The sequence below is a fragment of the Oreochromis niloticus genome, linkage group LG14 (genome assembly GCF_001858045.2).
Source record: "Oreochromis niloticus isolate F11D_XX linkage group LG14, O_niloticus_UMD_NMBU, whole genome shotgun sequence".
Taxonomy (NCBI): Eukaryota; Metazoa; Chordata; class Actinopteri; order Cichliformes; family Cichlidae; genus Oreochromis; species Oreochromis niloticus.
Window position 1 is genome coordinate 2515670 of NC_031979.2, and position 62640 is coordinate 2578309.

At 42.3% G+C, this 62640-nt stretch overlaps 4 protein-coding genes across 8 annotated transcripts; 3 read left to right on the forward strand and 1 right to left on the reverse strand.

The window, feature by feature from the left end:
• Positions 1-21063: 21063 nt before the first annotated feature.
• LOC100695329 (ATP-binding cassette sub-family G member 4) lies at positions 21064-43479 on the forward strand. The gene is made up of 15 exons (XM_003453566.5): positions 21064-21186; positions 31511-31779; positions 34347-34464; positions 34619-34751; positions 34896-34946; positions 35198-35343; positions 36411-36534; positions 36789-36903; positions 37024-37145; positions 39224-39322; positions 39437-39605; positions 39727-39827; positions 40381-40539; positions 40623-40741; positions 42086-43479. Exons 2-15 carry the CDS (start codon positions 31524-31526, stop codon positions 42309-42311), a joined length of 1938 nt encoding a protein of 645 aa, XP_003453614.1. The 5' UTR covers positions 21064-21186; positions 31511-31523; the 3' UTR covers positions 42312-43479.
• Positions 43480-43764: 285 nt separating this feature from the next.
• On the forward strand, positions 43765-48201 carry lyrm9 (LYR motif containing 9). Of its 2 annotated transcripts, none has more exons than XM_005474418.2 (5): positions 43765-43883; positions 45228-45371; positions 46967-47059; positions 47142-47215; positions 47626-48201. In XM_005474418.2, exons 1-4 carry the CDS (start codon positions 43863-43865, stop codon positions 47157-47159), a joined length of 276 nt encoding a protein of 91 aa, XP_005474475.1. In that variant the 5' UTR covers positions 43765-43862; the 3' UTR covers positions 47160-47215; positions 47626-48201. The 2 variants fall into 2 exon arrangements, with proteins under 2 accessions (XP_005474475.1, XP_003453613.2); XM_003453565.3 differs by having other exon boundaries at positions 47142-47209.
• An 864-nt stretch (positions 48202-49065) lies between these two features.
• Positions 49066-52283, reverse strand: ift20 (intraflagellar transport 20 homolog (Chlamydomonas)). 2 transcript variants are annotated; one of them, XM_005474417.4, is made up of 5 exons: positions 52146-52283; positions 50689-50826; positions 50520-50605; positions 50260-50363; positions 49066-49637 (listed from the first exon to the last, which is right to left on the reverse strand). In XM_005474417.4, the coding sequence occupies exons 2-5, from the start codon at positions 50813-50815 to the stop codon at positions 49364-49366; spliced, it is 591 nt and encodes a 196-aa protein (XP_005474474.1). In that variant the 5' UTR covers positions 50816-50826; positions 52146-52283; the 3' UTR covers positions 49066-49363. The 2 variants fall into 2 exon arrangements, with proteins under 2 accessions (XP_005474474.1, XP_003453612.1); XM_003453564.5 differs by having other exon boundaries at positions 49066-49774.
• On the forward strand, positions 52272-60736 carry tnfaip1 (tumor necrosis factor, alpha-induced protein 1 (endothelial)). 3 transcript variants are annotated; one of them, XM_025898233.1, is made up of 8 exons: positions 52272-52390; positions 53606-53961; positions 54834-55003; positions 57829-57912; positions 58215-58267; positions 58458-58653; positions 60027-60220; positions 60352-60736. In XM_025898233.1, the coding sequence occupies exons 2-8, from the start codon at positions 53715-53717 to the stop codon at positions 60503-60505; spliced, it is 1098 nt and encodes a 365-aa protein (XP_025754018.1). In that variant the 5' UTR covers positions 52272-52390; positions 53606-53714; the 3' UTR covers positions 60506-60736. The 3 variants fall into 3 exon arrangements, with proteins under 3 accessions (XP_025754018.1, XP_013131990.1, XP_003453611.1); XM_013276536.3 differs by lacking the exon at positions 52272-52390 and adding an exon at positions 52422-52704; XM_003453563.5 differs by lacking the exon at positions 52272-52390 and adding an exon at positions 52425-52704 and having other exon boundaries at positions 60027-60488.
• Positions 60737-62640: the final 1904 nt, after the last annotated feature.

Genomic DNA, 62640 nt, shown 5'->3' on the forward strand with positions numbered 1-62640 from the left:
TCAAATGGTATATGGTAAATGGACTGGCTCTTATATAGTGCTTTTCTACTCTATCTGAGCACTCAAAGTGCTTTACACAACTAATTCATTCACCCAATCACACACATTCACACAAGCTGTCTAAGCTGTTAAGTGTTCCCTATCTAACATTCCTACACATTCACATTCCGATGGAAGCATCATGGGGTTAGTAGCTTGCCCAAGGATATTTGACATGCAGACTGGAGCAGAATGGGACCACCAACCTTCCGGTTAGTAGCTGATCTGACCTACCACTTGAGCCACCTTCAAGTAACCGTCGCTGCTTGTGTGGTCGACCGGCCAGTGCTACCTAGCCTGACCTGTCTCCCAATGTGATGTTTGTGTATTGTATGTAACGGAGGGAAGGTGATTTTTTGCACAGTGCTATTAAAGGAGGGAAACCTTCCTCAAAACGGACAGAGCAGTGGAGCAGCCAAGGGAATGCACACAAATTTAAAAACTGTAAGGTTAAAATATAATTTATTATATTTAAACAGTTAAAAATATAAAATGAATTAAAACAGCCCTGGCCAGGGGACAACACAATAAAAATCAATAAAACACAACATTAAAAGTCCAGTGGCGACCGCCACAGTATAAAAGTCATTAAGAATTAAAAAGCCAGTGAAGCGGTGCAGAAGGGAAACCCGACGGCGTCCTCGCCTTCCTCTCCGCCCCGGTGCACTAAAGAAAGAAAGGCAGCGGCAGTCACTACTCTTTTAGGCGGCTATCATTCATTAAAGGGGACAAGTCAAAAGACTTACCCCGGGTGGGCAGAGCTCTCAACTCTGCCCGCCGCTTCTTTGTAACCGCCAATCGGCACCGGCCCGCCTCACCGCCTCTAGTTTCCCGCAGACGCGTAATCTGGCCTCCTGTTGCTGCAGCAGTCGGACCGCTCACTCCGCGTCCCTGCTTGCTGGCGCTGTATCGTCCTGCCCGCTTGACGCCAAGCTTCACCAGTCTTCGCACTGACGCCAACTCTGGCACCGCCGCCGCTTGTGGCCGTCACCTGCCACTCCTAGTCTGCCATTCCTGCTCCTCTCTCTCAAGCCTCCCCAAGCCCCTTCTCAGTAGTCTGGTAGGCCCTCTTATTGGCCTATGGGGCCTCGCAGGTATAGCAGGTTCATAATTGGGGAGGGGCGGAGTCTTTCCGGACAAGTCACCAATAAATACCATAAAAGCATGCAATAAAACTCATAAAAATAAAACACTATACAATATTAAAATATTAAAAGGAAATAAAACACAGCAAAACATGCACAATAAAAACCCTAAGTAACTTATCCATTTCCACCCCGTGACATGTATGTAGGGTTGGCAAGGTATCTATCTTAATTGCCCCTTGGGGATAAATAAAGTCTCTCTGACTCTGACTGACTCTAACTGTCTACCTTAATGACATACTCATCTTTTCCAGAAACCTACAGGAACACCGGATCCACATTCACGCTGTACTTCAACGTCTCATGGAAAACAGACTTTATGCTAAAGCCGAAAAATGTGAGTTTCATGCGTCCACAGTGAAACGGCCAAAAACACTTACGTTCCAGTACTGCGTATGCGTGAAACCCAAGACAATTCGACCTGCCTCATTAATGTCTGCCCTTTATTTACTTTCCGGCTCTGAAACGTGGCGGCAAAATGTCGTGGAAAAGCACCGAGTTTTTTAAATGGACTAACAATGAGGTGGAGTTGTTGCTGCAAGTAACACAAAAGTACAAAGTTGCAAAAGCGAGTGAGAATTAAAGAATTTGAAGAAAATCTATCTGCAGCATCTACAAACTGATATTAATCTTTAATAGGGCTGTCAAAATTGAGCGCAAACAAAACAACTGCAGTATAATGCCCTGTGCTATCTTAGTTTAATTGGTCACATGACTGCATCACATGACTAAAATCTGTCATCGTTTTCAAAAAGGCTCCGGGTTCGCTGTCCACACTGCAACGCAAAAATGGCGTTTTCAAATGTATCCGCTTTGGAGAGCGTTTTCAAAACGCTGCGTTTTCCTTGACCAAAAACGCCGTCTCAGTGTGGACGGAAGGCCAAAACGGAGAGAAAAAGATGCGTTTTCAAACAAAAACATATTAGTGTGGACATGGCCAGAGACAGTGGTGTTGCTCTGGATTCCAGGCTGACTACATTTGATGTTGTAGGGGATGTGAGCATTCACTGCAGTGTCAAATCTGTTGAAAAACACATTCAACTCGTTAGCCCTATCCTCACCGCCCCCAGCTCCCCTGCTGTTGGTTTGCCTGAATCCCGTCATGGTCTTCATCCCACTCCACTCCTCTGTCATGCTGTTCTGCTGTAGTTTCCACTCCAGCTTCCTCCTGTAATTGTCCTTAGTCTCTCTGATCTTGTCCTTTAGTAACACCTGGACCCTTCTCACCTCCTCTTTATTGCCCCCTCTGAAAGCTCTCTTCTTGTCTTGAGGAGAGCTTTGATGTCCTTAGTCAACCACGGCTTGTTATTTGGGTAACAATGGACAGTCTGAGCTGGAACAATGGAGTCGGTGCAGAAAGTTATGTAGTGATACACTCAGTAAGCCCATTGATGTCATTTGCGTGAGGCTCACAGAGTAGCTCCCAGTCGATCACCTCGAAACAGCCCTGTAGTTCCGCTAGGGCCTCCTCTGACCACCTCCTAATGGTCCTCGTGGTCACAGGTTCCCTCCTCACAATTGGCACATAGTGGGGGCTGAGGTGAGTCAGGTTGTGATCTGACCTACCAAGTGGGGGGAGGGAGGAGGAGCTATATGCATCCTTGATGTTACCATTCAGTAGATCTAAGATTCTCTCCCCCCTGGTGGGACAGGCCACATACTGTGTGAATGTTAACAGTGTATTGTCCAAGGTGACATGGTTGAAGTCACCCAAGATCACAATGAAGACACTCGGGTGCTGAGTCTGTAACCGGGCTGTGGCAGAGTGGATAGTGTCACACACAGCTGTGGGTTAGCAGTTCAAAGTCTGGGCAGCAAATCCTTTCTTTGATTGTTATGTGGGCAGGGTTACACCACGGGTTGTTAACAAAAAAAGCAAGCCCACCTCCTTCCTGTTTACCGCTAGCGATGCTGTCCCTGTCCACCCGAACAGTGTGGAAGCGTTCCACGGATGTGCTGTCATCGGGAATATCCTGGTGCATCCATGATTCGGTGAAACACATCAGGCTACACTCCCGGTATTCCCTCTGACTCCGTACCAGCTCTGTCAGCTCATCGATTTTATTTTATAACGACCGAGGAATTGGTGGCGCTGACCAGACTCCAGAAAGGAGTACCGGGAGGTTAGCAAGATGTGCTACACGGAGTCATGGCTAACATACCTCACTCCAGAGTCTGACGTAACTGTTCCGGGATTTCACCTGGTGAGAACGCATCGGGACGCGAAGGAGACTGGCAAGAGGAAAGGTAGGGGGATTGTGATGTATGTGAACGAAAGATGGTGTAAATTGGGGCACATCAGTGTTAAGGAGCAGCACTGTACTCGAGATGTGGAGCTATTAGCCTTTAGCATCCAACCGTATTACCTGCCGCGGGAGCTCTCGCAAATCATCGCGATAACCGTGTACATCCCGCCAGCGGCAGATGCGGCAGCAGCATGTGAGACAGTTCACACAGTAGTGTCCCAGCTGCAGACATCACACCCCCAAGCCTTCCTTTTCATCTCTGGAGATTTCAATCATGTTTCCTTGTCCTCAACTCTCCCTAATTTCACCCAGTATGTGGATTGTTTTACCAGGGAAAACAAAAGACTGGACCTACTGCATGCAAATACTAAGGATGCATATACATCATCACCCCTCCCCCCACTGGGTCACTCAGACCATAACCTGGTCCATCTGGTTCCCTCATACATACGTTTTGTGTGTAAACAACCCCCCACCACAAGGTATGTGAGAGCATGGTCTGAATAGGCGAGCATGGCACTGAAAGACTGCTTCCAAACTACAGACTGGAAGGTGCTATGCAGCCCACATGGGGAGGATATCAACACACTAACTACCTGCATAACAGACTATATCAACTTCTGCGTGGATCACACTGTACCGACCAGGAAAGTACGGTGTTACTCCAACAACAAGCCAAAAAGGAGGGCTCTCAGATGTGGAAACAGAGGAAATGAGGAGAGTCCAGAAGGAGCTAAGGAGAGAGATAAGGAGGGGAAAGGACAGCTAGAGGAGGAAGCTGGAGGAGCAGCTGCAGCAGAGCAACACCAGAGGTGTGTGGAGAGGACTGAACACCATCACTGGACGGAGCACAGTGAGCAGAGGGGGTCCAGAGTCTGGAGACCAGGTTTGGGCTAATAGATTGAACCACTTTTTTAACAGGTTCGATTCAGTAGCCCTCCCCTCCCCCATCCACCAGAACTCTTCACACCTCCTTCACAGCTCTCTGCAACCCCCCATAGCACCGGGGGCATCAAATGCACCTCACCTGCCCCCCTTTTCCTTTTACTTGTCCTTCAATGACTCTACTGCCTCCTCCCCCCATTCCAGTCATCAGGAGCCACCCACCCACACCCTACACTGCAGCCTCTCCATCACAACTGACCAGGTGCGAAGTCAGCTGAGGAAGATGAAAACCAGGAAGGCCACGGGTCCGGATGGAATCAGCTCCAGACTTTTGAGAACAACTCTGTGAGGTTATCACATACATCTTTAACCTCAGTCTCAGCCTGGAGAGGGTCTTCTGTGGAAGACCTCCTGCCTGGTGCCAGTCCCAAAGACAACCCACCCCAAGGAGTCAAACCACTCCAGACCTGTTGCCCTGACTCATCATACTACACCACCTTTGCCCACTAGTTGGAAGAGATCTAGACCCGCTGCAGTTTGCCTACCGGCCAAACATCGGGGTGGATGACGCTGTCACCTACCTGCTGCATCGGGTCTTCTCTTATCTGGAGAGCTCCAGGTGCACTGTGAGAGTCATGTGTTTTGATTTCTCCAGTGCCTTCAACACAATCCAACCCTCAGTGCTAACGGGGAAGCTGCAGGGAGCGGGAGTGGACCATCAGCTGTCCTCGTGGATTATTGACTACCTCACCAGGAGACCCCAGTATGTGAGGCTGTGGGACTGTGTGTCTGAGGTGGTAGTCTGTAGCACAACTGACCATCTTCATATCAATGCCATCAAGACGAAGTAGCTGGTGATTTTCTTCAGCAAGAAGCCACCCCCTATTACACCAGTGCAATGTCCAAATCCAGGGTTTGGACGTTGAAACGGTGGAGGAGTACAAATACCTGGGTGTTCACCTCAATAACAAACTGGATTGGTCCACAAACACAAATGCCCTTTACAAAAAGGGTCTAAGTGGTCTCCACCTGCTACGGCGGCTGAGATCCTTTGGGGTGAACAGGACACTCCTAAGGACATTTTATGACACTGTGGTGGCGTCTGCTATTTTCTATGCTGTGGTCTGCTGGAGTGGTGGAATGGCAGAGAGGGACAGGGGGAAACTCAACAAACTGGTCAGGAGGGCCAGCTCTGTCCTGGACTGTCTAAGCTAACATCCATCATGGACAACCCCTCCCACCCCCTGCATGAGACTGTACGAGCACTGAGCAGCTAGTTCAGCAGTGGACTTTTACATCCACAGTGCAGGAAGGAGCGCCACCGCAGGTGATTCTTACCAGCAGCTGTCAGACTCTATAATGCAGCTTAACATTCTTTTGGTCATCTTACTCACCAGCTTGTTTGTTTACTGTACATTTCATACATATCTCCGTACAATTTTTCAATTTTTCTATACATATTTCTGTACATTGTTACCTGTATATACCTGTATATACCTGTATATACGAATTTCGGTTGCTTATGTTTATAGGACCACCTTGTGTCTTCCTTTTATTTTTTATTTTCCCTTGCTGTAAGAGCTCTGTAACACCGAAATTTCTCATCCATGGGATAACAAAGGTTTATTCTATTCTATTCTATTCTTTTCTAAAAAGAACAGTTCCGCGGCCACCAGCAGAACAAAAAATCTCTCAATCCACATGATTGAGGGAAAGATAATAAAACAGATGAAAGTACAAGTGAAGAAAAAAGAATAGGTAAGAAAAAAACCTAAACTAACGAGAAAAAGCAGGAGCAACTGTAACAGGCTGGTGACGACGGCTTCCCTTGCATTCTAACATCAGTGAGGACTACGGGTGGGCCGCATGAGGACAATCAAGTTCGAATACTAAAGGTCCCACCATTTGCCTTTTTTTTTTTTTTTTGCACAATGCGCCCATTGTGCAAAAAAAAAAAAAAAAAAAAGGCAAATGGTGGGAGTAACAGAGAAAACGGGGCCAGGCTGATGCAGCTGGTTCACAGAGCCCGGAGCTGGGACACGACTCTCAACAGGATGTGGCTATCACGGAGGGCAGCTACGAGCAGGGTGCGGGCGCACCGCTCAGCAAAGTCACATTTACCAGAGCATTGGAGGTTTTGAAACGGGACATCTGCGACAAGCTTGACTGCAAGATTGATACAGTTACCCATACACTTCGGTCAGAAATATCATCTGCGAAGGCTGAGTTTAAAGCTGCAATAACCACCTTACAGGCCACCGTTAATGCTCAAGGGACCACCATTAAAGATTTGGAGCTTTCAGCTACAACTTGCAGTGACGACCTGACTTCTCTTCAATCTGCTGTAAGTGTCCTAAAGGAGGAGGTCAGACAACTGCAAGCTAAATGTAAGGATCTAGAAGGAAGGTCAAGGCGCAATGATATTCGTCTTATTGGCGTCCCCGAGGGTTCGGAGAAATCTATCCCTAGGGAGTTTATTTCCCATCTCCTGCAAGATCTTCTGAAACTGAACAAAGCACCTCTGTTGGATCGAGTTCACAGATCCCTCTGACCAAAGCCCAGAGATGGAGTGCCTCCTCGCCCACTGCTCATTAGAGTCCACTACTTCCATGTCAAGGAACAGCTGCTACGTCTTGCAGGGGCAAACTCTCCTCTACTTTACCAGGGCAGAAGGATCTCCATTTTTCCAGACTTCACAGTGGCTAATGTGGCTTCACATCACAGTTTACTAATGTCAATCGCCTTCTGCACTCTTGTCCTGGGATCAAGTTCGGCCTGTTCTATCCTGCGGAACTGAGGGTGACACTTCCAGATGGAGCTTACTGACCCTGCATCTGCCACGGACTTTACCAATAAGATCCTGGGGGGCCCTGCCTCTCAAGACACATAAGTGTCTTAGCCCGTTGGGCTGATATGTTCATCTTGGTTAACTTCTGTGAAATATTTTATTTTTTTATTGTATTTTATTTTTTTAATTTTTTTAGTAACATACTTATGTTTATTTGAGGTAAACTTGATTTATAGGATGTGTCTTGTTCTAATAGATTTTAATACAATCCTTGATTTGTCTCTGCCTTGTATTGCAAGGAGCTTGAACTCAACTGGGACTTCGGATGGTTGGGAGGAAGTGCTCAGGGGTGCGTTTGGAGGGGGTGCGCACATCTTGTTTGGGAAGATGCTTCAGCATTTAGGGGGAAGTTTGGATGTTCTCTTTGTTTTTTATGTTGTACTGTTCTGTACACTGACTTTGTTCTTTCTGTGCTTTTCACCGGTCAGCTTTTGTTTTTTTTCAATCTTTGTTCTAACATGGTATCGCAACTAAATATTAATAACCAACAAGGTCACTCGTTTAAGTTCTGTAGCTGGAATTGTAAAGCTCTGAACCAGCCTATTAAAAGGAGCAAGGTCCTCCATCATTTGCAATTTTTGGGCACCCAGATTGTGTTTTTACAAGAAACACACCTAAAAATTTCAGATCATTTTAGACTTAGTAAGGGGTGGGTAGGCCAACTGTATCACTCTACATTCAAATCCAAAGCCCGTGGTGCTGCTATTTTAATACACAAATCAGTGCCATTTGTTTCCTCTAATGTTATAGCAGACCAGAATGGTAGATTTATTATTGTGAGTGGTAGTATTTTGAACACTAAATTCTTGCCAACATCTATGCTCCCAATTGGGACGATCCAAATTTTTTTAGCACTTTTTTTTTACTAAAATTCCTGACTTGTCTTCCCACTATTTGGTCCTTGGTGGCGATTTCAATTGTTGGCTTGGTCCGCTGGATCGATCCTCAAATAAGCCTGGTAGGCAATCAAACTCTTCCAAAATTATTAATATGTTCCTTCAAGAATTCTCCATTACTGATGCCTGACGTTTTCTCAACCCTACACGTAGAGAGTACACCTTTTTCTCCCCCGGTTCATCATACATACACTGGTATTGATCACTTTCTACTGGACAGTGGACTTCACAGATTCGCTCTTGCTCTCATAATGCCATAGTCATTTCAGATCACACTCCGTTGACTCTAGATTTGGCAGTGGGCCAAAGTTCTCCACCGGCTCCATGGCGTTTGAACACACGCTTGCTGTCAGACGATAAGTTCATTACCTTCGTGACTTCCAAGATAGACTTATTTATAGAAATAAACAGTACACCAGGAATATCACCCTCCATTTTATGGGAAACGTTTAAGGCTTTTATCAGGGGACATATTATATCTTATGCTGGTTTTGAGGCAAAACAAAGGAAAGCAAAGTTCTCCGAGCTCATAACACGCATATTGCAATTAGATGAGGTGTATGCTGTCTGGCCAGCACCAGAGGTCTATAATGACAGGCTGTCCTTGCAGACTGAGTTTAATCACCTGTCCTCTGCTCGGGCTGAAGAGATGCTGTTGAAGTGTCAGCACTCCCAGTATGAGTATGGGGATAAGGCCAGTAAACTGCTTTCCCATCAGCTTCGTAGTGCAGCAGCTGCACATTCCATTCCTCGGATTCAGACATCAAGCGGTGTTTCTATGGATCCTAAAATAATTAATAACCAATTTCGAGACTTTTATTCATTTCTTTATGCGTCTGAATGTGCATTTAGCACTGAATCTTTGGACTCGTTTTTCAATCATCTTAAACTCCCATCAATTGATCAAACACACAGTCTTCGGCTGCAGGGACTAATAACTGTAGAAGAGATCCTGCAAGCTATCAGCAAATTACAGTGTTCTAAGTGTCCCGGACAGGACGGGTTTCCCGTCGAGTTCTATCGTAAATTTAGGCCTAAACTGGCTCCGCTCATGGTAAATATGTATAAGCGTTCACTTGAAGTTGGATCCCTCCCACCATCTCTACTGCAGGCATCTATATCCTTGATCTTAAAAAAGGATAAAGATCCATTACAATGTGGCTCATACCGTCCCATTTCTTTGCTAAATGTGGACTATAAAATCCTTGCTAAACTTTTAGCAATGCGTGTCAAAGCCATCTGTAATTAACCCGGATGAAACAGGATTTATTAAAGGGAGATATGCCTTCTCTAACCTTAGACGTTTGTTTAATGTTCTTTACAATCTTTCAGACTCCAACAGCATCGAGTTTGTGATCAGTTTAGATGCTGAGAAGGCTTTTGACAGGGTCGAGTGGGGATACCTTTTTTATGTTTTGGATAAATTCGGCTTTGGTAAAATAATCATCTCCTGGTTGAAGCTTCTTTATACTTCCCCGCTTGCCGCTCTCAAAACAAATGGCACATATTCTGACTTTTTTCCTCTTTTCAGAGGGACTAGGCAGGGCTGTCCCATGTCGCCATTGCTCTTTGCAATTGCTATTGAGCCCTTGGCCATATCGCTGAGCTCAAACCCATGTATCACTGGGGTTACTAGAAATGGTATGGAACAAAGGGTCTCCTTATATGCAGATGATTTGCTTCTTTATATCTCAAAACCAGCATCCTCAATTCCTTCAGTGCTCTCAATACTTGAACAGTTTAGCCTTATTTCTGGCTATAATCTGAATCTCGGCAAGCGGGAACTGTTCCCTCTGAATGTTGCTGCACAGAAATATCAGTGTACAGCACTGCCTTTTCGAGTTGTATCAGACAACTTTACATATTTAGGGGTTAAAATTACGAGTCAATTTCATAATCTTTTCAAGCTTAATTTCGACCCACTTGTGGAGAAAGTTAGGCAGGATTTGGACAGATGGTCTCTACTCCATCTGTCTGTGGCAGGGCGTATAAATACGATTAAAATGAACATCCTTCCAAAGTTTTCTTTTCTTTTTCAGTGTGTCCCTGTATTTATCCCAATTTCTTTTTTTGTTAAATTAGACAAGATTCTCTCTGGGTTCATTTGGAACAAAAGAAACCCTAGAATACGCAAGACATATCTTCAAGGACCGAAAAAGGGGGGGGTGGCTCTACCAAACTTTATGTTCTATTATTGGGCATGTAATATTCGTATCCTCTGGTACTCGCTACAGGGGGAAGAGGTGAATAATGCCCCGGCATGGCTGAGCTTGGAGATTTCTTCCTGTGCCTCATCCTCTTTACCAGCCCTGATTTATGCCCAAAAGCAGCTTCCAAGTGCAGGTTTTTATAATAACACTATTGTGAAAGTTACCTTGAAAATGTGGTATCAATTTCGTCGTTATTTTAACCTCCTAGGACCTGCCGTCCACATATGTGGACATCACATTTTGGGTTATTTAGACCAAAATACTCAATTTTGCTCTACAAGGGCCTGAGATCCACTTACGAGGACATTATACTGCTACTGTTCTATCACAATTTTAAACAAATATCCTCATATGTGGCTCTTATTTTTCTTAAAAACAAAAATAAGGTTAAAAAAAATATCTGGTAATTCTTTGTTTTTACATTCATCGGGCCCCAATCAGCCCAAATATCAAAGCGAAATAAAAAATGCATGCCGTTGAAGAGTTCGGGTCTTAGGAGGTTAAGCTGAACTTTTTTTCCCTTCAGTCACCCATTTTGAAAAATCCCTCTTTTCAGCCTTCTTTAGTTGATGGCGCTTTTTATTTGTGGGCCTCCTTGGGTATCAAGTCTTTCTCTGATCTTTATATTCAGAACACATTTGCCTCTTTTGAACAGCTCTCATTGAAATTTGGCCTTCCAAAAAGTCATTTCTTTCGTTATTTACAAATCCGGAGTTTTGTTAAGGAGAATCCCCCCAGTTACCATCTAGACCTCCTTGTCATGACTTTGATAACCTTTTATCACCTCCCCCTTCATCACAGGGCCTGATCTCTTGTCTGTATGAGAGAATATGCTCCTTTGGTAACTCCTCAACCTCGGCTATTAAAATGGCACGGGAGCAGGATTTGGGATGTGTGATTCAGGATGACTTTTGGGATAAAATTCTTTACCGGGTCCATGGCTCCTCATTATGTGCCAAACACGGGTTAATTCAATGTAAGATTTTACAGCGTGTACACTGGACTAAAGCCAGACTAGCTCAAATATACCCCAACCTTAGCCCTGATTGCGACCGCTGTCATCAAACACCTGCCTCTTTAATACATATGTTTTGGTCATGTCCATCCCTCAAACAATACTGGATTAATATTTTTCTGACTCTATCAAAGATCATCCAGCTGCCCCTCCAACCTGGGCCCTCAACTGCATGTTTGGGGTTCTTCCTGATACAGTTGTCTTGCCGACGCCCCAGGCGGATTTGGTAGCATTTCTCACCTTATTGGCAAGACGCAGAATATTGTTATGTTGGAAGTCCCCTTCTCCCCCATCGTGGGAAATCTGGATCAGAGATGCTTTGCATTTTAGCAAACTCGAAAAGATTAAATTCAACCTGCGTGGGTCTATGGCCAAATTGTTTAAGATCTGGCAACCCTTTTTTGATCATGTTCAGACTTTGTGGTCCCGCAACACTCCCAGTTAGCCAGCTCAGACTTTATTTTATTTTATCTTATGTTTAATTATACAGACTCTATTGTGCCTGCACTTTATGATGGCAGTTATTTATCTACTTTATACATATTTTCTTTTTTCTTATGGATTTGACTTATTTCGACGACTAAGCTGACCACTCATTTTGTTTGTTTGTTCTTTTTTTGTTTTTTGTTTGTGTAGGGGTGTGGGTTCTGAAACTCTGTACATCTCTCTTGTCCACTCAGGGACTGTTATCTTGTACTCCAGGGTTTACTATTTGTATTATTAGCTTGGATCCTTTTTTTTTTGTACACCTACTGGTACTCTTGTAATTATGAGGTGGGAATGTATGTTTCATATTGTTTTACGTTCTTCAAAAAGAAAACGGCATATTGTTCAGTTTGTCTTTTGTAAATTGGATGCATAAAATTCAATAAAAATATCTGGGGAAAAAAACCAAACAATTCACTCATCTCTGCATCTACTGGTCTCTGCCCTCAAAGTGACTTCTCAAAACATTGTTCCCTTTGTCATCCACTCGGTTATCACTCCCTCGGCTATCAAACTCACTCTCCCGGCTTCCTTATGAATCCATCCAGTCTTCCACGTCTTGCAGGCCCGACCGGTACAATCCAGTCTGCTGTGCCTGCCTTCTGATCCCCGTCCGCCTGCCTGGCTCAACGACGGTCACCTGGCTTACACTGTCTGGAGGATCGTTCATATTGGAAAGCACGGTAGGGGGCGTCAATTCCTGGTGGACTGGGAGGGCTACGGCCTTGAGGAGGGTTCATGGGTCCCACGCTCATTTATACTTGATCCCTCTCTTATTTCTGACTTTTTTAGGTCACGTTGCAGGCTGGAGACTGATCGGCACCCCATGGTCTGGGTGAGTGGCTGGAATTTCCACCAGGTTCCTGAGCCTCCTTGGGATCCTTGGGATCCGCCCATGGGCAGAGCCACCACAGCTTCACTCACCTGGAGCTGATTGAGGCAATCAGGCTGGGGAGATTTTAGCTCTACGCTGATGTCTCAGTTTGTCAACTACTCTATGTTAGTAACCGGTTCCCATGTTTCATGTTTGTTCTCTTAAGTGCTCTGCTTACATTGTTAACTTGTGCTGTAGTTGCTCCTAGATACTCCACGACACAGAATTAAGACACTTCTCTTGGATACTGGTTTCATACCTGCTCTCTGGAAATCCCTCCGTGTCTCACCTGCCTGCCCTTCTGCCATCTCACCACCTCGGAGCCAACAGAACCGAGGTCAGCCGTCTCACACCCACAAATTCTCCTGGATTCATGCCGCCTTTCCCTCAGCACCTCTATCACTCCTCCTGCTAGTAAGCTGGGAAAACTATCATACTCACCTTCTCCAAAGCTCACCCTTGGCTCCTGTTCTAACTCCGTTCTCCTCTGTCCCCAGTTTGACCATTACATACCAGCCAAGCTCCAGTTGCCTTCAGTCGTCCTGTTTCTCTGTTAGCTAACAGCCACGTTACCACGCCACATTCGCCAAGCCACTGTGTATTTTGTCACTGCCAGGTGTTACTTTCATGAATCGCTGTGTGCAGGCAGGAGATGAGGACCCAAATGCAGACTTCACAGAGGCAAAATGTGAACTCAAAAACACTGCTTTATTGCAGGCTCGGAATTAACACAACAATATCAAAACTAAACTGGGAGAATTCTAAATATACGGGGAGACACTGGGAAACACACAGCATGAGGGAGGACGGGACAGAGGACTGAGGGAGACGCTGACCTAAAAACACAGAGGGATAACAAGGAAGTGAGAACACATGAGGAACCCAGCTGACAAGAATGACAATAAAGAGATGGGGGAGACTGGACTGAACAGAATAAACATGATGTGGGAGTGGAGGAGAGGCAGATGAGGGAGCGAGGGAACACGAGGGAGAGCACAGACATGACGCGTTGGGGAAACATGGAAAACATAACAGAATAAAACACGAAGGGAAACATGACACAAGAACACACACCACAATATAAACACATACACGGAGGACACAGAGGGCAGAGACACAAGGGGGACTCCAATAAACTAAACTCAACAACCTGGGAACCATAGAAAAACTAACAAAAACACAAGAAAACTACGAACGCTGAGTCAAAATGACCCAAGACCAGGTCATCTCCTTTGTGGCCTGTAGGAAGCGACAAAGGAATGAGCAGTATTTAGCCCTCAAAACCAAGCTGACCGAGCTGGAGAAATATCATATTGCATCTCCTACGCCAGCGGTCCCCAACCCCCGGGCCTCGGACCGGTACCGGTCCGTGAGTCGTTTGGTACCGGGCCGTGAGAGTTGAGGCTCAGGTGTGAAATGTATGGTTTTCAGGGTTTTTATCGGTTTTCAGCGTTATTTTGTTATTGTTTTTATCGTTAACTCGGTTTTCCTGGGTCTTTTCACGTGTGTTATGAATAAATCTTCTTTTTTTCGGTACCGGTACTAGTTTTATTTTGTTGTATTTATCCACGACACCTTAAAGGCCGGTCCGTGAAAATATTGTCGGGCATAAACCGGTCCGTGAGGCAAAAAAGGTTGGGGACCGCTGTCCTACGCCACATTTGCTTAAGGACCTTGCTGCCACTCGCACAGCTCTAAATACTTTTATGATGCAGAATTCTGAGTATACTCTTAAATTTGCCAAGCAGAGGATGTACGAATTTGGCGACAAACCGGGTAGATATCTTGCCAACCTTGTAAAAAGAAGGGCCGATTCCCTTGCCATTGTTTCTGTTACCAATAAAGAGGGAGCTAAATTATTGATACAAGGGCTATCAATGAGGAGTTTGTGTCATTTTACTCTAATTTATATAAATATGATCAGCCTGGTGATGTTTCCAGCTTCATGAAGGATTTGTTTTCTAGGTTGAAGCTCCCTAAGATTACAGAGGCCCAAAAAATATTACTTAATGCTCCTATTGTTAGGTGACTTTAACGGGTGGATTTAGTAGCAGAAACACACACGGGCTCGGGTTTGCGGTGGATGCTGATTTATTTACAGTGATAGGGGAATATTTACAAGGGTTGGGGCTATGTACAGTGACAGGGTAAATGTGCGAGGAGACGGAGCCGAGGGGATGAAACAGAGCTGAGGTGGCGCACCGGAGCGAGGATGAGGGACAAACAGAGTTAGGGGATAGCGTCGAAAGTCGAGAGTTAAACTTAGGTGAACGGGGAGAGTTGGAGAGCTTACTTGAAACACAGAAAATACAGGTATGGGCAGTGGTCAACAGCAGGTGCGAGGTAAATCTCCGTCACAGATCCGAGAGGGCCAACACCAAACGAAACAGGCAGGCGAGCAGGCGGCGAGACAAGCTGGTGCAGAGGAAAAGCAGGCAGGAAGACGGATCTTTAAACATACAGCTCAGTAGTGTGGAATCAACAGACTCGTTTTGCAAAAACACGTTACCACTTGTGGAAGCAACAATACTCTGACACCAGACGTCCGTCACACAGCTCTATAAATGCTCCCACTGATGACGTCCGATGCGCTGCAGGTGTGCCGGAATACCATCAAGCACCACCTACCTGTGCCGAAAAGGGAAACAAAACCCAGGAACAACAACACACATGCCCACCAGCTCCTAATACCTATTGCAAGAGAAGAAGCCCTGTTTGCCTTGAACGCCATGCCATCAGGTAAAGCTCCAGGTAAGGACGGATTTAGCTGCGAGTTTTACAAACAGTTTCAGACAGTCCTTCTGGATCCACTTTTAGCGATGCTCAATCACTCTTTCCTGGCATCCTGCCCCAGTCCCTCAGAGAGGTCAATATTTCTGTTATTCTTAAAAAGGGTAAACCTCCTCATAAATGTACTTCATATAGGCCCATTGCAGGGGTCGGCAACCTGCGGCGACGGAGCCGCATGCGGCTCTTTGGTCCTTATAGTGCGGCTCCGCGTGGTTTGGGAAAATAAATTAGAAGTATTTAGCTGAAGTGTATTTTATTTATGTTAGTTCTTTTTTTTAACTTGTAGTTCTAAATTGGAAGATTATTGTGATATTGAAATATAAAAATAAAATTATGTTCTATTATTTTTTCATCGCTCAAAATAAGCGTCACACTTGTGGAAGCCGGTGTACCCGCCGAAACGCCATGCATTTATCGAGACTTTCAACCCCAGGTAGGCCAATCATGGATCCACATTATATCGGCAGCTGTTCTCCACCGTGAACTATGTTAAAAACAAACACCGCTCACGCCTCACAGATGACAGCTTACAGTCCTGCGTAAAGATGAAAGTGACTTTGTACAGCCCCGATTTGCAGACGCTGTGCGCAGAGGTTCAGGAGCAGAAGTCTCATTGTAAACAAATCACGGCAGACCCGACGATGTTTCCATGAACGCGCTTTTCAGCTTCTCTTTATTGACCACTTTTCACACACGGTTGCTGTACGCATACAGCCGGCTGTAGCTTTTCAGCTCACAGCCCGACAACACAACAGCAGAGAGAGCACAGACTTTGGTGATTGCGGGTGCCGCTCAGGTGCGTCCGCCTGCCCTGCAGCGGTGCTGCAGACCACGCCCCGCCACACACATTAACCAGGTAAAATACATATTTAGGCTGAATTTTAGTGTTTTTTTCTTCAATAATTTTTTAAAAGCCAGGTCAAGGCTCCAACAGCCCAAAGGCGATATAAGGGTGGCGGCTCACAACAGTTTTTGTTTGCTACATGGATCATTTTAGTTCAGCTGGGTGTCTTTCCTTTTGTTATATTTCTTTAAGAGTTCAAAATGTGTTAATTACATAAATAAAATGTAATTTTCTCTGTAGCACTTCATGGATTTCATAAGCAGCACACCTTAGTTGTTCACAAAAAGCATAAAGGTAAAAAACAATATATACAGTGTTATCTTCATTTTAGATGTCAAAAAGTATTTGCGGCTTCCAGTGTTTTCTTTTGCATGGAAATCGCGTCCAAGTGGCTCTTTGGGTGTTAAAGGTTGCTGACCCCTGGCCCATTGCCTTGCTGAACTCAGACTTTCTTAGAGAGAACTCAGTTACTCTCTAAGATATTAGCCCTGCGACTCGAGAAGGTACTCCCCTATATAATTACTGAGGACCAAACAGGTTTTGTTAAAGGCCACAAATCCTCTGATAACATGATGAGACTTCTTAATGTTATTCATCTTTCACAAAATTCTGATGAGCCTAATAAAGCTAATAACAAACCAAACCCGAAACCATAACTCAAGGAATAACATATGGAGGTGACACAGGGGATGACGAGGGGAGAATGGAGAGCAGGAATAAAGGGCAGAGAGACAGTGGGATTACCAAGTAACACAGAGTAAAGCAGACGATGCGACAAGGAACACAGGCAGACACACACTATAAATACACACAAGGTAATGAGGAAATGACACACAGGAGGGGAGCACAGCTGAACCTAATTCACAAGACGAGACACAGACCTTCAAAGTAAAACAGGAAACACACACACATATGTTTTGGACATGTCCTAACATTGCCATCTACTGGTCTAAAATACTTAAAACTTTGTCTGATATTTTTTTAAAAACAGCTCCCCCCAGACCCAGTAATGGCACTTTTTGGTGTAGCTACAGTTAAATACTTAAATAATAAACAAATTTGTGTTTTGAGTTTTATAACATTGCTTGCAAGACGCCTTATACTTCTAAAGTGGAAAAATAAAGCCCCCCCAACTCACTCTGCTTTGTTAAGAGACACAATGTATCATTTACAGTTGGAGAAAATAAAATTTTCATTGAGAGATAATGTTAAACAGTTTTACCTAATTTGGCAACCCTTTATAGATTACTTTAATAAGTAAAACTGGGAGGGATGGCCTCCTCCCATATCGGCTCCAAGATTATATACATTGGTTTGGGCAGGTGTATTGTTCTTTTGAGGGGGGGGGGGGGGGGGGTTGTTTGTTTGTTTGTTTGTTTTCTTCTCTCCCCTCCTTTGTATATACTTATTTAGGTATCTAAATGTGTATATATAGACATAGATATATGATTGTTTATATAATGGTAATTATATTTTATGTAAAAAGGAGGGGGAGAGGAAGGAGGGGGAAGGAGAAAAGGGAAAGAAAAAAAATTGTCACTGTAAATGAGAAATATACTTTGTTGCCTGATTTGAAAAAAACAAAAAACAGGAAACACACAGACTGTTTTACAACACAAACACGGGGACACGAACAGAGCACAGAGGACAGACACAGGTAGGGCTGATAAAACACTAAAGCACTAAACACAAGAACCAAACCCTAAGAACTAATACAAAATAAGAATTAACACAAAACATAAGATGGTACCAAAATGAACACAAAACGCTGGGTCAACGACCCAGGATCATGACACCTGCAACTGAGGCACATAATAAATGATGACACCACCCTAATGTTGGACCCTACTAGGTCTGCAGTGGAGGATGCTTTGTCCTCCATGCAGTCTGGAAAATCCATCAGTTCCTTTTATAAGGTTCTTAACTCTGGCTAAGCTCGTTGCTTCCTGGCTGTTAAACAGGCCTGGGAAAGAGACCTAGGCCGCTCCATAAATGATCCAGACTGGCAGGAGATTTGGGCCTGTGCCTCTAAAATATCTGTCTGTAATCGGGCTAAATCAATTCAGTTAAAAATTGTTCATCGGGCATACATCACACCCTCTTTAAAAAGTAAAATAGATGTAATCTCCTCCCCTTTATGCTCGAAGTTTAATGCTGAGGACGGTGACTTTATTCATTGTTTTTGGTCATGTGGGAAAATTCAACAGTTTTGGTCTGATGTTGCAAAAGTGCTTTCAGTTATTTTCAATTCTGTTGTTCCTCTGGACCCTCTCTGTCTTATACTGGGAGTAATGAACAATCTGGTTATCAAAGGCAAGCACAAGACACTGTTCCAGCTGTTATCCTTTGCGGCCAGGAAGAATATCCTGCTCCTTTGGGGCAGGCCCGCAATCCCAACTCAGAAATCCTGGCATAACATTGTTATGGACTGTATTCCCAATGAATATATAACTTGTATGCTCAACTCCACCTTGGACTCTTTCCACAGAACCTGGGACCCATGTCTGAAATACGTTGGACCTGTACTGTCATCCTCCTTGTTGCGGGGCTTTCCCAAACTGAATTAATTTGCCTGACTATTGGTCTTACCGTGATTTGTTTTGATTCCTGCAGGGGTTGTGGTTTACCTCAACTGCCTTGTATGTGCCTCAAAATCTTGTATTGCCTGAGCTAAGTTCTGTTCTGGTTCTTGTGTACTTTTTCTTTTGTCATTGTCTGTTTCTATGAAAAAAATCCTAATAAAAATATTTTGAAAAATGACTCAAGACCATGACAGTTACATTGTGTGCACTTAATAAACATTGTTATAAAACTCCTTACTGCACTTGGGTTCAGTTCAAGTTACCGGCCTCTGGCTCCTTTTTGAGACAGGGAGTCTGAAGATTATGATCACCCTTTGGCCTGATTGTTTGGAAGAGGAGAAATGGGGGTGGCACCATCAACTATGAAATAAGATCCTCCCACCACACCCACCATTGTCATCGCTATCACTGCCACTGGACTAGAATCGAGCATCGTGAAAGCATGAACAGGATCTATGATGGTGCTGGTTTTAGTTGCAGTATTTCTGTTCTTCTTCCCCCCAATATTTTGGACTTGAATACTGTAGTTTGTACTCCACAGCATTCATTTACTTACAATTTTACAGATTTAAAACCATAGGTGTACTGCTATATGTTGATGTATTATTGCATCAGTAAGTGTATCAGCAGTTAAAATAATATCTAGCTACAGCATTAAAGTGACACATTAATCAATCAATAAAATCATGTTTGTGATTCTATATAATGATCAGCTAATACTGGGTACTCTATGTGCATTTAAAAACCGAATGATACATTACTTAAACAGGGTTGTAAGTTTTTACTAAATAAATATTTTTATCACTTTTATGACAGTTAGTACAAAACTATTTTCAGACTCTTGTTGAGTGACAGTTTTCACATGTTACATCTTTGTGAGGGTACAGAGCACACATAAGCCTGGAAGCTGTGAGCAGTGCTTTCTACAAGGATTTAGAGAAAATATTTAATGTATATGTTGTTTTATGAGGAGAATTTGACAGATTACATACATGTGTGGATTTTTACTCTTCCTTCTAAACTTCATTTAGTCTCCAAAGTAACACAGAGTAACAATGACTGCTTGCATAGTTTGCTCTTATCAAAATGAGCTAATCTCTCAGTATCCACTTCTTTTTAGGGGAAGCCTTAGTCATTTTCCTGGTGTGTCCTTTGTATGACAGTGTTGAAAACAAATCTTAACTGCAGAGTGTGGAAATGCAACTTCTCACCTGAAATTGACTCAGTAAATAAAGTTTTCATTCACTTTGTAAACACAGGTTTTCAAAATGTCTCTTTGCAAGTCGCCCTTTTTTTCTGTTGTGTTTGAATCTCGTCACTGTTGGGAGTGAAGCAACGCGTCTGAAGGCCCCCGTCATCCGTTTGACACCAGGTGTGTTCAGGGCATGTCCCAGGTAGAGAGGGATGTGCTGTATTTGACTCTTTCTTTCTTTTTGCACATTTGTCACACTCACGTTTCAGATCATCAAACAAATTTTAATATTAGGCAAAGATAACCTGAGTAAATACAAAATGCACTTTTTAGATAATGATTTTATGATTTTAAGACTCTCCATTGTTGCTGTACTTGTCACATCTTTGAAGACTGTGAAAAATTCACATCCTTGACTTTCACTCAGTAGATACGGTGGCATCTGCTTTATCTCTACATTATACTTAGACTGCACATTTTCCATTACATCCAGTAGTTGTCCTCTGTGGATGGAGTCTGCCTGTAGTTAGGGAGAGCGTATCTGAGATTTAAGATTTGGCCTTTTCTTGCACCACTTCATGATGCTTTTTATTAATTAATGGAATAATTTTACTTTCAGTTATTAATTAACTGTAAGGATATAAAGATAATTAGCTAAGTTCAATGGTTTCGGGTCATTTGCAGTAGTCAGCAAACTAATGGTGACTACTGCTGTTTAGTGTTCAGCAGGACCTGCAAATACCGTAAATCATCTTTAAATCTGCATTTACCTTTCCAGTTACACATTTTGAAGCAGGGATTAGTGTAAAATAAGGCTACAGGCTATGGTTTTGGAAATGTGGGTTACATAAACATAAGCCTCACCTGTCTCTCATGATAAAGATTAGAAATGCAGAAATCCACGTTTCTACAAAGTAAAGGAGAATTTTCCTCCCCCGTCAGATCCAGTGTCCCTCCTCCATCAGCTCACCAGTCCCCACTCCGCCCCTCCCAGTCTGCTCTGCCCTGCTCAGCGTGCAGAGATGCTGTAGATGCGGCAGACTGGAAGGTGTTTGGTAGTGGATGCTGCAGCCGGAGAGAGATAACAACATACTGACAGACACCCAGAAGGACAGCCACCCCACAGCAGTCATTGTAAGCTTTTTGTTTGCCCTCTTCTCTCCGTGTCTTACTTTTTATCTCAAATATCTCATCTTCTCTCTGGTGGCTGTTCCTGCTGACAAGCTGCCCCTGTCTTAATCTCTGTTGTGCTCTGCTCTTTATATTAAAGCTTACTTAAAATACTTAAAATGTCTTTTGAACCGGGTTTGTATTGTGTAACATTTAGCTATAGAACTGTATTTTGAATGGACCTAGACAAAAATGACAGTTTTATCCTGCTTTATAAAGCTAATCTGTGTCTGTTAACATAATCAATAGCTAACATCAGTCACACTAAGCAGATTTTGTTCACATGCTTCAACAAAGCCTGTTACAAATATATTAGCTGAAAGCTAAAATTATATTTAATGATTTACATCTACAAATAACAAGCTGACGATACCTGTGTATCATTGGCTCATCAGGTGATTTATTTTCATTGAATAACTTATTGTGGTTTATTCCTGCCTTACCATGAATTTAACCTGCATCAGTTTGTACACTGACTCTACATTTAGAGTCAAACCTGATCAGAAACAAATGAGCATTTAAAGAAAAACAAAAGTGATGAAAACACAGTTTATGTATTTTTATTAGTCCTGCTTATAATAATTGCAGTTATGCTAAAATGTTGCTCAGCAAGGACGTACTAATCAGGGAAGTAATTCAAACTTGGGTAAAAACTGAAGTGGAGCCCTGAAAGAAAACAAGTTTCCTTTTAAGTAAATTGATTAACTCAATTTACTCACATTACAGCAAAGGAAGAAAGAAGAAGATTCATATTCATGTTTTCACTCAAATACTTTCAAGTCCCTACATGTAAAAATTGTTATAGCTTATAAAGCCTCTCTGTGCTGTTACTCTGACTGTAGGAATGTACAAAAGCTTTTATGATTTTCTTTTCAGCCAAAGCCTTTTCAGTGATTTAGTTTTCATTCTTTCAAAGTCATGGGAGACCAGTAGTATTAACATACTTTCTTGGGTTGGAACTTATCCTTATGGTCACTGTTCTCATGTCATGTAAGAAAAGCCTGTTCTACTATAAGCTTTAGCAGAACAATCCGACCATGTTTAAGTTCCAAAGAGAAATCTTGTTTTTCCAGCAGATGTAAGCATCTGTCATGTTTCACAGAGATGCAACACAAAGAAAAGCTGTTGTGGCTTTTTTTAGTAGTACATGTGCAATAATGTGAGCTATCCTTACTGCATAAAAAGTGGACATTTTTATCTTCTACATTTTTGATAGCTTTAATTGCAAGTCTTAAATTTTAATAATCAGCTCTGTTAGAAAATGTGTCTGCTTGTAGGAGACAGGAGCAACAGTACATTTAGCATTTCAACCACAGATGTGGGTGTTACAAAGCTCGTTGACTCACGACGGACAAGTGTCACCTTTTGCAATGTATTAAAACCTTTATTTATTTTTAATGGGTTGATCTGCTTGTGTGAGATGTGGATAAATTATGAGGCAACAGATCCACAAACAAATTAAAGCTCATTTCATAGTCATTTTGTTTTCACAGATTTTGCCATTTTCAGTTTTAATGTGGTCATTTCTGCGTCGTTGTTGGATTCATTTTGTGATTGTTTTGAGTCACTTTGTGGTCATTTTCTATTTCTTTATGTTTTGAGTCTGTTTACCGCTTACCCTAACCCGAACCATCAATAATGAATGCCTAACCCTAAGCCTTACCCTAAACCTAACCATAACCTAATTCCAACTCTGACACTAAAACCACATTTTGAGTGTGAAAAATGCCTTCAACCCCATGGAGACCTGGATTTTGGTCCCCACAAGGGCTGTTGGTCCCCAACAGTATAGTAAATGTCAGATTTTGGTCCCCACCAAGATAGCAAGAACCCGTACACACACACACACACACATACACACATACACACACACACACACACACACACACACACACACACAGAACCACAAACACACCTATCTTTCTGACAAACTCCAATTTTTAATGAATATGGTGAACAAGCAAATGTTAGTCGTGAGATTCCACAAGGTTCTGTGCTGGGACCTGTACTTTTTACATTACTTCCTACTTCCTTAAACATTATTATTACAGAACACACCAAACATTGAAATTGCTTTGCATTGCTATGCAGATGACACCCAGTTGTGTTTATCCATGAAGCCCAATGATAAAAATCAGTTAGTTAAACCACCTGTCTGTTTCCTCTCATGTCCAAAAGTCCTTCTCTGAACCTGGTTTGGCTGCACGTTTCTTATAGTTAAAAGAGTTTTTACTTCTCGCTGCTGCTAATTCCTTGGTCATCTGATTGTCTCTAATACAAATTATTGTTAGGCAGTTGTTGGTGTGATTTGTTTCCTGATACATATAAAAAATCTTGCTCTCCAGTAAGTTTCTAATCGTGTGGGTGTACTTCACCTGCAGCTTGTAGTTCTCAGTGCAGCAGCACATGGAGCAGTCCTCACCTGCTGAAAGTTCCCATTAGCAGAACAAGGTCAGTCAACGCTAACTAGGCAATCCGTCATCCCGGGGTCGGAAGGACACTTAGCAAGTGCAAGGCACCAAAACAACTGAACACTGATGGGTTTCACACCAGACTACAGTAGACAAGCTCAAAACAAATTCATTGATACTTATTGGAGTGTTATTAAACATATGAGTTTTCCTACAAAGAAAAGATACTTGTGTACTTTTCACTTATGTATATCATTGATTAGAGACTGATTACTAATTTTTTCGTGCTCCACACATGCTTTTGAATGATGAGTCACAAAACTGTCACCTTGGAGCTATAACGTATTTTCTCAGGTGGGGCATTCACCAAAGGCTAACAAAGCATGAATAAAGTGGAAAATCCTGAAAGTAGAGTTTTTAGAGAAATTATGTGGTACAGACAGGAGACTCTAAGAAAGGGTTTTGATAATGCATAACTACAGGCATTATCAAATGGAAGGTTTGAAGCCTAATCTTGAAAGTAGAGATAGTGTCTGTCTCCTGAATCCAAACTGGAAGCTGGTTCCACAGAAGAGGGGCCTGAAAACTGAAGGCTCTGCCTCCCATTCTACTTTTAAATACTCTAGGAACAACAAGTAGGCCTGCAGTGTGAGAGCGAAGTGCTCTAATAGGGTGATATGGTACTACAAGGTCATTAAGATAAGATGGGGCCTGATTATTTAAGACCTTGTATGGGAAAGATTTTACTTTTGATTCTGGATTTAAGACAGTTTCTAATCAGGAGCCAGAGGATTTTTGTCATTTTCACTCAGCTTTTGGCAGTGAAGATGATGTTTAAGCACATGCCTTTATTTAAAACGATTCACTTGTTTCCCATCCCTTAAACATCTGGGCAGTAATGGACTTGTCAGGCAGTAGTGTTGAAGGTATGTCTCATGTATATTTCCTACTCCATTATATGTGAGTTGCACATTAAAGTTGAGATTAGTTTGAGTACTGGCCTCTTCCTGTATGTGTGTTTCTGATGGTTAGCTTACTGTGAATGTAGCTGATAGGTGGGTACACAAAATCTGTAGATTTGTGTTTTGAGTTCATCTGTGTCGAAGTAGGTAATTGGCATAACGATATCTTCACTTTGATGTCTCCATTTAGCTGTGTGGGCACTTAATTTGATACTAATGGGCCTTTCATCTAACTGTAAGCCTTAGAGTCAGAGAAAAGTGTAACAGCAGTACGGCAGATAATCTAAAGCGGTCTGATCCCAGGTCATGGAGTTCTTTCCTTATCCTCTCTTCCCTCCGTGGACCTTCCTTCTCTCCAGAGCGGTACAGTGCCATCCAAGCTGACTCGTGACACGTTGGCATACATAACATGTCTCATTTCTCATTTGGACCCTTTGACACCAAGGCCTCTGGCTTCTCCTGGGTGCGTGGAAGGCACGTAGAGAAGCAGTCGATTCCCATACGTTACCTCGGTTTGGTGCTTGGTAGTGTGCCTGACTCTGCAGATTTTTTCCCAAGGCAGTAACTACAGCCCCTCCTGCAGATCAAGGAAATAAAAGAAAGTTCATTTTAATCCCCAAGCGGATTAAGAACCCCATGAGTGATTAAACGAGGCTTCTGTCTCAAAAAGGACAAATTACTGTACCACCTCAGACTTGGGAACCATTTTTACAGTAGTCTGTGCAGAACAAAGTAGATTAGACGTATCTCAGTTTCAGTGATCATTAGTCACATCAGCAGATTGCATATTTCTGCTGCTTAAAGTTCTGCATGGATAGTAGAAGTGGATTTATCTGACGCTGGTGGTGCCTACGCTGTCTTTTCCCAGGAAATGTATAGACATTTACACTTAATCCAGACTAATGAACTAATAATCACAAGAAAATCTATTCAGGACATTTCCAAGTTAGTTATACTGAATCATCAGTTGTCACTGATTAAATCAATAGCTTGCATTTGTGCTCCTCAAGTAATGCTTCAGAGCACAACTGCAATACTTCTACGTCTTACTGAAGAAACATACAAGCCATCTACCACAAAACGTGCACTCATGTCTTGTTTAATACTTGGCTTAATGACTGTTAGACAGTCAGAGGCAGCGTTGTACTTCAGGTTTTCGAATGGTGAAATCAAAAACGTTCTGGCTAATGTGAATACTGATGTGTTTTAGAATAGCAATGCATTACATGCAAAACTGAACAAAGCCAATATCAGTTGGAAATATGAAGCAGTATTCAGTAAAGCAGCCAACCTGTCTTAGGAGTAACCCAGGACAGATTTTTCTCACTGATTTCAGAACTTACACCAAGCTATAGTTCTGTGTCCTACTTCTTAGAATACAGTTTTAAGATTAGCATCAATCTTCTTCATCTAATTTCTCGTAATACAGCAGATAATGTAACAGGTGGTGCTACTGTTGGGCTATTTGTAACATGGAATTTAGACCAGGACAGAAAACAGTCTTGATTACACAGGGATCTCTGTCTGTGTTCAAACAGTCAAAACTCACCAGAAAACCAGCAACACTGCGAGATCGTTTAAAACAAGGCAACATAAGCAACCTTTGACGTTGTCTTTACTGTCAGTGCTTTAGACGGGCTGGGACTTATCAGCCTGGTGAGCCCCTGATCTAAACTTTGACAACTGAGAAGATTATTGCACACGGGAGATCTTTACCTTCTGCCAGAAAGCTTTTCTAGTGTGCTAACCCAGCGATCGCCAACCTTTTTTGTCTGACAATATTTTCACAGACCGGCCTTTAAGGTGTCGCGGATGAATACAATAAAATAAAACCAGTACCGGTACAAAAAAAAGAAAGAAGATTTATTCATAACACACAGGAAAAGACCCAGGGAAACCGAGTTAAAGCTAAAAACCAATAAAAACCCTGAAAACCATAGATTTCACACCCGAGCCTCAACTCTCACGGCCCGGTACCAAACGACTGATACCGGTCTGTGGCCCCGGGGTTGGGGACCGCTGCGCTAAACCATATGAAGGGAACCGGATCAACAATCCAATAAAACAAATTTGGTAGTGGAAAAAATGAACATTACAGTCTTACTGTAATACCTTTCTGGGATAGTGTGGGTATTCCTTGTTGTCCACAGATACAGTGGCTTGCAAAAGTATTCGGCCCTCTTGAACTTTTCCACATTTTGTCACATTACAGCCACAAACATGAATCAGTTTTATTGGAATTCCAGGTGAAAGACCAATACAAAGTGGTGTACACGTGAGAAGTGGAACGAAAATCATACATGATTCCAAACATTTTTTACAAATAAATAACTGCAAAGTGGGGTGTGCGTAATTATTCAGCCCCCTGAGTCAATACTTTGTAGAACCACCTTTTGCTGCAATTACAGCTGCCAGTCTTTTAGGGTATGTCTCTACCAGCTTTGCACATCTACAGACTGAAATCCTTGCCCATTCTTCTTTGTAAAACAGCTCCAGCTCAGTCAGATTAGATGGACAGCGTTTCTGAACAGCAGTTTTCAGATCTTGCCACAGATTCTGGATTGGATTTAGATCTGGACTTTGACTGGGCCATGCTAACACATGGATATGTTTTGTTTTAAACCGTTCCATTGTTGCCCTGGCTTTATGTTTAGGGTCGTTGTCCTGCTGGAAGGTGAACCTCCGCCCCAGTCTCAAGTCTTTTGCAGACTCCAAGAGGTTTTCTTCCAAGATTGCCCTGTATTTGGCTCCATCCATCTTCGTATCAACTCTGACCAGCTTCCCTGTCCCTGCTGAAGAGAAGCACCCCCAGAGCATGATGCTGCCACCACCATATTTGACAGTGGGGATGGTGTGTTCAGAGTGATGTGCAGTGGTAGTTTTCCACCACACATAGCGTTTTGTATTTTGGCCAAAAAGTTCCATTTTGGTCTCATCTGACCAGAGCACCTTCTTCCACATGTTTGCTGTGTCCCCCACATGGCTTGTGGCAAACTGCAAACGGGACTTCTTATGGTTTTCTGTTAACAATGGCTTTCTTCTTGCCACTCTTCCATAAAGGCCAACTTTGTGCAGTGCACGACTAATAGTTGTCCTATGGACAGATTCCCCCACCTGAGCTGTAGATCTCTGCAGCTCGTCCAGAGTCACCATGGGCCTCTTGGCTGCATTTCTGATCAGCGCTCTCCTTGTTCGGCCTGTGAGTTTAGGTGGACGGCCTTGTCTTGGTAGGTTTACAGTTGTGCCATACTCCTTCCATTTCTGAATGATGGCTTGAACAGTGCTCCGTGGGATGTTCAAGGCTTGGGAAATCTTTTTGTAGCCTAAGCCTGCTTTAAATTTCTCAATAACTTTATCCCTGACCTGTCTGGTGTCTAAATCCAATCCAGAATCTGTGGCAAGATCTGAAAACTGCTGTTCACAAACGCTGTCCATCTAATCTGACTGAGCTGGAGCTGTTTTGCAAAGAAGAATGGGCAAGGATTTCAGTCTGTAGATGTGCAAAGCTGGTAGAGACATACCCTAAAAGACTGGCAGCTGTAACTGCAGCAAAAGGTGGTTCTACAAAGTATTGACTCAGGGGGCTGAATAATTACGCACACCCCACTTTGCAGTTATTTATTTGTAAAAAATGTTTGGAATCATGTATGATTTTCGTTCCACTTCTCACGTGTACACCACTTTGTATTGGTCTTTCACCTGGAATTCCAATGAAACTGATTCATGTTTGTGGCTGTAATGTGACAAAATGTGGGAAAGTTCAAGGGGGCCGAATACTTTTGCAAGCCACTGTATATGTTGACAGTTGTTGTGATCCAGAGCTTGTTGCTGTTACAGATCCTGGGATTATCTTAACTTTAACACAAAGACATAATTCATCATGGGCTGAAATGCATCAGAAGGAAATGATATGATTTATATAAAGCACACAAACCTACTCATGAAACTTTGAGGAACAACCAGGATGTAATTTATGTTATAACTGATAGTGGAAAGGAAGTGGATTTACAGGCATTTTATACGTGCTGCAGACTGGATCAACATCACTGCCTAGAAGGGCAAGAATTAAAATAATCACCTGACATTTCTAATTTGCAGGAGTGTCAATGTTGAGAAGACAGATTTATATAAACCAAGTGGAGGAGATCCAGTCTTTGTTACTAACCATCATTTTTTTGATTATTTCTGTGTGATTCTCCTGTGAAGCGTTTGGGAAAATAGACTTTAAAAACATAACTCATAGATTAGTTAACTTAAACATTAAAATAAAAAAAAATAATTGCAGTCACATTACATAGATCAAAAGACTGAAAGTATTAATAAAATATAAACCTGGGAGATTAATAGATAATACTAATTATTAGCTGCTACAAATGCAAGATTCATACCGACTGCAAACTATCAGTATCCTCTTGCTGAACCTGAAACATTAATAATATTATTAATAGCATTTTATAACACCACTCTGGACTAAGGCTTTAATTTCCTTAGAATTAAATTGAATTTCCATGTACTTTACCTAAAACGTTTGTTTTCTGGAACAGTGTTTCAGCTGTTCCTGCTGTTCAGGAGGGATGCGGTCCTTCTTGGCCTTTGATAGAGGCACACAACGCTAAATCAATTTTTAGTACATCACTTGATGCTATTCTGTTTTCTAAGCCCAACATACCTACCAAACTTTTTAGTAATGCTTTTGTCCTAGGTCATTCTCTTAGGATCTTAAAGCAAGTTAGGGGTGCTTTGTGCCTTCCTGACCTATCCATTTTTGCTCCCATAACTGATAACCTTTCTTTTTCACCTGGTTTGATGGACCCTGTGTTTAAGCTTTGGTCAGCACTAGGTCTTCACACTATTAAGGACCTCTACATCGACAATTGTTTTGCTTCATTTGCTCAGCTGCAATCAAAATTTATGCTCCCCTCTGCTCATTTATTTAGATACTTGCAAATTAGGAATTTTGTTAAACAGTCTTTTGCCCATCTGGATAAGCCCCCTGCTCATAGTGACTTTTATGATTATTTGATTAAAAATCCCACTTCCAAACACCTAATCAGCCAATTTACTGCACTTTTTACACTCATACCACCTATGAACCATATCAAGGATGCTTGGGTTAAGGACTTGGAAGTAGACATATCGGATGCTTTGTGGGCCAATGGGTTGAAGAAGATTAAAGAATGCTCTGTTAATGCCAGACTACAACTTATACAGTTCAAGGTCCTTCATCGTTTGCATTTTTCTAAAACAAAGCTATGCAGCATTTTTCCATCTCTTTCGTCTTTATGTGACAGATGCAGAGCGCTGGATGGAACCCTTGGTCACCTTTTCTGGTCTTGCCCCACACTCAGGAGTTTCTGGGCAGAGATATTTAATATATATAACAGGATTTATGACTTAAAATTAGAGCCGGATGGTGTACTTGCAGTGCTAGGCTGCTCCCTGGCCTCATTGGCACTCAGGCGTCCTCTTCAGAAAGCCTTAATGTTTGGCATGATTGTAGCTAAAAGACTTATTCTTAGAGCCTGGAAATCACCTTCTCCTCCATTGTTCAGGGTTTGGCTACGTGAGATGATCGCTTGTTTGTATATTGAAGAGGTTCGTTATCGTTTGGCTGACACCCATTTTAAGTTTGTCGAAATCTGGGGCCCTTTTCTCAATCATATTGATGGGAAATCTGGGACTCTCGGCCATTTGACCTTAGAACTGAAGAAGCTTCTCGGATGAGAGGTGAAACGTCTTCAAGCAACTTAAAGAAGTCCAGACGCTTTTCTTTGCAAATTCCTTTGACAATGAACACACTCACACAAACCTGTGAAACAACAAAACACAAAGCAGTGCCTGAACGCACATCTGAACACATACGTTACAGGGTGCAAAAGAGAGGGTGGCGAGCTGTTTCAGAGTTTTGGAGAAAAGTTTTGGACACTAAGTTTTTAGACGCATGTTTGGGACCAAAAGAACCGTATCTGCAGACCGAGGGGTGGATTGGATGGATAATATAGGTTAGGGCGTCACCTCGTAAGGCCATGAAAGTAAGAACTAAATGCAAATCCAGAATTGAACACATCAGGATTAACAGTAAACTGATGAATATTTTTTATTTACACTTTGCTTTCTTTCTGCTTTCTTCTTTATGTTCTGACTTCTGTTTTTTCCAGGTTTTTGATGATGAATAATGTGAGGAGGAAGAGGAAGACTCCCTGGCCCTGCTCTCTGATGCATATGCATTTTTTTTTTATTCTCTTGTAGATGATATTCCAGGCTCAGTCATCATTTTATCCCTATGCCTAATTAAAAGTAACCCATTCACATAAAGCGAATCTTTATAAATAATGAACATTATACAACATCAGATATTTGGAACGACACCATTAGAAGAATGCTTCCAGTACTGTGTTTGTGCCATTTTGTTAAACCCAGTGACTTGTCTTGGTGCAGTGGCATTAGTGGCTGTCACTCCCAGCATGCTCCTTTAACATGCAGGTTTACTATGCATTATGACATAAGTCATGATGTAAACCTAACCAGGTACATTTCTGTGCTATAACATCACTGATGTATTTTTTTACCTGAACCTAACCAGGTAAGCCTTGGTGCATAAGCACCAATAATGTTTCATGAATTTTAGCTGGTTGCTGGCCTCTTACTTAAAAGTAGCGTGGATGGGAAACTGAGACAGTGTGCAAACCAGCAGTGAAAAGGGCAAAAACATCGTCCCTGTTCTCAGCAGAGCTGCTCGCTGGCTCAGCTTCTCTGCTGTTCTGTTGTTTCAGGGTTGATAGATAACTTTACTAAATGACCTACAAACATTCAAGCACAAAAACCTCACCTGTAAAATTAGACAGTTGAACCGTGAATGACCTCCCTTCTCCTTTTTATCTCCTCTCTTTCCTCCCCTCACTCCTCCACCCACAGTCTGTGATCTGATATGGATAATAAGGCACTGGAACTTGACTCTGTTAGCCTCCCTATGGAGGAGGTGGTCATATGTAATGGTGACAGCCAGCCTGCTGCTCAGCCTCAGCTGCAACAGGAGGTATCCATGCTGACCCACCTGAAGAAGGTTGAGAACCAGATCACTGAGGCACAGCGATTCACCCACCTACCCCGACGCTCAGCTGTTGACCTGGAGTTCATCAACATCTCCTACACCATTCGGGAGGGACCATGCTGGAGGAGGAGAGGTAACACACTTCTGACCATCCTTTATATACAGTTTTCTACTTTAACCAGTTTATAACTGAGTAAAGATAATGTGAAAAGGCAACATCAAGACAAGAGACAGTAGATGTGTGGCTGGAGGAACACTAAAATAAGCAGCATGTATCTAAAAGTGTTCCCAAAGATAGCGAGCTAGCACAATGCTCAAAAAGTCGAGAAGAGTTGGATCATTCATTGTTTCTAAGCAGGAGACATCACTAATAACCGCATCTTCGACTGTAGCTGGACACGGTAGTACTTCTTCAAACTAATAATAATAAAATTCAATATTAGAGTGATTTAATGGATTACAAAAACAAAAATAAACTTGAACCAACATCAGTATCGGTGGGTGTTCACCCAAGTAAAGTCTGTGTTTGGGGAGGGCTTCAGTCAGTGAATGCTCAGCTCATAAGGAATCACTCTGTGTTTCTCCATTCAGTTATTCAGCTTTTGTCACCACTGTGTGTTAAATATTTGCTGCCTTCAGGCTTAAAAGGCGCCTCTGACATAATGTCTCAGGAAATCTCTGGCCTGTGTCTTCTCTGTTTGCTATGCAGTGCATTCATGCTGCACAGTAAACAGCAGGGTGCACGTTTCACATTTGATACTGGAGATGTGGAAATAACAGTTTTGCAACGCTGACAGAATTGATTAATGAGTGGTTTAAATCTGCACTCAGTCTTATAGCCATGTAGGGAAAAGTGAGGTTTCTGAATGTATTGTGTAAGTGGAAACAGTGGCTGGTATGTGATGGAGCAGTCAGTGATGGTGGCTTATCAGTCATGCTGCAGGGGCATCTATATTATTTAATATATAGAAAACACATATCTGGAATTGTTTGTGTCATAATGGCCTGCTCAGTTGTTTTGTGCATTGTACTGATACTCAGGTATACAACTCATTCTCCTTGTCTGTCAGCTCTAAGATGCATGACATGCAGTGCAGTCACGGGTGGGTCTCATCACGTTTTTGATGACACTGGCTCAAACACGCGTGCGGTCTACACTCCACATGTTATAAATAACAGTGATAAATAACCCTCCCTTTATTTGGCCTGGATGTTTATCTGCTTTCTGCAGCTGACAAAAAAATCATTTTTCACTAACATTTCTCTCGTTTGTCTCTTTGTGACAGAACCACCAGTAGATTAAACGGTGACACATTCACTGACAGCAGTCAGCGTGTGCTTCCAGCTATTGTAACCCTGATCACTATTGATTTTTCTTATTTCCCCGTCACACAGAGGAGGCGAGGCTGATTGTTTCTGACACGCTGCCCTCCCCACGATCCACCCTGCTCACACCACCGATCAATCCACACTATACATCACTCATGCAGAGTAACACACAGATGCCGTGGCTATTACTGCATGTTCTTTAGTCAGTACAAATAAAGTTATGTGTATTTGATTTTCTTGCATGCACTGCCTTAACTTTTAGATCTGATACTGAATTTATGATTGAATGCAAGCTTCGTGAACCAACCTCACTCAAGAACATTTCCACCAGTCTTTAACACTCATACAAAAGTTTGTTGGTCATTTGTCCAGGCAGGTCGTATCTTAATGCACATCTTTCCTCCTCTCTCATTTTCTACATTCATCAGCTCCTTGAAGCCCTCCTTGCATTTCTAAACAGCCTCCCTTCACGTGTTATTACATTTCCATTTGTATCCTTAATCATCCAAACGAGCTGCTACAAGTCCTTTTCTCCTTCTTTAGTGTCCAGCATTACATATCACTCACAGCAGGCCGTTTCCTTTGCCACCTTTGTCTTTGCTGTATGCCTAGCCTCCCAGTACACCTTACTCACCCCCACCCAGAGAGAGAGAGAGACATTTTCATCCAAAACAAAACAATTCATTTTCTAATCGGTAAGTCAGAGAGTTCTTTTTAACATTGATTATTTTTTTCACTTTGAGCTTAAACAGACACAAAACATATGTGTTGTTTAATTAACTTTACTTCTGGGCAATGTAAAGAAAAAATGCACTCGTTAGACTTATGACAAGCATTACAGAACACATAGATAAGGAATTTTAAGATTACACAGATGAACAGAGCAGCAGAAAAATAGGAAATGTTAGCTAACTGAACAGTTTCATTTCTTGTCCCTGCTTGCCCCTGGTGTTTAGGGAAAGCAGGGATCATCTCATGCCCAGGCTTGTAACACAGTGGGGAACACCTGCCCACCAGCTCACATCTCAGTGGAAACCCTTCTATGCAGGGTTAATTGAGGACTCAACATTTATGTTATTTAGCCACAGTTGCTGTGCATCTACAAACCGCTTTACAACCCACCTCTGCCCCAGGACCGACTTTCATCTGTGTCATATGTGTTGTCACGGACTCCTGCTCTGTTCGGTGGTGGGGGCTTTGCTGCTGCTCAAAGAAGTCCAGTGTTGAGGTCTTTTTTTCCAAGTGGCTTTTTCGGAACTAGTAGCTACTAGTTAACATGAGTATTTTTATTATGCTTACATAAAGTTTGTTCTTGTGGAGTAATATAATATTACTGCTCATTCCCATGAATACCCTGTCACTTATTTGCAGGTTTCAAAGCCTTATTAAAGTGCCTGTCAGGAAGGTTCTGCAGCAGGGAGCTTATAGGGATCATGGGGCCATCGGGGGCAGGGAAGTCCACCCTGATGAACATTCTAGCAGGGTACAGGTGAGCAGACTCCCTGATACTGTTATGATGACATAAATGAGGCCTCTGTGATACAAACATAAGGTGGAGTTAATTAGTAAAGTATTTTACTAGCCGGTGTAGGAGTTTGTCTGGGCAGTTGAAATGTTTGGTATTTGTCCTTCATGCTGCTCAGGGAAACAGGGATGAAGGGTCAGATCCTGGTGAATGGGAAACCCAGGGACCTGAGGACCTTCAGGAAAATGTCCTGCTACATCATGCAGGAAGACATGCTGCTGCCACACCTCACTGCCAGGGAGGCCATGATGGTGAGCCGGAAACTTCGACTCAGCCTCGGAGCACATTTTGAAACGTTGCTTTTGCGTAGCATCTGAATCTGGCTTTGTGTTTTGTTTGGTAGCTTTTTTATCTTGTGGTTACATGTTAATGCAATCTATTTTCTCTTTGCTCAGGTTTCAGCCAACTTAAAGCTGGATGAAAGTATGGATGTGAAGAAGGAACTGGTGAGAGCAGTTTACCATGCACAGCAAACTGAACCAGCCAGTTTACTCATAGTGTCCACAAGCAGAATACTTATTTCATTTCTCACCATCTATTTTGCTATGTAGCTCTTCTTCCTGCCGAGCATTTTCCTGTTTTTTCTCCCTGTTTTGCCCAAACAGGCATTTAGATATAAATGTAAAGAAGACATTTTTTATTGGTGTTTGATAATCAGTTAAATCTGGCACTGTACCTTTCTCTTTTCTCTGTTCAGGTGAACGAGATTCTGACGGCTTTAGGGCTCCTTGACTGCGCCCACACTCGTACCAGCTCACTGTCAGGTGGTCAGTGTAAACGTCTGGCCATCGCCCTCGAACTGGTTAACAATCCTCCAGTCATGTTCTTTGATGAGCCCACCAGGTGAACGGGCAGGAGATGATGTGTTGTCGATTGTATACCTAAATTATATCTTTGTATTATGTGAGATGTGCTTCCATAAAATCACATGCTGATAGTTGCCTGCTGGTTCAAAGACTCAGTGAGTGTCAGAACTGGAATACCTGGTTTTAAATCGCACCTCTCTCTCTCATTATGTTTCTTTATATCAAATGCAGCTGCTGCTTGAGACACTTTCAAACACAGATGAAATGTCAGTCCTTTCCTGCATCTTTGTGTGCAGACCTAAGCTTCCGACAGTTTTACACAATAGCTTACTAGATTCAGCACGTCAGCAGGTTGCTGTTAGCATTCCAGCTGTTAGAGCAATGCAATGCATTTTAAGTTCAGTCTTCCAGCCTCTCAACTAACATTACACATGTTTGTGTTTCTGATTCTGAGATTTTTCTCATATAAACTTTTACTCAGAGAACCATTCGGTGCATTTCAGCAGCTTCAATAACTTAAATTTCAACAATTACAGAAATGTAGGAAAAACACTGATGTTGTAAACAGCAACAAGAGCATTAGCTTTAGTTGTTAAACTATTAGCAGTTAGCTGATAGCAACATGAACCAACATGGTAGCAGCTAGCCGCTATGGCTAGCCATTATAGTAACATTTATGTGGGAGCTGCTTCCCTTTAAGGTTTATAGACTTATCTAAATTTAACAGACTAACAATTAAAATCATACAGTTATTTTAGTTTATGTATTAATTATGTTATTTTTTGCACAGTTTTCCAGTTTTTATATAAAACTAAGATTTCTGGTTGAAGGACGGAGCTTAAACAGTGTACATACTGTATGGTAGTGTATCATTAGTGTGTCCGTTTCTTTTTAAATCTACAGACAACTGAGAAAACATGTTTCCAAAAATATTAAGTTTACACAGTAACGACTGATTTTTTTTAATGGAAAAATATCATCCTCAAGCTTTCTCATGTTTAGCTAACAGTCTTATGTGACAGAGTGAATCTACAAGTCATTGTGATTTATCTACTCTTCCATTTCTTTCCCAGCTATTCATGAATGTTGTCTCTGTGTTTTAAGTGGCTTAGACAGCGTGTCATGCTACCAGGTGGTGTCCCTAATGCGTTCTCTGGCACAGGGCGGGCGTACCATCATCTGCACTATTCACCAGCCCAGTGCCAAACTGTTTGAGATGTTTGACAAGGTGTGTATCTGCCAGTGAAGGGGGAAATAATGGACAGAAGCATAGACTCCGTATTTTGAAGCCTCAGTGTAGTGTTTTGGCTGCCACCATGTTGGTATTTGGAGCCAAGTGTCTGAGAACCAGTGGGTGAAATCACCCATAGCTATCTCCATCTTTTAATATACACCATTGCCATGTAAAGAAAATTAGGTTGCAGTTCTGTGAGCTTCTGTAGAGGTTGCTTTTTGTCAAACCTGAATGTTTTTGCTCCACAGCTTTACATCCTCAGTCAGGGACAGTGCATCTACAAAGGCACCGTCCCTTACCTCATACCCTATCTGAAGACACTCGGCCTCTACTGTCCTACCTACCACAACCCTGCAGACTTCAGTATGTTCACCTTACAGTACCTGTTATTGCTAGTTCATGTTCCCCAACTTTTCTGCACGATAGCAGCATTTCCAGGGAGTTCATTCTGTTCACAGCTTTCTGCTTTTGCTTGTGATTCAGTCATTGAAGTGGCATCAGGAGAGTATGGAGACCTGAACCCGGTGCTGTTTGAAGCAGTCCAAGGTGGAATGTGTGCTTTAGAGGAGAAGAATCAATCAGTCTGTGCAACAATCTGCCCCGTTGTAAGTAACAGATGCTATTCCACACGTGGGAGAGTGTGCTGCAGAGAAGCTGCCAAGACGACCACTATAGAGTCTCTGTACGCTCTTCTTGTCAATCTTTTTGTTTTATTGATTTATTTTATTACTCACAGTATTATCAGAGAGGGTATTTTGCTGGAGCTGACAGGAAGTGAAGCCAGGAAAGGGACAGAAAGAGAAAAGAAGGAGCAGGGGGAACGAAGGTCTAGTCAACAGACATGCTGGGACTCCAACTGCTGCATCTGCAACCAAACACACTCAAACGACAAAACAAAGGGAGGTACACAAACAAAGGTACAATTCTGAAATTTTGAAACATACGTGAAAATGAGGGTGATAGTGCCAGAGGCGGGCAGGGAGAGACTCAGGATATTCGGGCCATCTGCAGCCCCCCCCAAGAGTGCTGAAGGCCCAAGGCCACACATCTCAGTGACACACATGTGTCCACTCCAGCAGAGGGAGGTCACCCACAGCCAGACACCAGAGGCTGCAGGCAGCCGACCCCTGCAGAGGCCAGCCACCCTGTGCAAGCCAAGGACGGGACATCAGGACCACAGACACTCGAGAACTGCCAGACACCCAGTGGAGCCCTCACCATCCCACAGCCCCAAGGGAGCCAGCAAGCAAGCAAGTGCCCATGTCCTGGGGGGGGGGGCAGCAACAACCAGTGGGGAGTGGCATGGAGGTGCTATAACAATCTAGAAGACAGATTCCCCCCACCCAGATCATAAATAAAATTAGCCTGATCTACAAGTCCCTGATCTCTTCCACCCAGTCCTCCACAGCAGAACCAGATGCTCCACTAGACGTTGCTCCATACACCCAGAGAACAAAAGTGCCGCTTGTTCAGGAAGGAGAGAGTTATTTGCAACAGAGTTTAAAGAACCATGTTGACCATTATCTGAGTGGGGGGCATTCGGTGCAACTTGCTCCTGCAATACCTGTTCCTAGACGAGACCTAAACTCCTGGAGCTCAGTGGTCATGACTGAAACGAGGGTGATTCGGTACAATAAACACAGGTACTTCTTCTCCAGGATGACCAGAAAACAGGCAGCACCAATGCTGAGCAGATCTCTCAGTGTTTGTACTGCTGTTTTAAAATTACATTTAAAATTAAATCAAACTCCTCTAAACCATCGTATTTATTATTGTGCTATCTACTGTACAATATAAAGCGCCTTGAGGCGACTTTTGTTGTGATTTGGCGCTATATAAATAAAATTGAATTGAATTGAATTGAATTGAATCGCTGTGCCCTGCCAACCACAAGAATGTGGCCCCGCCCCGCTGCACCAAGGCCTTCGCTATTTAGTCTTAGATTGATTTACAGTCCTCTCACATTAACAGTTTATCTTAGCTGTGTCCATTTCTGTTTCTCTGGATGAGGCTGTAAATCTTGAGTCCAACCTATGATTGCGTTGCTTCCTAAACTCAGAACCAAAGCAGGAAACAATTACCCAAACTGAGACCTGTCATACTAGAAAAATAAGGGCTGGCAGGAAATGGGTAGATCTTAACTAACTATAAAAACCAAGAACTAACAGAGACCTCAAAAGTCCCAACAGGAGAACACAGTGTTCAGCTGATATGGCTTACGTCATCCATCCATCCACTTTTGCTTATCTAATTTATAGTGATGGGGGGCTGAAGTGTGCCCTGCCTGCCATAGGGCAGGAGGCAGGGTGCACCCAGCGAGACAGACAACCATTCATACCTGTGGACAACCTAGAATCACCAGTTTAACCTAATTCCAGCAACTGTACCTGAAGAGAATCCACAGAGACACAAGGAGAACATGCAAACTGCCCACAGAAAGGCCATGAAAGTGGATTCAGACTCGGGACCTTCTTGTTGTGATACAACGGTGCTAATCACCAGGCCACTATGCTAGCTGTGCCAATAAAGACAAACTGACAGCAGGAAGTAGAACCAATATGTTCTGGCAATACCAGAAACCCATAAAAATGGTCTGTTGCTCTATTTTTACCCAGTTGTTTCAGCTCTGACTGCAGAATGCTTTGTGTCGAGTTAAGGATGATCATTTCTTCCATTTTCCCAGGATGCCAGGCACATAGAAAGCCACACTTTTGCCACAAGTACGCTCACACAGTTCTGCATTCTCTTCAAGAGAACCTTCATAACTGTATGTCGAGACCAGGTGGGTGGAAGGATCACTTCAGTAATCACAGCTGTCACAGATGATCAGATGTGCTCTTACCTGAAATAAGCCTGATCGTGGATGTTTTCTTTCTCCGCTGCCGTCCATTCTCAGGTTTTGACCCACCTCAGAGTGATATCTCACATCTGCATAGGTGTGTTAATAGGTTTGCTCTATCTCAACATTGGCAACGATGCCAGCAGGGTGTTTAACAACACTGGATTTCTCTTCTTCTCTATGCTCTTCCTCATGTTTGGAGCACTCATGCCTACTGTGTTGACCTGTGAGTATGATCCAGAGGTTATGGACTTGCATCCTCTGCTGTTGATACAACCATAATAAATCTCATAAATGTATGGCTTTATATTGATTATATTGGTGTAAACACTTTGGGCTTTTGGCAGTTCCTCTGGAGATGTCTGTGTTCCTGAGGGAGCATCTGAACTACTGGTACAGCCTGAAAGCCTACTACCTGGCCAAGACCATGGCTGATATTCCATTCCAGGTGAGCTGGCAGTGCTGTGATTGGATTGGTGGGTTTACTCACTGAGGGCCTGAGTGCTGACAAACAGCTAAATATATCCACTTAGCTTCACAACACTGTACTCTAGTGTTAGCCGATGGTGCTTGCAGGTTGTAGGAGCAGATTAGTCTCCCAACATTATTGTTGTGTCTCATCATGTCAAAGAAGTCATCCAAGTGTCTGTTATTGGTTACACTGTAGCGAGGCAGATTAAAATCTTCTCAGATGTAATGCATGGGTGTTATCATGGATTGAAGTGGAAACGAGGTAAATATCACAGTGATTTGGAAAGCTACTTTTGATCCTGCTGGCCATCATTGTCATTCAGTACAACCTTAATTTGTATTAAATCCATCAACATTTATATCTATTAAATAAACCTTTATGCAGTACTTCAGTCATTGTGATTGGCTGGGACGGGAACTGAGGGCTCTGTGTTTGGATGCGACTGTAGCTCCAGCACACTTTAACATCTGTGATAGGGTATCTTTGCTGTTCCTCTACTAAACATCAGTTAATGAACGTGTTATTTTAGGTGATCTGCCCCATCATGTACTGCAGCATAGTGTACTGGATGACAGAGCAGCCTCCTGAGGCAAGTCGCTACCTGCTCTTCATAGCCCTGTCCACCTGCACTGCTCTGGTAGCCCAGTCTCTTGGGCTGTTGGTTGGTGCTGCCTCCACCTCACTACAGGTAGTGCATGTTTGCATTGTTTAATACACATTTTCTTGGCTGATGTAATATGTAACACGATGTATATCCTCTGCACCTCCCAGGTAGCCACATTTGTAGGGCCTGTTACAGCTGTCCCTGTGCTGCTGTTCTCTGGATTCTTTGTCAACTTTGACACAATCCCCAAGTATCTGCAGTGGAGCTCCTATGTTTCCTATGTCAGGTGTGTGTCGCTGGGAGGAACAGCACAGCTGCAGGTTTAGTCGGTCCACAGGGTTTTGAGGGATGACACATTGCTTTTCTGTCTGTGCACCATCACAGCACATTTTACATCAAGCAGTTAAGAAAGGATTAAAGTGCAGACTTTCAGCTTTAATCATAACATTACAAAACTATGTTTTCTTGCCCCCAAAATGATGAACTTAACAGTATTTGAGTTTGGGTGATTAATAAATGATTTATGAATGTTTTATTTCTTTAGCAGCTGCCAAAACAGGGAAGATTCAGTATCTTAAGTGTTTTGCTTAATTTGGTCACTTTCAGTCATTCATGTTAACTTATGACAAGGATGTCAATCTCATATGGATAAAAAACCACACTCATAAAAATATAAACAATCTGCAACACAAAGCTTGCTGCTGCAGAATCGAGTGAAGGACCAGCTGCTGCCCTCTAGCACAAAATGCTTGAGCCTGCTGTAATAAGTGGAGATTAGTGGACAAATAACTAATGGTAAAACACTGTTAACACATTTACATCTGGTTCTGTGCAGAGTCATGGTGACTCCGTGTTTGTGCTTTTTGATTATTAATATGCTTCATTTCAGTTAGTGTCTGATTATGTTTCAGTGATTTCTAGTTCTTAGGTTTTGTTCCTGTGCCTCCCGTGTTTAGTGTGTCATGTCTGTAGTGTAGGTTTGGTTCTGTTTCCCATGTGTCTGCCTCTGTTCCTTATGTTCTGTAAGTCTGCATCTCTGGTTTCCTGTTTTATTGTGATAGTTCCGTGTGAGTCTGTTCTGTTTTGCTTCCTCTGTCTCGTCGTGTCTGATTAGGTTCAGCTGTGTCTTCCTTCTGTCGTGTATTTCCCTCGTTACTCTCTGTGTAGATATTGTGTGTTCTGCTTATCATCCACTGCTAACCTCCCATGTCTCAGGTATTCGTGTATTTCCTGGTATCCCTGGTTTTTGTGTATGTAGTTTTTTGTTTTTTTTTGTATTTGGTTCATGTTCTGTTTTTCGGCCTCAATAAAAAGCACGCCTTCTGTTATAATCCAGTTCTGTTTCCACGTTTCATGCATTTGGGTCCACTACTTTCCACTCCACAGGGTCTACCTGCGCTGGCCGTGACACTTAGATTATAAAGTAGTTTAAAAATACTCTGACTGATCCTTTCAAGCATTTTTTGTGCAAAAGTTATTCATGGGATGCTAACTATTTGTAAGATGCATTCAAATCCTCGATGGCTGGGCCTGATTACCAAAGTCATCAGCATTTATTACAGAAACAGTAAGCAATATTTGAGCTATTGTGACTCGGCTGTTTGCAGATAAGACTTTGTCTCTCTCGTAGGTATGGCTTTGAAGGGGTCCTCCTGTCCATCTATGGGATGAACCGCACAGAGCTGGAGTGTCCAGGACCAGTGTGTAAGTTCCAACAGCCTGAAGAGGTTCTGCAGCTGCTAGATGTGGAGGATGCAAAGCTCTATGTAGATTTTATTGTCCTGGGAAGTTTCTTCATCATCCTACGTCTGGCCACTTACCTTGTCCTGCGCTACAAGGTCAAGTCAGAGCGATAGATTCCCTTCAGCTCGTCTCCAAAACACACAACCCCCCCTAGACTCTGGGCTCTTTCCTGTGCAGAGAGAACCTGTCACGTCATGTGGGAGTTTGTTTCATTTCATTTTACATGTTGCTGCTAAATGGACAGAACAAATTCTGGTTGTGTTCTCCTGCCAGCTGGTGACAGTCCTTTAAACCACCATACAGCTGTTTTACCTCATCAAGAACTAATGGGTGTGCACAAAGCCACGTCACCGAGACTGAGCCACATTCAGCTACACGTACTGTACGTTTTATAACTTAGAGAAGTTTTTAGGGCCAAGCAGATGGGACTCAGTAGCAGAACTGACATCTTGCTTTAGTCCACACTGTGCTGCTGCTCTGGCAGAGTATATCTCTGGTCCAGGATACTCACCCCTTACGAAATTCAAATGCAAAAGGAGTGTTTACTTTTGTAAGCCAAAAAAAATGAAGTTGCACTAAAGATGTTTGATAATGTGCCCGAAAGAGTGAAAAAGCAACATTCACGGGGTCTTTGTATCACTGAAAGAGAGAGTGGATTTGGGCCGTAGCCCTAAAAACATGAACTTCTCAGAGCTGTTGTTTTTATCATATTGATAGTTGTAAATTAAGCTTTGTTATGATCGCATGAAGAAATTTGATATTTTTTGTACTTCCACGTTATAATCGTTAATCTAAATAAATCTGTTAGTGATGATCACGAGGACAAGCCTTAATCATATTCCACTACGCTTTATTATCTTTAGTATTCTATGCATATGCATATGCAGTTCAGTTATTGTATTTAAGCTACATAGGTGAGTTACTGTTGTTACTGTTTTTGTGTCCGCTCTACATCCAGTAATGCCACAAGGACACGACATGCTCATGCAGACGTGTTTGGTGCTATCTCACATTTCATTTGAATTACATGTTTTTAAAAAAGCAGATGTTGGGACTGCACATTACAGCATACTGAGTGACCAAAGACTGCTAATGAATCTGCATGTATCTTCATATTTTTTACAGTGTGTTCTGTTTGTGTGTGTGTGTGTGTGTGTGTGTGTGTGTGTGTGTGTGTTATGACCACTTGTATGTTTATTAATCCATTCCATGTTGAAACATATAACAGCCAAAAGTTCTGTACAGCTATGTAAACTTCCAATAAACACTGATATGACAGTTGCTTTGTGTAATTAATAACAAAACATGAAATATCCAATCAAAATTCCAAGAAATAAGATTTAAGATTCTGCATTTAAAGTGTCAACAGTGGCAAAGGACAATCCACAGAAAGATCTAATCTAAGCTACAGTCGTGTACCAGAACGTTAGACAAATCCTCAGGTCCTTATCAGGTCTTAAATGAGATAAACACAACTTTATGAACAATGACCAAAGGTTTTGTATTACAGATTACTTTGACTCTTTAAGTCCAGATGTGTGTACCTATGTTTGTAGTTTATAGATCCAACAACAGGGGTCGATGCTCTTTCAATGTAACATATTTGCCAACCATAGAAGAAGACGGGCATCGAATACATCCGGGTAACATTACAGTTGGAGCTTATGAATGCAGTGGTCATAGAAGTAAGAAGACTCTGAGGAGAGTTCTGTGATGTTTCGTTCACGCTGACAGCCTGCAGTTCACAGCTACAGTAGGCATGCCCACGCGTGCTTTATAGTAACAGTGTAGCCTCCAACCTGTGGAAAAGAATGCTTCTGTCAGTGATTAGCTAGCCTCAGTTAGCAACACTGTTTACATCCAGAGCAGCCAAACCTAAATCTGGAAGGTCAGGATGAAAGCAATTTCTAAACACCGAGAGCGAAACCTAAATATTTTACTGCCACGTGGAGCTTTTTGAATTTTTTATATTGCTACATTGGAATAAGTTTCAAAGTTAGCTGGCTAACTGCGAGTAGTCCTGCTTGATTAACTGGAAACTGAATGATGGACACTGAGCAGAGTGTATTTTCATGTTTGTGGCTGATAGGTGATCTTTATGTTGTCCACGTCTCTGCTGTATCTGGGGTATTATTTTATCTCCATTTGTCGGTATCATTATTATTATTTTTAATGTAGTTTGAACTACTTTAGCCCAGCTCTCTTTTCCCCAGGGCGCCAAAACTACACAAAACCTGACAAGCTAGCCAATGTCCTTCTGATCCAGGCCGGTGTTGTGCCAAAAAATGATTGCTCGTATTTAAACTGCTATAAATAACTTGTTGGTCTATAATATGTGAAACAAATGTCAAATGTATCCCTCATGAATGATATCAAGTCATCTTGAGGCACAAACAACATTCATGTCACAAGGTAGAAGCTGCAGTCAGTTTTTGGCAGCGACTTTTATATATCCTTAATTTTTCCAGTTGAAAGAACATCTTGTTGACATTAAAAATGTATTTTTTTCAGAGTAATCTGGCCAAGAGGGCTGCAGAAATTGCAACAAATATAACAATAGTTCTGTAAACATATTTTAACTGGACAAAAAGGACTGGATTGGTTATAATGTAAGTATAGATAAATATAAATATAAAGATACTTGAAAAACAGGTAATTTTTAAATTTTATATATAACCCCTTTGTAAACCCTGTTCACTGAAGTCTATTAACCAACATACGTAAAGATATTACACATAAAAAACACACAGAAACATTGGAAATCAGTTTTTGGCACAACACTGGTGTTGGCATTACTAATACTTGTTCTGTACAGATGCTTCATGTATCTGAAACCATTAACCACATGCCTGTACCAGATTTATGTTTCCAGGCATCTTGTTAGTGTTACTGCTGTTGGGGAATCATCTCTATAAAAGCTTCACAGCATTATATTAAAACGTATGTGCTTTCCCCTGCTGACACACTCAGCCCAGATGTTCTTACATCTGCAGTCTACACTCAGAGTCTGTTTTTATTTTTATCAACAGCTGTTTAACCAGGAAGGGATGCCACCTTTAGCTGGAGCCGAGTTGGTCCACACTCCATTGCAGCTGTATCGATACCTGCTCAGGTGCTGCAGGCAGTTACCATCCACAGCGATGCAGCAACACTATCGACATGCCATAAGACAGGTGAGGGCATCTTATGCACCGATCAATGACAAGCAAAATGTTTTCCAAGTGAAACTGTGACGGTAACTTTAATACCTTTTGGACTCTTGTGTTTCAAAACTAACTGAGCTACATCACATCTGACACAGAGAAATGGTTTTAAGCAGCTCATTGAGAATCAATGGCAAGATCTGCAATCATGAAGTATTCATATAATCCTGCACATAGTGAGGATCGGGAAAACGATGAAAATTGTCCCAATGCAGAATTAGTGAGCCGTCTTTATTAAGCACCGGTTCACACAATAGTTACTTCAGGGACCTGGCATTAATAAAGAGAGAACAGTCACATGATCACAGGGTGACAGTGGGGAGGAAGAACTTCACTTTAACAGGAAGAGACCCACCGAACCTGGTGTGTTTTTGGGATAATTCAGTAATCTTTGTATTACTGTAGAGTCTTGATCTTACAATATAAAGTGCCTTGAGGAGAGCAGCTATATAAATAAAACTGAATTTATGGCCGTGCGATGTGATGAAATATATCAAATGACAAAGCCGATTGTTCCATATTATATTCTACCGTTTATTTTGTACTGTGTGAAATACACCAATAACTGCAATACTTTTTCACTGCTGCTTTAGATGACTGTAGTCACCACGGCAACACAGAAGGACCAGACAAAACAAATCGAGGGGCTCGTTCCTAAACGAGGGGTTACCTCTGTAACAAAGTCTGACATGGAGCAGAAAACTGTATAATCTGACCCAGCCCCCCACCACAGACCTCTGACACCACCTAAGCAAGAATCATGTCAAAGAGTACAGAGAGCGTTTATGATGAGAAGCACAAAGAATCATGAAGATAAATATACATATATGGTTTTGTTCACTGATCAAAACACACAACATGTGACTGTGTGGGGTTTATTTATAATCATATTTATTTAACTTTTTATTATTTCAATTAAGTAAAAAACAAGCAGTACTTTCAATGTGTTCATTATATAAACTATTCACTGAATTTACAGAAAATGCCAATATTGTGATGTGGATCAGAAATGACTTGTATCAGGAGATTTGAGTGATGTTTAATAGAATTCATCTTTTGTTGACTGTACTGATAACACCAGTCTTAGAGTCCATACTGACCACCTCAGACACGTGTGTTGTGTACTTTAAGTCAACAGAAATGTTAAAAATGTGACAATTTTTAATTGATAATAGTATAAAATGGAGAAAAGCAACAAAATATCTTAAAAATAGCTCGTGCACAGTTCTACACAGAAAGCAGTTGTTGCAGCGATGTGAAGAGGGCGATCTAATGCTGCCTTCATCACTAACCTTATTTTCTGTTTCTGTTGTGATGTGATTGGCTGGCAGCAGCAGTAGAACAGTCGAATTGTTAACGAGCCGTTCCTTGTGAAGGCAAACTGCTGACCTTTGACCTTCGTGCTGCAGTATTGATTTTTATTTTTAGATAGTGCTGACATGTTTATGGTCACCATAACAACCAATAACTGTGACTCATACACCATTAATGTATCATCATCATCATTACTGCTGAAAGTAGTTTCTGCCAAGATCATAAAGTCTTTGTTTGCTGTTTGTTTCGAGGGTTACAACAGCCACTCAGATGAAGACGACCCTGAGAGGATACAGATGATCATCCAGAGAGCGATTGCAGATGCTGACTGGATTCTCGATAAAGTAAGGATAAAGGAAAGAAGACCTCCAAGGTCTTACACACATGAACATAAAGTGTAATGTTCATTTCGTTTGTCATTCACAGTATACCAAGAAGAAATGAGAGCGTGTCCACGGTGGTGCATTTTGCAGGGCTGTCCTGGAGTCACACTGGTAAAGGTGCTGTCGCTGTCTACGAGTGCTCAGGGTGTTATTTTTTGAGGGATGACCAATGACTCGCTGTAAATACTGCTCTCAAACTATGCCATTAAATGTGCAACCATGAACTTGGTTGGTTTTTTCCTTGGAGCAAAAGTCGAACAGGAGACGGAAACTGAAACTATTCAGCGAACTACAAAGAGTTCATGGTTTTATGCTTTATATACATATCAATAGCCTCTACAGCCTCTGTGTCTGAATGATGAACAGTGTTGTCTGAACATGGCGCCAGAAGTGACTTCCACCTTAATGCACATGTAAAACTTTAAATATGTTTACAGCCTACTAGAAAAGGTACTAACTTTCAGTACCAGAACTGTGAAAAATGCTACAGTACTTGTTTTTTGTTTGTTTTTCCTTTCCTGCCGTAGCTTCCTCGGGCTGCATATGTAATGACGTAGAAGCAAAACTGAAGGGGACCACATACGCCTACAAGGGTTCTAGATTATCTTCCATGCTGAAGAAGAAGGAGGAGGACATGGAAGATGGCAGCAAGTACAGCTGCTACCATATCTCTGCCTGTACTTGTTAATAGTAAAAGTCTGGTATGGAAGTACTTTACATTCTTGTCCTGAAATACTTTACTGCTTTGTTTGAGACAGCTAGCATCAAATCAGCTGTGTTCCTTACTAGAGCTGGGCAGTCAAGAAGGAAGCTGACACTCGGAATCTCTAAGCCACGTAATCTTTCCCGTGTCGGTTATTTCAGTTTTTTAAAATTCTGTGTTGTCATGTGACTCTGTGCCTTCTGCAGCATCATGGAGAAAAACAAACAAATCAACACATCGAGCTGTGTGCACACCTTCAAATCTCACGTCTGTTGTTTGGACACGTTTGACTTTAGTAAAGACGACTTCAAACAAAGAGGAGTAAAACATTTCATCATCGAACAATAATGCTACAAATCTGTTGCAACACTTGGAGGACAATTGTGTCACCAATTAAAAATATCCCACCTTTAACAGTTCACATATTTACAGTACAACCTGACTGCACGGGGTTATGGGGTGTTGTGTGTCGAAATTTGAAGTGAAAAATGAATCTAGTTTGGAAAAAGGCTGGAACATGACAAAACGTGGGACAAGTGAAGCGCTGTGAATACGTTCTTGTTGCACTCTGTGTATAAAATAATTATTCAGTAGTTGTAATAAAGATAAAACGAGTTCATTGTGATTTTCATCTGAGGTCACGTCACCCAGCCCTAGTCTAAACTGTAACTAACATTACTCTGTAGTAATGTTAGTGGTCGTGAGATCCATTATACAGTCTGTGAGCTACAGTCAGTGTACTGTACACAGTGGTGATGGACATGTTTGAAAAAGCAGACAGTGTAATATAATGTACTCCTATTGATGGTGTCAACAACAAAATCAATGTTAATCACCTAAAAGAAACTTTAGCTGTCAGGCTGCCCTTTCAGACTTCCTGGATTAGATCCTAAAGGCCTGTTTCAGCAGATTTACAGGTCAATGTCTAATCAGTGGTTGGACGAATAGAAAAGCTGCTCTGATGTTGCATCACTGGAGGGTGTACGATCCAGGATCGCAGGGGAAGAGAAGCAAAGATATTTCTCTTTTCTTTTAGTAAATGAGGATTTTCCAAGTGTTGCTATTTAAGTACTGAAAGAAGAAAAAGAACTGACTCGAGATCAGATTTCAGCCACAGTTTGTCACAACCAGTTGGAAGGAGTTTAGGTGACTCCATCCGTAGACCTACAGTATATAAAGCACACGTGAACTGTCCTCTGCAGTTTCAGGCTCGTGACATGCTTTGAATGTTCTTCCCTATGTGAGGTCAAACAATGCCAGAATATTTGCATATCAAGTAATCTTTATTAACACAATACTTAATAGCACATTGTTAAACTTTGCTCACACACCTCTTCTACAGCTTGGAGGCAAAGATGATACTTTTGTGCAACATACAGTATTCAAGTATAACCATTTTTCTCAAATGAATGCTGGATAACAAGGATACACATACGAGAAAACAATGAGGAGAATGTTTCTTATGTACTGGCTGCACCAACCAATGGAATAAAACAAAAACATCCTGGTCTGCTCATTTTTCTTGAACTGAAACTTATTTACAGCTACATGCACATGCAGTATTAATCTCCATTGATACAAAAAGTAATAAAACTAGATATACAGACTAAGGTATAAATAGTATAAATAGGTTCTCTTTGTATAAATAGCTCCATCGTCTTCAGTGTTGGTGTGACATGTCGAGGCATTTGATGCCAACAGAGATGAGCACTTGAAGCTCCCTGCACTGTAAATGCACACACCTGTCCACAGTGGGAACAGCAGGCAGTCAGAGGAGGTCCGTGACGTCGGAGTTTTGGGACCACTTCGGAAAAGGAGCTGCAGCGAAGTAGTTCTCTGAAAATGGGATAGGCACTGAGGAGAGTCGCAGATTGTTTGGTCTCGGGAGTTCTTACTTCTGGAGAATAAACTGGTCAATGAATTCGTTCTGCTCTGACTCCACTTTGGACAAAGCTTCGTACTCTATACGATACCTGTGACAAGGACACAACAGAAAACAGCAGACAGGCATAAGAAAGAGATACCAGACTATCCTTTACTTATGCCTACCACACATTAGGACAGCACTGGGCCTCCTCCACTAGCATGTGTACAGAAATGTTTCTACTCTGCACAGAAAATATATATGTACTCCACACGAGGCATTCATTTAGGCGCACACGAGTACTATTGTTATTTTTTTAGGAGTGTTACAATTAAACAAACATTGGAATTCAATATAAATGCAATATTGTATAACTCTGTGACAATAACAACAACATGGAGCTTGCTGGTCTGTTGAAAGCTGGGAAGTTTATCCTAAATGTGTTTTTTCTATTGTGTTTCACGTCCTGTAAAAAAAAAAAAAACAACGAGGTTTTGGAGAATTGTCATATCCCTGATTATACACATGGGACACCATAGCCTACTGTCCTGCACAGATGAGTGTCTTTACCCACTCATTTTTTTTCTATATTACCTTTCAAGCTGCATCTTCTTCTCTGCTATGAGAGCCTGAAGCTGCTGCTGCTGGGCCTCTCTTTGCTTTGCTACAGATGTCAGCAGGTTTCTGGCTCCAATGGCCTGAAGGAGAACAACACAGAATCATACCTGATAAAAAGTCTTATTCTCATGATCACATATCATACAGGCACAGTCAGATGTTATAAAGCTTTAGTACACGAGCACTACAACTTCTTTTGCAAGAGCCAATGAAAAGTCGTCAAATATTGAGCTTACCTTCATCTTTTCAGTCTCTGCTTCTTTTGCCAGGTCATCCACGAGCTCAATCAGACCTCCCACTATCTTCTGAAACTGGCCAATTTCTGTAAAGAAGAACACGTGTCTGTACATGCAGGACCTGCTAATGTTAGGAGGGCAGGTTAAACTAAATGTGATCTGTGCTTACTGTCCACAAACTCTTTGCACTCTTCTTTGAGCTCTGAAGTCTTCTGGCTGACATCAGGCTCCAACACTCGCAGCTTGTTGAGTTCATCAAAATAAAAGCCTGCCTCAGCTAATGGGTCTGTAGCCATAGCCACGGGGCCTGTCACAAAGGAGACAGAAAGAGTGATAGAGGAAGACCAGCATGAGAGAAGTTAAACACGTATAAAACAGCTTTGATATCAGTATCAGCATCCAGAACAAGTCCTTTAACTGCTACTGTAGTTAGCAGGCTTTTCAGCCCGATATAAAATCTTACACTACAGATGACTTCATCTGGCCCTCATTTACTAACACTGTGTTTGCATCGGTTTTCTCCAGCTTCCTCCCACGGAGACAACTGGTTAACTGGTGATTCTAAATTGCCCATAGATGTGACTGTGAGTGCAAATGGCTGTCTGTCTCTCTGTGTTAGCCCTGTGACAGATCAGCGACATATAGTCTCACCCTATGGTGCCTAACAACAACAATATAATAATATTATTATTATATATTATAAACATAAGTTATAAAATAATTATAATAATACTAAAATAATATTGTCTTTTTGTTCATTATTTGCTGTCTTAAAACATCAAAAGTCACAAAGTACATCAAACTGCAGGTAAAGAAACCAACAAACTAAACTGGAAGGTCTAGTGAGGTCATTGTTACGTCTATCGTGCCACAGCACTATCTAGCTATGTGTTGAGCCCTGTGTTGTGGTTGTTTCTGCTGCTGCTGATTGAAGGTTTCTGGGAGTTTGGTGTCATCATGTTTGTTCTACTCGCTAACAATCAAAGATATCGCAGCAGGGAAGCCACCTGTATGAAACCGAAGACCTCAGTTAGCCATGGTAACATGACGTCGGTGTTTCCAACCAGGCTTCGGAGCCTTGTTTTTGACTGTATGTCTGGACGTCCAGTCACGTTTAGCCAATAACGGTAACATATGGTCCGTTCATGCAAAATGAACTTTTCGTTGAACTATGGTCTTCAGTGACAGACAGGTCCGAAGCGAACATTTTACAAGCAGCTCTATTAACTATTTACGGTCAAATTATCATTAAATAAACACGTACACATAACTACAGGCTTCCCCAGTGTAAGTCATCAGAATCACATTAACGTCGGATACAATGGAAACTAACCTTAACTTATTTGAATGTACAAAAACGTTATAAACAGTCTGAATAAGTAAAACAAAAGAAAGCTGTAGTATTATTCACTATTTCTTGCCAGTCGAAATCTGTGACCCAGGCTAACACCGTTAGCTAGCTTGCTAAAATTAGTTAGCTAATTCAAATAGCTAGTTAGCTAAGCTGCTCACTAACGCTATTTGGACGCAACACATTAGCCCCGTTAAAGCTAATAAACCTACGTGGACAACACGGTTTCATTAACCCCTAACATGATTTAAAAACGCTTGTACGTGTTCTTTTACCTCTTTTGACCGCAGTCACAGATGGTTCTCTGTTGTTTGACTATGTGGCAGAGTAACAACCAACCAAAGCTCCTCCTCATCCTCTTGCTGCCAGGGAAACCAAACGCTCCTCCCTGTGTTTGTGTGTGTGTGTGTTTGTTTCCGTAACCTGGCTCATCCAGAGCCCTATAATATGAAGGCACTTCTGTATTTTATAAAAGGTGCTTCCTACAGTCACAACACAGAGTTAAAACTGAAAAACCAAGGTAAGACCTGTGGGAGGCGTGATAGCTGAATGAAATGGAACGGGGCTGGCGTGTACACGAACATTCCAATCCAATGAAGGCAGGGCACTTTGTCTTGCAATACCTGTTACTGACGGACGAGGACAGCATTGTGCTTTGCAATTGAAGGCCAGCGTAAACTCGGTGGAAGAAGAAGGCGTGGGTTTTAGTTGGTTGAACTTCTTTTTCTTTTTTAACAGTATAAAACCTTTATACTGTTGTGGAAATGCAGCGGCGATAAAGTTGACTGCCGGTGTACATTTATCTGACAACCCAAATACAGCGCAGGGAGGTCGGTAAGTAAATGTTTGTAGACTTATTTAGTGTCGTTTACTCTCAGGATGTAGCGAAGGGCGACAACGTTGAGCTTTCCACTGAAATCTGGCAATTTCATGTGACTTGTTGAGTGTGACACACTTACTTGGCAAAGTAAAGAGTTTCTCTGCGTCATATTTAGGCTTTGCTATCTTTGAATAGATTGAAAACGTGCTTACATAAACACATTTTCAAGATCTAGGATTTCCAGGTTTTCGTGTTCGAAGTCTTGACATCCTGCTCAAACATTAGCTAACCTTAGCAAAACACACCTGCGGTGAAACATTGACGCAAAGCTAATAATCCACTAGCGGTACCATTTAAAGAATTCGGTGAATTATCGGTTATAACGTAACGGTGTGAAACGAGTCCATATTAACGTTTCGACCGAACAAAGCATGCCGAGTAACCTGACCCCCCACTGACACGTGAATGCATCTGGTTAGTTTGCTGAAAGTCATTCTGCTGCTAAACGGTCTCTTTCTTTGACATGCGCACTCAACAAAAGCTGGACGAGATTATTGGAGCCTTTTACCCGTTAGTAGTGATTTAAAGTTGAAAAATAAATATTTTTACTGCCATTCCCAAGGAAAACATAACGCGATTGAAGCTTTTTGTGTGACTCTTTTCAGTGACTAATTATATGTGCCCCCTTCCCACCCTTTCAGTTTCCGGTCCAGCCTCATTCCTCTGAGGGAGGGGAACTGAGGGAGAGATAACAGTAGGGAAGGTGGTTTCCACTCTGGGTTGGGAAGATTCCCCTCAATCTCTGCGTGTTTTATTTGATTAATGCAACAGTCTTGATCAACTCTGACGTCCGTGTAGCTCCACTGAGAATTTCTGGGAGTGATTCAGGACTCTTGTTTGTTTTGTTTTGTTCAGGAATGACCTGGAGCACCAGGAGGTTGTGGCAGCCTCATCAGTAGCGGTCAACACGGCGGGGGACCTGCGGACCTCCGTCTGCAGGGTGGTCATCTATCTCCAAAGGGACATGTCTGGGGACAGCTGCCTACCCCAGGACCTCAGCAAGTCCGAAACCGCCTCCCCAGACCTTCCTCTGGCTTGTCCCAAGACCAAGACCTGTAGTCATCGCGGAGCAGTGGGCTTAGGCAACAAGTATGTTCGGCTCAACGTTGGAGGGATGCTGTTTTATACAACGCTGCAGGTGCTCACCAGGCAAAACTCCATGCTGAAGGCTATGTTCAGTGGAAAGAAGGAAGTGTTCACAGATAAAGACGGTGAGCATTTCTGAGCTGCTGATACAAGTTTCCCTAAGTATAACGTCACATACTTTGCATGCATATATTCACTGTGTTTAAAGTAGGAAAGATTACAAAAGTTCCAGTAAATGTTTAAGTTACGATTCTGGCTCATAATCAAAGCTTGACTTTAAATTTCAGTCACTTTGAATTAAATTTTAGCTCATTTATTTTAATCTGTACTGATTAAACAACAGGTGCTTTTTCTGACACGTTTGGATAGTGGGGAGGCAGTCGTTCCATAAACAACTCGCTCTCTGTCGTTTATGGAAAATGCTCGTTGACGTCAACTATGCAACAGTTAGTTTTTCAGCAGACGTCTTTCTTATAGAGTAGTTCATCTGCAGAGTTGCACTGATCTAAACTCTATTTGATATCAAACAGACTTGTCAGCTGTTGATAGTCTGACTCTGACATCTGCACCCAGACAAGCACAGAAGAGGAAATGCTGAAGTGTCCTCTAAAGCTTCATATATGCTTTTTCTTACATGAACAGGAACATGTTTACCATGAACTCGTGCAGAAAAGTTTCACAGTGATCAGTTTACCAACAAGGTTTTTAGCAGCAAGCTGCAGAAGTTGCACAGACCAGTTAAAATATAAAGTTTTTTGACCTTCATAATTTGCTCTCCATGAATGTGTCCTAGAGTGTCTGAAATAAAAACCTATGGGCTTGCTAATAAAAGGCCGGTCCAACAGTGGATAAGACATTTTGACAGCAGTAACCCCAGCGAGACTTGCACACAGCTTCCTCTCAGAGATGTTGGGTTTGCTGTCATGTCGGCTACACGCTGTTTCCTTTGAGGTGCCGCAGCAGGTCCATATTCTCAGCGCTGTCTCTTTTTGTTCAGGTTGGATCCTGATCGACCGCAGCGGGAAGCACTTTGGCAGCATCCTGTGCTACCTTCGAGATGGCAGAGTTGCCTTACCCAAAGGTCGACAGGCTGTCCAGGAGCTGCTGGTCGAGGCAAAGCATTTCCTTGTCCAGGGCCTAGTGGAGCTTTGCCAAAACTCCCTGCAGGTCAGTTCCATCCAAACTGACTCGTACGGTCCACACAGTGTTGGGACACTCACACATTCTTTGTTGCTCTTCAGACTGCAGAGCTTCAGTACCCAAAAATGAAATACTGGAACTACTTTCGAGTGCCAAACTGTGATCTAAATAAGCTTACACAAATGGGAGTAGCTCTAGACACTCATATTATCACATTATCATCATCATCATCATCGTGGCTCAAGAGTTGGGAGTTCGCCTTGTAATCGGAAGGTTGCCGGTTCGAGCCCCGGCTTGGACAGTCTCGGTCGTTGTGTCCTTGGGCAAGACACTTCACCCATTGCCTACTGGTGGTGGTCAGAGGGCTCGGTGGCGCCAGCGTCCGGCAGCCTCGCCTCGCCTCTGTCAGTGCGCCCCAGGGTGGCTGTGGCTACAATGTAGCTTGCCATCACCAGTGTGTGAATGACTGAATGTGTAAAGTGCTTTGGGGTCCTGAGGGACTAGTAAAGCGCTATACAAATACAGGCCATTTACCATCATTAATAATCATACTGATTCTTGTTGGTTGTGCGGACGCGGCCTTTAGTCTGATCTTCAGCTCTGTGATCAGCTGATGAACACAGCAGGGCTGCAATTCTCCATGATGTAACCTCTGTGGTAGAGCAGGGCGATATGGCCAAAAATATTTATCACGATATATATTTGAAAATTTGCGATAACAATATAACTGACGATATAATTGATGCAAGACAAAATATAACTCCACAACTTTACTAGCGCAAAAAAACCCCATCCATTTATTTTCACTTAAACAAGCAGCTGTTTTTTTGTTTTGTTTTGTTTTTTTATATGCATTAAAGCTACATAAAAATTTAACAGTGCAAATGCAAATTCCTTGCTGAAAGTTTAACCAAAAGGCATTTCCAGTAGAAATGGGCTGACATATCCTGAGCATAACCATGTATAATATCCACTGTAGTTAAAAAGAGGTGCTTTGCAACATTAAACTGCAGTGTGCCAAATAAAAAAGCCAAATATGTATTTTTCGGACCATAAGGTGCACGGGATTATAAGGCACATTAAGCGAAACAAAGCAGTCAGATAAATCAAACTTTATTCAGCTCATTCTTCTTGCTTCCTCCACTTCTGTACCATTGATTCATTAATGCTGTGTTCTATCACAGCTGCTCTATTCCCATGTTGTTGCAGTATATTAATGACTAACCTCGTATTGTGGATGGATTATCTCAGTTGTTCTCCTGACTGAAGTTTGGTCCGTTTACAGCATCCTGCCATGCGATTGCATTTCTCCCTAACCATCGGGAACCCTCACGTTAACTTTTATCGAGTGGAAAAGTGTTAGCCTTCATCCTCCAGCTTCACTGTTTATGTTATGCTAACATAGCTGTGTTGCTAGCGATAGCGTAGCACATCATTATATACCAGCTAGCCCAACTTCAGTAACCCTACAAACGTCACTGCTGTTTAGTTTTCTGTCTTCATTTATGTTGGAAGTGATAGCAGAGCTGTATGTTTGAATTTTTTCAGAAATCTCTCAGTCAGAACATGCTATATCATGCTTAGGTTACTAGCGAAACTAGCGAGCTAACTTCCGCTAGCTTCCTGCTAACTTCTAACTCCGTTAAATGTAATAAATTCTGTTTTCATGGATGCCTGGATGTTAAACTTAATTGTTACACCTGGTAAAGCAGCAATGCTGATCGTTTTATTAAGGATGAAAGAATTTAGACAATTTTTAACTCTCAGTGATGCTCTGTGTTCGTTTGACTTTGGGACCTGAAAGAGACGGAGTTTAGGACCCAGATTACTCCCAGATTTACGAGCACCTTAGTCCGACAAATACGGCAATAACGACGGCCCGCTTGCATGTTCTGCAAAAAACTGTGCTTTACAAACACCAAACCAGTTCCACATCACTGACGTTGCACCATTTTTACAAACCAATTCTGGTTCATCCGTTTCACTCAACAATCGGCCATGTGCGTATGAAAACAAAGGTACTGCGCATGCGCGTTTTACCCATATTCTATCGCGATATTTCATTTTCTTATCGTTGCCTAACATTGTACCAGTATTACCGTGAACGGTATAATATGGCCCAGCCCTACTCTGTGGTTACTCCTGCTCACACAACACTCCTGTTAACCTGTTACTTGCATTAGCAGTGAGATCATCTATAAATGCCAGTTCACCAGGCCCAAAGATGAGCTCTGTCTCGCCTGTGACATGTTTTGTGAGCTGAGGCCCGTCCCTCTGTTTTTGAATTTAGTGAAGACTTTTGGTATCATGTGCTGGAAACACATTACTCTGTTCTTGCTGTGCAGGAGTCATGCAAGTGCTGAGAAGAAAACATTTGGAGATAAAATACCTTTTTCAAAGCTGTCAAATATTCATCTCGCTGTTGACTTTAAAAAAATAGAAATGTCAGAGGTGTAAAGCGAGCAGTGTCTGATCATGTGACTCCCCAAATCCTAGTTTGTGTTACTCGCGTGGTCACTGAGGAGTTACATTCAGTTTAAATTCAGGGATGCCACTCACAGTGCTGGCCTTCAGTGTAGTGGTTTACACATTTACTTAGCAAGTGTAAGGTTGCTGGTCCAATTCCAGCCAGGAACACAGAGTCTTGTTTGGGGCTGTGACGGGAAAGACGCCCTGTGTAAAACTCTGCCCACTATAACCACCCACAGTTTGTCTCAGGTTCTCTGTGAAGCTACAAACATGTCTCTGTGGATCAGCCTCCTTCTGGTTGGTTACTGTTAAACTTCCAGGAAAAGCAAGACTGTTATGATCTCGGATGTAAACTGTAAATTAATTATAATTATTGTTAACAGGGTAATAAAGAGCAACCCATGTGTGTTATACCTGTAGTCACCTCCATTAAGGAAGAAGAGAAGCTCATCCAGTCTTCTTCCAAGGTACATGAGAGCATCACTGTTATTTGTTATTATAAGTAAGGCTGTCATTGCTGAAACAATGTGTTTTTTATTATAGCTTCAATATGAGTGTAGCTTAGGTCATTTTCATTGTTACAGCAGAAACAGTAAATTAAGTAAAACGTGATTGTAGCTGATCTCTAACACATCTTATAACTCTCTTTTTAGAGGCTGCACTCATATAAATATATTTTATTATAGTACTCCTGCAGTATTTTAAATGCCTGCTTGAATATTAACGCAGTGGAATTCAGATGTTTGACCTTTGTGCTTGCTCCTGCTAGCCTGTCGTGAAGCTGGTGTACAACAGAAGCAACAACAAGTACTCCTACACCAGGTAACAAAGGTTCTTCCAAAGATCTTATTGCCTCTCGTAATGCAAGAATAATTGTTTTCCTTCCTTTCAAAGTACTCGGTGAGGGGAGACTGTTGATTATTATTTTGAAGCTGATAAACTGTAACGAGCTCGTGGTCCAGACTGCAGTGAAGAGCCTCTGCTCTACATCACTCTGCCTTTATCTCAACAGCAACTCTGACGACCACCTATTGAAGAACATCGAGCTGTTCGACCGGCTGTCTCTCAGCTTCAACGGCCGCATCCTCTTCATCAAAGACGTGATCGGGGACGAGATCTGCTGCTGGTCCTTTTATGGCCAGGGCCGCAAGCTGTCTGAGGTTTGCTGCACCTCCATCGTCTACGCCACTGAGAAGAAGCAGACCAAGGTGAGGCTGAGCGGAGCAGCTGGTGGGAATCTCTCGTGTTGCTCTTTGTGTTTTGTGGGTTTTCTCCGGGGTACCGAGTTCCTCCAGTTAGATTCTTATTAGGCTCAGCATAGTTTCTGGGTCACAGCCATGACCTCTCTGACCCTTCATCATGGACGCTGGACTGAAGGCTCTGCTGCTGGCATGCTGATGACTGCGCTGTGTTTGCCAGCTGATCTTCCATAAAGAGCTTTTTTTTTTTTTTTTTTTTTTTTTTTTTAGCTTTTCTTCAGTATGAAAGATTTCAGTAATTCTGAGATTAAAGTCAGAATTCTGACTTTAATCTCAGAATTCTGGAAAAGAAGGAGAAAAAAAAAGCCGTGCCCACTTTTTTTTTTTTTTTCCCAGTGGCCCTAATCCTCTTCCATATCATGTAAATGGCAAACACAGCACAAAAAAAACCTTTTATAGTTAATTTGTGAAAAACTTCAGCTGTCCAAATGTAAGCAAGCTGCCACCAGAGTGGAAGTCAGTGTGAAACGGTACATTGAAGCTGTGGATGACGGTGGCTGTGGTGTCATTCCTTTGAAAGTCACCAGAGAGCGCGCATCTCCTTCACACTTGTTTGACAGCAGCTTTGTGCACTTTGTTGCTTGTTTTACACACATACAGGTCGTTGAATTTGTGAACTAAAAGTAAGACAACATTAAAAACTGAGCACACGCTTATGGATGAGACAGACACTATCTCTACTTTCAAGATTAGGCTTCAAACTTTCCTTTTTGCTAAAGCATATAGTTAGGGCTGGACCAGGTGACCCTGAATCCTCCCTTAGTTATGCTGCAATAGACGTAGGCTGCCGGGGATTCCCATGATGCATTGAGTTTTTCCCTTCCAGTCACCTTTCTCACTCACTATGTGCTAATAGACCTCTCTGCATCGAATCATATCTGTTATTAATCTCTGTCTCTCTTCCACAGCATGTCTTTCATCCTGTTTTCCTTCTTTCACCCCAACCGGTCGCAGCAGATGGCCCCGCCCCTCCCTGAGCCTGGTTCTGCCGGAGGTTTCTTCCTGTTAAAAGGGAGTTTTTCCTTCCCACTGTCGCCAAAGTGCTTGCTCATAGGGGGTCATATGATTGTTGGGTTTTTCTCTGTATTTATTATTGTGCTATCTACTGTACAATATAAAGCGCCTTGAGGCGACTTTTGTTGTGATTTGGCGCTATATAAATAAAATTGAATTGAATTGAATTGAGTCTAAACACTGGACACACACACTGCTGACCTGCAGTCCACACCAGGACCAGTGCAGTGCATCGAGACCTCACAGGCCTGTAATGTTGTGACTGATCAGCATAAGTCTATACGTTTCTTTCAATCGCTCCTTCTCAGGTGGAATTCCCTGAAGCTCGAATCTACGAGGAGACTCTGAACACCTTGCTTTACGAAACGATGCCGCTGCCCGACAACTCCCTGCTCGAGGCCACGCGTCGGAGATACAACAACTGTGGCTCTCACAGCGAGGAGGAGGAGGGGCCCGGAGGTCCCGAACTGCGCGAGCGTGTCCGTAGAATCCACGTCAAGAGGTACAGCACATATGACGACAGGCAGCTGGGACACTAAGACCGCTGGACAGACTGCAGCTTTTCTTTTTTGATAATGATGAACTTAAAGTCCAATTGATGCTCATATGTTTTTGTTTTATTACTTTCTGCAGTCTCAGAGGTCCAAGTGATGGCCTCAGTGAAACTGCACGTGACTGTAGATGTTCTCTGCTCATTCATACTTTACACATCATCAGGATTCAGAGCAGCTCCTTTAAACACAGAAGACCTGCAGCTTTTTCTTTTTTAATCAAATGTACAGTTTGAAGTGCAACAAAGATAATCACTACTATGCATTGTTTATTAAAACCATCATAGCACACATAGCAGCAAAGCATGTTTCACATTTATAGACCGTATTTTTTCACATACACATTTACAGGTTGTTGTTTGCCCGTGACGAATCTGCTGGAGGTTTACTGGAAATGCTTTGCCTCGAAGATGTTTTAATGGAGTTTTCCATAATGCCTCTAAGATAAAAGTTACTGTTATTCTGTATTTGTTTGTCTTTGTTTGTGGGAGGCAGGTGTTATTGAAATCTCAGTGGTTTGAGCTCAGCTGTCAGAGGATTTAAACACAATCGACTCAGATACCAGCTGATGCTGAGCTATTCTAACGCCTCAGATTTCAGTCTTCAGACAACTTTGATCTTGACCATTTTCACAGGACTGTGGGGTTTTTGTTTTTGTTTGTTTGTCATTCAAGCATTTAAAAACAGGAACCTAGCAACAAGGTGATTCTCGATTACTGACAGTTGATTTTGTCGTCAGGATCAAGGAAAAGGGACAGCAGGGAGATGCTCTCAAGCACAGGTGGTCCTCGAGGGCCGGCGTCCTGAAACTTTTCCACGTGTCCCTGCTGCAACACACCTGAATAACATTAGCAAGACTCTATAGAACTTGACTGCATGCTGAGGTGGCAGCTCGGTCACCTGATTCATGTTACAGCAGCTCAGGAGTGAATGAACATGGTGCAGTAAAAGTACTTTTATATTTTTCCAAACGCTTCACTTTAATATACTTGAGTAGGGTGAGAGGTTTCCTAACCCAGCACGCAGTCAGGTTCTACAGTCTTGTTAATGACCGACTTAGGTGTGTTGCAGCAGGGACACATGGAAAGGTTTCAGGACTCCGGTCCTCGAGGACTGAAGCATGAAGAAGTTTGATACTCCCAAAACTTGGAGCTGGAGTTGTGAGAGATGCTGTTCAGAGTGGCTGCAGTCATTGTCACAGAAGACAGCATTTACCTACATGTATGTAAATGGGCAACACTTAAACAGCTACTCAGGCTACGTCCACACTAATGCGTTTTCGTCTGAAAACCCATCGTTTTCTCTCCGTTTTGGCCTCCCGTCAAAACTGAGCTGTCCCGTCGCAGTGTGGACACTGCAGACGCAGACTTTCTAAAAAGATGACACATTTTTGTCATGTGATGCATTGATGTGACCAATTAAACAAAGATAGTGGAGTGCATTCAGGGCTCGCAAAATTTCAAAATCCCTGGTAGCCCTTCGGGCAGGGAGTCTTCAGTTTGTGGTAGCCCACAATAAATTTAAGTAGCTCGAATAAAAAAGAGCAATTTTTTGATTGATGTTTTGTTTCCTTTACAATATTATACATTAAAGTATAATATTGTAATGGAAACAAAACATTAATCAAAAAATTGTTGAAACCCAAATTACAACATTGTATAAAAATTACAATCATCAACTCAAATACTTGTTTCTAATTGAACAGAAATTTCTATGAACTTGTAAGAACTGTGTGAATCAGTCTGTGTCAGATCCTGAATCTGAAATTTCCACTGAAGTCAAGGGTAAGAGGTAAGTGGAACCAAGATCGAGGACATTTGCTTTTAAGTTTGCAAAGACTGCTAAATTTGGCCAATGGTAGTTCACTCTTTGCAACATAGTACGCTGTTCTAAACAGATTTTTCAGGTTTATTTTTGGTATGTTGTTTGCAACACACCAATTGCATGTTTGCAATTGGTGTTTGTTCTGGGAAAGACATTGCAGACTGAGCAATAATGCATTTCTTGCATTTCTCATGGTTTCTAATGGGGGTCTTTCTTAAAATTACTGGTCCCAGTAACAAAGGCGCTTGTCGACTCAGAAATCGAGGGAAAACCAACAACACACCCGGCAGAACATTATGTTATTTACAGGGATGCACATAAGTGGTCCGCAGGTGCGCATTTGCTGTCAAAATAAAAAACGCGCACCAGATAAGAAGTTGCAACGTGCGTTTGCGTACATATAAAAGGCGCTGTTTTTGTCCGCTAGAGTGGGATTTTCACGGCATATTCTGCACCACATCTGTGCGTTCATCATTTGTTTGAAGCCAGCTCACCTCCTGCAACCACTTTTCCGAGAATACGCGCTTCTTTTGCGGTTCGTACTCCT

Coding starts and splice junctions, on each gene's coding strand:
- LOC100695329 (XM_003453566.5), top strand. CDS start 31,524: ATGGATAATAAGGCACTGGAACTTGACTCTGTTAGCCTCCCTATGGAG. Junction 35,344..36,410: donor TTCTTTGATGAGCCCACCAG/GTGAACGGGCAG, acceptor CTGTGTTTTAAG/TGGCTTAGACAGCGTGTCAT. Junction 40,540..40,622: donor CTGCCTCCACCTCACTACAG/GTAGTGCATGTT, acceptor TGCACCTCCCAG/GTAGCCACATTTGTAGGGCC.
- lyrm9 (XM_005474418.2), top strand. CDS start 43,863: ATGAATGCAGTGGTCATAGAA. Junction 43,884..45,227: donor TGAATGCAGTGGTCATAGAA/GTAAGAAGACTC, acceptor TTTTATCAACAG/CTGTTTAACCAGGAAGGGAT. Junction 45,372..46,966: donor ATCGACATGCCATAAGACAG/GTGAGGGCATCT, acceptor GTTTGTTTCGAG/GGTTACAACAGCCACTCAGA.
- ift20 (XM_005474417.4), bottom strand. CDS start 50,815: ATGGCTACAGACCCATTAGCTGAGGCAGGCTTTTATTTTGATGAACTC. Junction 50,606..50,688: donor GTGCAAAGAGTTTGTGGACA/GTAAGCACAGAT, acceptor TCTTCTTTACAG/AAATTGGCCAGTTTCAGAAG. Junction 50,364..50,519: donor CAGAGACTGAAAAGATGAAG/GTAAGCTCAATA, acceptor GTTCTCCTTCAG/GCCATTGGAGCCAGAAACCT.
- tnfaip1 (XM_025898233.1), top strand. CDS start 53,715: ATGTCTGGGGACAGCTGCCTACCCCAGGACCTCAGCAAGTCCGAAACC. Junction 57,913..58,214: donor TCATCCAGTCTTCTTCCAAG/GTACATGAGAGC, acceptor TGCTCCTGCTAG/CCTGTCGTGAAGCTGGTGTA. Junction 58,654..60,026: donor CTGAGAAGAAGCAGACCAAG/GTGAGGCTGAGC, acceptor GCTCCTTCTCAG/GTGGAATTCCCTGAAGCTCG.